General features: G+C 42.1%; 1 protein-coding gene across 1 annotated transcript; it reads left to right on the top strand.

Moving 5' to 3' along the window:
* Window positions 1-31,421: 31,421 nt before the first annotated feature.
* Window positions 31,422-50,985, top strand: SLC5A7 (solute carrier family 5 member 7). The gene is made up of 8 exons (XM_077807086.1): window positions 31,422-31,599; window positions 38,197-38,310; window positions 40,061-40,216; window positions 42,741-42,889; window positions 45,112-45,246; window positions 47,809-47,962; window positions 49,386-49,603; window positions 50,344-50,985. The coding sequence occupies exons 1-8, from the start codon at window positions 31,422-31,424 to the stop codon at window positions 50,983-50,985; spliced, it is 1,746 nt and encodes a 581-aa protein (XP_077663212.1).
* The last annotated feature ends 21,104 nt before the right edge of the window (window positions 50,986-72,089 follow it).

Raw genomic sequence — 72,089 nt, 5'->3', positions numbered from 1 at the left:
TGCATTAGAATGTTGCTCATTACCTTTTTCATATTCAATGCTGTATAGTACATATGCCACATTAGGTTGGACACTTGCACAGCAGTAGGAGAAAGACAAACAGTGACCTTATGCGTCTGAGTGTTAAACTCTAATGCATGAATTCTAAATCAGGTCTAAAGTTGTCTGATGTTTTGATGTTGTAATTCAGAAGCATTATAAGAAAGTTTCACGGTATTTAGTTTCAGTAAAGTTTATATAAGCACCTTCTTTAATTGCATGAAAGAAGGCCATTTCCATTTATATAGCATTACTCACTGAGAGGCATTAGCAGCAGCTGCCTGGAAGTCAGAACCACTTATTGTAAAATGCATCTCCCTTCAACAAGGCCTCTTCATCTGGAATAAAACAGATCACTACAATCAATTACTGGGTGCATAACATGATATATGTTCCTATTGATTCTCAATGTGACTAAATGAAACAAGTAAGAGCAGAGAGAGCCCAAAGACTTGGGGACTCATTAAGTGCATCTTAACTGGTTTATAGCAAAATACATTATTTTTAAAGAGTGCACCACCTTCATATTTATAAATTGCCTACTTCCGTGTGTTCAAGCGATTGAGCAATTATTTGTTAATTTTTTGTTAAAAGAAAAAAAATGGATCTGAACCCGCAATCCTTATTTACTTGCAGATTCCCACTGTAATCTGCAGGACTAATTGCATGAGTGAGGAATATTAATAGGAATAAATGTTGAAGGGACAGGTACCACACTGTTTACATATTAGACTATTACATGCCACTTGTACATCTTAACTGACAACTTGGAACGATAAATTCTTCATGTTCCATCATGTCTGTTGTGATCACCTAGAGTGCTTCACTTGGGCCTCCTCAATTCCCCAAAACTGACCCAATTCTACATGTCCCTCAAATATATGGAATCTAGGAAAAGGCATACTCCTCCTTTTCCTGCTTTCATCCAACCAACATTCCCCTTTAGGGAAACTTTTCCTAGGGAAATGGGCTACTCATGGGTAAGCACTTGTACTTATCCATCTTTGAGATATATAGCATTTTGAGAACTACATATAAATCAGTGCATTGAAAGTACAACATGATATAGAAGGGTAACTCTCCTTTCAAAGACATATGTGGGCCATTAACAGCCTCATTCTACCACTGCTGTTTTATTGTTTTGTTTGTTTACCCACCTTGTCTGCAATGTCGTTGAGGTCAAGGTGTTCTTTTATTAACGAACGAAATTTTTTTCTATGATTCTTCAGCATCCCAAGAACTTTTGTGGCATGGGGGTGCTTCATAAATAAAATTACTATTTGTTGTTTTTCTCAGAATTGCATATAAGGCTTTGATGCTTCTGGTTCAAAAGAATGTATTTTCCATGGTTGCTAACGAAATTATTAAAATAGCTATCTTAGAGAAAAGAAACCCTATAATGTCATCTATAATGTCTAATGCAAATATTTTCAGTGGTTGGTTCTGGTTTGGAGGATCTTGGGTGAAATTCTGGCCTGAGGGCCAGATTAACTTTCCTGTGGACCTGGAGCTATTAGATTTTGTGGGGTCCCTGGGGGTTTGGAGTGCGGGAATGGGCTCAGGGCTGGGGCAGAGGATTGGGGTGCGGGAGGAGGTGCAACTCCAGCTGGGAGGGATGGGGCCAGGGATGGGCCAGGGGGTTGGGGTGTGGCAGGAGGTTTGGGTGTGGATTGTGGGTAGGCGTTTGGATGTGGGAGGGGGCTCAGGGCTGGGACAGTGAGTTGGCATGCAGGTGGAGGTGTGGGGCATGGGAGGGAGTTTGGGTGCAGGAGGAGTCTCCGGGCTGGGGTAGGGGGTTGCAGTGCAGGGTACAGGCTCCAGCCGGGAGGCACTTACCTTGGGCAGCTCCTGGTTGGCGGCACAGCTGGGTTAAGGCAGGATCCCTGCCTGCCCTGGCTCCGCACTGCTCTGCTCTGCTCCTCAAGGTAGCTGGCATTTCCAGCTCCTAGGCCCACTCTGCACAGTGCACACTGCCCATGCAGAGATTCCCTGAATGCCCCTCCCCTAGGGGCCGCAGGGCCATGCTGGTGAGCTGGTGCTCATAGCTCCAGCCCCGCGGGAGAGGGAGGGGCGCCAAGGCTCAGGGACTGGTGTCCAGCCTGCGGCATGGAGACTTGCCATGGGCCAGATGAAAAAAAGCAGCAGGCCGCATCTGGCCTGCAGGGCCCCACTTAGCCTGAGGCCCTGGGCTGCAGCCCCTAAATCCCTTGTGGTAATCTGCCCCTGCCTGGCCCCATCAAAGTCAATGGTCAAACTCCCATTGAATGGGGCTAGAATTTCACCCCTTAACTTTTGGCTTTCCAATTTGGGCATACAAATGCAAATTAAGGGAGGAGGAGGCAGGATGGGGTGGGGGAAACAGATTCAAATTTTGATCCAAATCCCAGCAATATACGCACTTCTTTGGTAAAGCACTTAAGAATTTTCTAAACTGTAAGCAAGTATTTAAGTCCCATTGGCTTCAGTGAGTTTTAAGCATGTGCTTAAATGCTTTCCTCAAAAGGGATGCTTTCCTGGAGTGGGCCATAGAAGGGTGTATGAACCTCAGCATCCAAAAAAAAGTGAGGCACTCAAAATCAAAGGCCACCTTTGAAAACACTGGCCTAAATAAATGGGATTTTCTAATGGAATTAGGTATTCAGCACACACTGAATTTCAGTGATTCTGTAGTCAGGTGGGATAGCCTCCTGGGGACCCAGAACGGGAGGGTCCCCGCACTGACCCCTGGTGGGTGGAACCAGGGTCTAGTTCCCCCTCCCCCAGGAGGGGGGTGGGAAGGCAGAAAGTATAAAAGGTGGCCAAGAAAGCTCAGTAGGGAGACAACCACCGGAGACACCAGATGCCGCCTGTGGCCTCCTGAGCTGGGAAGCGGTGGAGGGTGCCGAAGAAGCAGAGGACTGGCCTTGGCCATCGGGGCTGCTAGCTGATTCAGGCCAGGAGGAAACAGACAACTGGCCCAGACCATCCAGACTGCCATTGGACCTGACACCAGAGGGAGAAGATGACCAGATCCCCAGAGATTTGTTCGTGGTCCCGGGACCCGCCGTCAACCTCGACCCCTCCTCACGGCAACAGGTACACCAAGAAGGGGAGTGTGAAAGTGGCCCAGGGGTAGCAGACCCCTGTCTGGCCACAACACTGACAGAGGGTGAATCAGCATGTTGTGACGTGGATCCCCGCTGACCCAGTGACAAAGCGCTTTGTCACTGTCAGGGCCCTGGGCCGAGACACAGTGGAGCAGGAGGGCCTGTGTCCACCCTGCCACCCCAACCCGGGGGTGGCAGTCTCCCCTTCCCCATGCCAGAATCCTGAGCCTCAGACTCTTTGTTGCCCGGCCTTGATCCAGGGCTGGGGCCAATTGACTGTTTCCTGCCCAGCCTGAGCACAGGCCTGGGCCTCAGCTGCAAGTGGAGACCACTCAGTTCCCCACAGCAGCCAACGTATCAGTGACATAGTGAGGTGGTGTGGCCTTCCGAGGACTCAGAGTGGGAGGGCCCCCAAACTGAGCCACTACAGATTCAAATATAAAACAAGGGGTGGGAGGAAATACAGCATGCTATTAATGTGCTCATCAAAATATAGAAAACGTCTGTATGAGATATAGTATTTGACTTCTCAAACTATAAACTAACTACAGCACAAGATCAATAGATTTTAAGGCCAGATGGGACCATTAATGATTATCGAGTCTGACCTCCTGCATAACTCTGGGCACAACATTTCACCAAGCCATTCCTGCATCAAGCCCATAACTTCTGTTTGAGCTCAACCAGCTCTTTTAGAAAAGCATCCAGTCTTGATGCAGCGATGTAAAGTAATATAGAATCCATCACATCACTAAGTAGCTTGTTCCAATTGTTGATTACCCTCCCTGTTAAAAGAAAATTGCACCTTATTTCCAAAATGAAAATTAAAGACAGCATCATAACCCATTTGCACAAAGGTTGTGCATGGCACTTTAACTTTTTTCCCTGACTTTTGAGTGACTTCTTGCACAACGTTGGCATTCAATTAATGAATTAATTCTTCATCTAATATGAAACAGGAGTTCATTTGTAGCTGTGTCTCAGATCAGTTCCCAAAGCACAAGATGAACGTTTTAAAAGCCACCATAACTGGCAGTATTTGGCAAACTCGGAAGAAGTCAAAAACCGAACAGAAATGAAGAAATATAGTTGTTTTATAAATCGAAAAGGATGATCCTCTGTATCTCAGGGTATCTGCTTTTTCTGCTCACTGTTTGCTTTTGATTGCTTTCATTGTGGGAAAGTCTGAATTGCCAATGCTGTATACCTGTTCTGTGGGCAAATAGAGAACTTTAGCCTCCAGAGCTTTCAATATGACACCTTTCACCATGACTAAATACTTACAGAAGGTCAGATCTTCAATTAGTATCAAACAGTGGAGCACCACTGAAGTCATGGAGCTATACATAGTTACACCAGTGGAAAATCAGGCCTAAAAATGTATTTAAAAGAGAGTGGGATGGAAAGAGAGAGATTTGGATTTGATCAAAATTTATATCAAAGGATAAATTTCCTTTCTAGGATAAAGAAACAATTTTTTATTGTTTAGTATTTCAGTGATTTACAGGCATGGATAAAAATCTCACACCTTAAGTAAATGTTTGAAAAAATAATTATCTTGAGGAATATCTTCTATACAAATATTTCAAACTGGCCCCTAATTCTTGGGCAGAGCTCTCTACCCTTGTTTATTTTTGTTCTTGTTTCTGTCTCTGTTTGCTCAATTGATCTTCAGGTTATTGGTTTTTCTGTCTGCTCACTTATACAAGTGAAATTATCTTGTCCTTTCCTCTTCTGTCCCTGTTTTCTCAGGTCATTTAACACTGAGCTACATTTTCCATGTACTCCTATCTATGAAGTTTGAAATGGAGGGACTGGGGGGAGGCAGAAAAGTCAATGCCACATTACTGTAAATTCTCTTTGGAACAAAAGCTGATTTTGCTCAACCTTCCCGGAGACTTTTTGTGATCATGACTAAATGCATTTCATTTTCACAATAAAATCTGATTCAGTCATTCGTGATTGAAACAGAGCTATAATTAAATTTGGAAATGTTCATATTATATTTCTGTTCCCACAGAAATAAAACCCATTAACTTTACATTAAGGTGACTAGACTGCATATCCCATCAATGCAAAACATATTTCCTCTTTTTTCTGGGGTTATGTCATTTAACACGCAATCTATAAGCTATTCATTAATTCCTCTTCTGCTTCTCGACTAGCCCACATAGCTCCACATTTAATCCTGAACAACAGATGGCTACCCTTAACTCTGACCATATTTATTGGTTCTGGAGGAAGCAGCAGTAATGCCTTCTAACAACTTTTAGCTCAGTGATTAGAATACTTGCCTGGGATGTGAGAGACCCAGTTCTACTGTGGATAACTAATGAAAGAGTGATGGGAACAGTGGCACTAGACCCTGGGGTCTCCTGCCTCCTAGATAGGTGCCCCAATCACCAGGCTACAGTGTCATGCTCTCTGTATCCCAATGACTGTTCCACTGTGGATAAATATTTAAATAGTCATTGGGCCACAGAGAATAGTAATGACTCTGTAGCCCAGTGCTGAGAGCACCCACCTAGAAAGCTGCTCCAACCACTTTTCATTAGTTATCCACAGTGGACATTGTGGGACCCCCACACCAGTGTATCCCATAGATCAGCAGTTAGAGCACTCTTCTGAGAGGTGGGATTTGAACAGGGCCTCCCTTCTCCTTTTCTGATAGAGAGGGGGAAATTGAACTTGGGCCTCCTACATCCCAGCCAAGTACTCTATCCAGAGGGCTAAACCTGATAAGGAGGTGGGTGGCTGCTCCTCCTCCTCCAATCAGATTTTGAATGGCACCTGAGCTGGTAAGCAACTTCTGAGCATGCCCATTATTGCAGGCCCCACATGCGACTTAGGCAGCTGAATGCCTGTCTTCCCTGGTTTGTGAATTACTCAGGGGCTTAGGCAGGAGATACATGTCTGGTCAGCTAGAGGGAGGCAACAGTACACATGCCCAGAGGCCGGAACATAGGTGCCAAGGGAATTTTGACTTTGAAAGCTTGGGTGCAAAATGAGTTTAGGAGCCTACACGGCTTGGTGAAAGTTTTGTGGATCCCAGCAGATCCAAAACTGGTATTTGGGCACTTAAACTCAAGGCTTAGGTGCCTAAGTATCTCCCAGCCATTTGTGTCTTTTGAAAATCTCTCCTGTATTATTATATTCCAGTAGTGATTGCAATGGGCTAGGCACTGTCTAAACACACAGAAAGCTACAGTTCCTACTGCAGAGAGGTCACAATAATATTTTTATTCAGAAAAATGCAACTAATTCAGTGTCTATTCCTACACTTTCGACCTTGAGAGACCTTCAGGCCCAGCAAACAAACCTCCCTCTCCTGCTCTCATCGGCTGGTTCGTTTTATGTTAATGACACTGAAATAAAAGCCCGATGTTCCGCCCTGTTGTTAGGGAAGATTTGGCTTTGTAATCTGTCCCTTTGGAGACTTTTAACATTTGCACATTTAGACTTCACGGATTTAAATTAAATGCTACAATATTTTTAAAGAACAATGTGAACCTGAGTTTCTGTCCGGGGTGCTGATCAGATGATTTCTAGGCAGCAAATGGCAACAACATATTGCCTTGCATGATTGAAATACTATTTAATATAATTAATTAATTATGAGGTGGTTGATTAAAATGTAGAATATTTCACACATAATCACTGATTTAAACACTTACCTATTTCCTAATAAATATAAACTTTTTAAAAAACTAACTGACCCGACATCAAACAAATGTACACATACAAAATTAAAGCTTTACCTACAAGTGCCAGTCTTCCCTCTTTTACAATATTGATTCCATTTGTTCCTCTCATGTTACAAAAAGTGCACTCCCCTGCACAATATCACCACAATGGCAACTGCCACATATGCAGTGAGTTTACACAATTCACTAAAATCGCAAAGGGTTCATGGACATATTAGTAAGCCTGGCACAGCTGCAGACATGATGTCATAGCAGTGACACATGTTGGAATTAAACCACAAAGATGAATACAAATTACATTAAGCATTTGACAAAATCAAGAAAATGTACAGCTGAAGTCGAACACATTCCTTTGCCTTCCATGCTGTGCCTTGATATTTTAGATTACTCTAAGCAGAAAATGAGGACCATATGTGTGCATAGCTCTGTAGCCAGAATGACTGAAAGCAGAATATGGCTACATTCTAAAAACAAACCCACAATGGGTTGTAATAAATGGACTCTCTGCGTTTCTTTGCTTTTGTGACTTCAGGATCTTGTGATTTACTGCCTTCTGCTTGGATCACGCAAGGTCTTTCTCTTTTTCTCATTCTGTCTAACAACTGCAGGATGGATCACCCACACAGCTACAGTGCACATAAAAATTATTAATCATTTCTGAAAAAATGTTGTAAAATTATATACAAATATTATGTTTCCCTGTCATTTGTTTAAGTTATAAAAGTACAGACTGAGAGGATGACTTCATAATAAATCTGCTAGAGCTCTGGGTATTGAAGCTTTATGAAACTATGCTAATAAATTGCCCCTTTTTTATGAACACTGTAGTTTAAAACACCTTTTAGCAAAATGCCAAAATGAAATGCACCTGTGGAAGCCCCATGGGCCTGAATTCAATCTTTTCCTAGCTTCAAGTTAAATTAAAAACAAATCCTAGAAAACATTGTTTTCATGCTATTTGCATTTACTTCCCATCTGTATCAGATCCTAATACCACAAGGAAAATTTATAAATCCGTATTGACTGATTTGTATTTTTGCATAAATAAAACAGTAGAATTAATTCCTCTAATTAAAAATTAACTTTCTTTGGCAGATTTCGTGGATTCGTAGAGTACTAATTCCACTTTTACTTCAGTAGCAGTTACATTTTGCACCCTATTGCTCCACAGAAACAAGTTTAATGAGGATCTTGCAAGTTTCCCACCCTCCTCTGACAACTTGCTTCAACCTTTGTTGTGTAGGGGACTTGACTAGAGTTGAGAAGATCTCCATGCTCCTTCAGATATTGACCTTTTGGCTGAGCATGCTAAAAAGTGTACTAATTGGTGCTGTTGGTGACTGTGGGGTGTGTTGTATGACACCTGTCTATTAGAAACGGAAGACCGCTAATTTATTTCAGCTAAGCCACACAACTGCTGGCAAATGGCCACAAATGCCCAAAATAATGAATGATTCTGGTAGCAAGCCAAGCTATGCCTGCAAGAACTGGTGCCCCTGGTAATGGGACTGTGTGGCATAAAACACAGCTGTAAAGCACTCTGAGGGCCATGGTCCTCCTCACTGCCAACGAACAGAGAGAACTTTTCTCAGCATGGAACATTAATTGTCTGCTGTACTGCAGGTGTGACCATGTTCCATACTTTCAACATTCAGAAGAGTTCCAGTATACCAACTGGTCTGTTGTCAGCCTGTTGCTCAGCAGATACTGGGAGTAGCAGGCCTGCCTGTGTGCTGCCTTTCATTGCAATTACAGCATTGCTCCAGTGCTGAGGCATGACATCAGCGTAGAGGACATGTGTGGGTGGTTCGCTGTGGCAGATCTATTCCCCATATCCCACAGAAGGATTCTTGGTGTGGTCAGCTGCTGTTCACATCATGCAATGCTAGGCTTACTAAGGCTGATTCAGAAAGGTATTTCAGCAAATGCACACTAGTAGTTCCACTGAAGTCTTTGGGAATAATTGCATACTAGAAGTTAGGCATGTGTTCAAGTACCTTTCCATATCAAGGCTTGAATCATGGGCTCCAATGCCCAAATCTACAAAATTGGTAACAGTGAATAGTGACATACAGAAATAAATTTGTTGAAACTCTTTATTTAACTGGTCAAACTAATAGATTTCATTACGTGGAGGACAGATTGAAATTAATCACTGAATGGCAAAATAAAGAGGAAAGAACTCAGTTGTAGGTGAAATTCACCCATGTGCAGAGGGCCTACAAAAGGTCTGTGCAGCACATAAAACCCACTTAAGCCCTCAGACTCTAAGTAAGAGGCTTTATATTTATCTATTTTAAAAAAAAAAAAACTAAGTCAAATTAGTCACATTTTCTTCCCATTCTGTTCTAGAGGATTCAGAATTATTGTCCCATTTGGAAAGAAACATCTTAGTCTCTGATGGAGACTAAACATGACTTTACACCTAGGCTGAATCTCATCCAATTTGTGTCAGAGGAAATAAAACTTCTCCAATCAAGTTCAACCAAGTGGTCTATTCAGCAACGGCCTCCGTTATCAAACTACCAGGGAACATTTGTGAGCCTGCATTAGTAAATACAGAAGAAAAGCTGATGCCTTTGTCCTTTGAAGATTGAGTCACTATGTAGTCATAGTGTTGCAGATCTAACAGAATTTCCTGCTCAAATATTTGGGAGAGATTAGACTGTATCCCAAGCTAGAAGTGCTGGCTCTATGCACATTGCCATTAAGTGTACCACAAGGCAAGTATTTCAGTTTGAAAATTACATGTATTTGGTTGATAATTATTGAAGAAGGATTTGATTAAATAGACTATTAGATACCGTGTGTGAAATCAAAAAGATGTATATAATTTCCATCACATTCCTCCAAGAATATCTTTACCCTGATTTTCTACTCCAAAATAAGTTTAACTAGTTTGCTTACACCTTGTAGAAATTGGGGCTTATGTTGTAAGCAGGCCTATCTGGTGAAGTTAGTTAAAAAAGAGTCTTCTAAAGGATGAAATGGAGCTCTTTCATTTTTGTTTTCCTGTTGTTTTGGGTTTTGTCTGGCCTAATGATGATGAAACGTATTTTGAATATTCATATTTTTTATCTTGCCAAATTTATTTAATATGGAAAGAATTGATCATATCTCTGAAAAGGTTGTTTATAAATCATACCATATAATCCAGAAAATAATGAACTATTCACCGATGGTTAAAAGATCATTAATTTTGTTGTTAGTTTACAATATATTTGTTTATGCACCAGAATAACCAGTGAGGAGCTGGAACACTGGTACATATGAGAATGATTGGTTGTCTTTTACCAATAGTGTCCATCTCTGATTAAAGCAAAGCCAGGGTGTGGGTTTTTTATACCTGAAAGAGGTGGGAACCCTGAATCATGTCCTGTGGTGTTCTGGGAAACCAGAATACCAGTAGGTAGATGGCCATTTAAGTGCATGTGTTTTTGTTTGTGTCTGGGTACATTACAGAGTGTGAGGTTAAAATATTTTTTTTTTGGTAATATTTAAATTTGTCTGTGGAGGGATGGGGAGAGACTTGGGGCAATGTATTCCTAGAGGGTGAAATTCATCCCTCAGCAGAGGACACGTGTAATGTTTATTCTGAAACTTAAATAGGATTTAAATAGTGTATATGGCTTGTGCTAGCCTTGTCAGCAGAGGTGAATTTCATGCATCAAGAGGCATGTATGTGACAGTCCAGTGGGTCTCTCTTAGGCCCTGTTGGAGAAAGCACGACAGTAGTCAGAAGCCTGGCCCCATTTGTGAGTTTTAGGATCCCAGCTTTCCTGAGTGCTTTTGATACTACACACAGATATGTCATCTTGGGTAGTTGTATCGCCTTTTTTAAAATTTATTTTAGTGGTTTTCCCCTCTTCTAAATCTTTTTAAATAAAGCAAAGTTTTTCTATGACCTTCCCCTGCACCACAGTGAGAAACCCAACTCCTCCCTTAATCCCATTAAGTCAGATGAATTAAGAAAACTATAAGTATGTGATGTTATGCCCTAATATTGTTGTATATGTTTTTAAATGAATAACTGGCCTAAAAATTTTCATCATACTTATTTTGATTGTGGTGAATTTCACACAGGTGAAACTTGACAGCAACTACAGGATGAGACAAATTAGAAAGAGAGAGAGAGTAAAATCTCTCCTTTATCTCAGTCCAAAATACAAAGGAAGTCAAAAATATGCACAATTGAATGTTGAGTTTTATATTTATCAGATACATCACCAGGATTATACAAAGCCATCTTTGGCAATCTTACTGGCCTAATGGATGCGGGGAAACAGTAGCCGTAATATACCTTGATTTCAGTAAGGTTTTTGACACAGACCCACATGACTTTCTCATAAGAAAACTAGGGAAATGTGGTGGGTACATAACTGGTTGAAAGTCCGTACTCAAAGTGTGGCCATCAATGGTTCACCATCAAACTGGGAGGGCATATCTATTTGTGTCCTGCAGAGGTCAGTCCTGGGTCCAGTACTATTCAGTATTTTCATTAGGGACTTAGGTAATGGAGTGGAGAGTACACTTATAACATTTGCAGATGACACCAAGATGGGAGGGGTTGCAAGCACTATGGAGGTTTGGATTAGAAGTCAAAAGAACCTTGACAAATAAAAGAATTGGTTTGAAATCAACAAGATTAAATTCAATAAAGATAAGTGCAAAGTACTTCACTTAGGAAACTAAAAATCAAATACACAACTACAAAATGGGTAATAACTGGCTAGGTGGTAGTACTGCTGAAAAGGGTCTGGGGGTTATAGTGGACCACAAATTAAATATGAGGCAACAATGTGATTGCAGCTGTGAAAAAGGCTAATATCATTCTGAGCTGTACTAATAGAAGTGTCATATGTAAGACATGGGAGATAATTTTCCTGCTCTACTCAGCACTGGTAACTGCATCCAGTTCTGGGTGCCATGCTTTAGGAAGGATGTGAACAAATTGGAGAGAGTCCAGAGGAGAACAACAAAAATGATAAAAGGTTTAGAAAATCTGACCTACAAGGAAAGGTTAAACAACCGGGCATGTTTAATCTTGAGAAAAGAAGACTGGGGGAGGGGATCTGATAACAGTCTTCAGATTGTTAAGGGCAGTTCTAAAAGGCACTGTAATCAACTTTTCCACAATGTCCAGTGAAGGCAGGACAAGAAGTAATGGGCTTCAACTGCAGCAAGAAAGATTTAGGTTAGATATTAGGGAAAACTTTTTAACTAAGTGTAGTTAAGCTCCAGCATAGCCTTGCAAAGTAAGTTGTGGAATCCCCATCATTGGAGTTTTTTAGGAACATGTTGGGCAAACACCTGTCAGGGATAGTCTAGGTTTACTTGGTCCTGCCTCAGCACAGTTAGCTGGATTTGATGACTTCTCAAGGTCCCTTCCAGGCATACATTTCTATGATTCAATGAAAGTAATTCAATTTGAGTAGATGCTCCCAGTGCAAAGAAATGTGTTGTGATTTGTGTAGATACAGGAACATTGTAAAGAATTCTGGCAAGATTTCCATTAAGAAATTCTGGCACATGTGTTTTGTTCTCCATCAAGAACTTAACATTACCTGAACTGAACTCTGATATCCAACTTTTTCATCATTACAGCCCATGATCATAGAAACCAATGAAATGTCATGGACATCTGATGTATGGTATATGGATTTGTCAATTATAGTTCCCAAGAAAAGTTCAGCACTGTCAAAAATCTTAAGTATAGCTAATCCTGAACTCCTGACAAAGGATCAGATCAATTCCTTCATTATTTTCCCCAAGGGGGATGAAAGCTCTCAGAAATGGTTCAATATTATTTCAGACGACTTATGTAGATGGGGGTGACAGGAAAATGAGCATTAATGATATCATCTTGTAATTCATCATCCAACTCCATAGAAGCTACTGTCCAGGATCTCTGTTCAATTGGGTCTCCATGGTTTGAAGAAAATGTTTCCATTTTGTTTGGTGTCAGTTGCTGGTAAGTAGGTTGGCTCAGCAGCTATTCAACTAATATTGCCACAGAGGCAAGAGAGATTTGAAGGAAGCAATATTGAGGCACTGGGTCTCTATAGCCTATGTGCCAGCCCCCACACTTTGGTGAATGCCCCCAAATCAGTGGCATTTTCCTGTGGATCTTTTGATCTCAGCAGGTGTCATAAATATAAAGGGAAGGGTAAACACCTTTAAAATCTCTCCTGGCCAGAGGAAAAACCCTTTCACCTGTAAAGGGTTAAGAAGCTAGGATAACCTCGCTGGCACCTGACCAAAATGACCAATGAGGAGTCAAGATATTTTCAAAGCTGGACGGGGGGAGAAACAAATGTTCTCTCTGTCTGTGTGTTGCTTTTGCCAGGAACGAAAAAGGAATGGAGTCTTAGAACTTAGTAAGTAATCTAGCTAGATATGCGTTAGATTCTGTTTTGTTTAAATGGCTGATAAAATAAGCTGTGCTGAATGGAATGTATATTCCTGTTTTTGTGTCTTTTTGTAACTTAAGGTTTTGCCTAGAGGGATTCTCTATGTTTTGAATCTGATTACCCTGTAAGGTATTTACCATCCTGATTTTACAGAGGTGATTCTTTTTACTTTTTCTTCAATTAAAATTCTTCTTTTAAGAACCTGATTGCTTTTTCATTGTTCTTAAGATCCAAGGGTTTGGGTCTGTGTTCACCTATGCAAATTGGTGAGGATTTTTATCAAGCCTTCCCCAGGAAAGGGGGTGTAGGCTTTGGGGAGGATTTTGCGGGGAAAGATGTTTCCAAGCGGGCTCTTTCCCTGTTATATATTTGTTAGATGCTTGGTGGTGGCAGCAATAAAGTCCAACGGCATTACAAGGGCCACTGATATGAGAATGATTAGGGGTCTTTTGCAATGAGAGTCCCCCTATAATTAAAGCAAAGTCAGAATGTGGTCTTTTTATACCTGAGAAAAAGGTGGGGACCCTGACCCAAATCCTGCGGTGTACTCTGCCCCTTGTGGACCCTTGTCCATTTGAGAGAGAAATTAATCTCACTCCACCCCTAGTGGGATGGTTCCAAGAAAACTCCACAGGTTGAGAATCACAGGATCTTCAGATTCATACATGGATTTTCTCCAGTTAATCCACCACTCAAGCAAAATTCTGGCTCAAGACATTGGGAACTTTGCTTGAATAAGTACTAAGTACAGTCTTTAGTATTGCACCTACTGGTAATTGCAATGTTTAAATCAAATACAATTTGTAATAAATCACATAATTATCCTGATTCTAGCCTATGAGCTACAGTTTCTGGGTTAGTTTTGTTTGTTTTCTGCTTTGCTTTGGTTGTTCTGAAAGAAGGCTGTTTTCAAGGATTGTTTGAGAAATGTTCAGAGACTGATGTGAAATTCACATTGAGAACAAAGTGCCTATCTATCAGAATGTGACAGAATATACCTCTGTGTTCACACTGTACACTCTACTGTGATAATGTTTGCACAAGGTATGCCTTGTGAGGTATCATTTAAAAACTCATAATTTGCTGATCAATAATATCATGGCAAAATTCATGTAGCAGCATTATATGTGTAATTATAAACATAAGCTGAAATCATTACTAAAATATGTTTTCCAGATAAGTGTGAGAAGTAGCCAAACCAGTTCCTCAGAGACAATATATATAAACTATATTAATAGTTTACCAATTCAAAAGATATTATTTAAGCTTGACTAATGGTGAGTCTGTGTTCAGAGAGATTTACTGCTTAGGGAGAGATTTCCCCAGAAGTCCACTAAGCATATCAATCAGCTTGATCTTGGCTGGCAATATCTTTCATCATCTTGAACCCAACAAAAGCTGGATCCTAAATTTGTCTACCTCTCCTTGTTTGTACTAAACTCTGGCTTTTTCATAGGTTAATAAAAGAAGGATAGGCCCTTCAAAGTATTGTTTGCCAAGATGGCCCTCTGGAGTGCAATTTGCTTCTTCTTAAGAGCCTTATCTATGTCCTATATTGATTTTATTAACATTTCTATTCATTATTTTAATGCTATTGGTATGTTCAGCACTGTACAAAACCTAGAGGAAAGCATAAGGTCTCTGGGACAAGGTCTATCATATTATATGTTTGTATAGCACCTAACACAGTGGGTCCTCAATCTGGTTGGCTTCTGGAAACTACCACAATATAAATGTTAGTCCCTGACAAACAAAATTCAAAAACAGTTCACCAGATGATTGTCCTCTCTTAAGTGGTGTCACAGGAGCTGGTCCTTTCATAAGAGTCAGGGACAGTCTAACTGTGACAGGTTCTGCTAACGAGAATGAGCCAACCCAGATCCACCTTTAAGTATCATAGAATCATAGACTTTAAGGTCAGAAGGGACCATTATGATCATCTAGTCTGACGTCCTGCACAATGCAGGCCATGGAATCTCACCCACCAGCTCCTGTAACAAACCCCTAACTTATGTCTGAGCTATTGAAGTCCTCAAATTGTGGTTTAAAGACTTAAAGGTGCAGAGAATCCTCCAGCAAGTGACCCATGCCCCACGCTGCAGAGGAAGGCGAAAAATTACCTACTTGGCTGGATGGCAGTTAATTAGTTGGGAACACCTGGACCCAATGAATGCTTATGAGGGCTCAGTCAGGGGGCCCCAGAACATAGAGAGGAAGTTCCTGGGGAAAGGGCTTCTCAGGGGAGCTGATTGGAGTTCAGCAGGAAAGGAGACCTAGGAAAGGTGCTTCTGGAGGGAGCAGATTCTGAAAAGACTATGAGTGGCAAAGGCCTGGTCCCAGTGAATGACCTTATCAGACAGTGGCAAGAGGTCTAGGTCACTGAGGAATTACACACCACTCTGGAGAAGAGCTTCAGTGATTTAACTTTTGCAGGGACACTGGCCCCAGAGAAGGAACCCTTCCTGAGGTGATGGCAGGAGGCCTGACTCCAGAAGGGGATTCCAGGTCGAGAGGGCCTTACTGGCACAGAGCCTGGAGAGAGGAGACAGATGGACCCAAGTGGAAAAGACAAACTAATATTAACTCCCCATCCACACCCCCTCCCAGGGCACTGGGGGGCGAAGACTTGCTTGAATGTCTGTTTGGCCTCCAGTTAAATAAATTAGACCCCTGATGGGGCACTTCTCACTATATACAAGCCTCATTAAACTTATTGATAGCCCCAAAGGGGAAAATGAGGCAGAGGCCTGCTGGTCTGCACCGGGCCACCAAAAGCTGATGCCAACATTGACACAAGGGGTCACTCTGGGGGGTGAGCACCCACATTATAACATGGTGCAAATATTACGGATTTGATTCTTCTCTCATTTACACTGAAGTAAAGTAGGAGTAATTCTACTAAATTCGCTAGGGTTAGACTGGCGTCAAACTAGCGTAAGAGTGGAAAAGCAGAGCCATTTCTTTTTCATCTTTTGATTTTTGTTTTAACTTTTTATTTTCACAACTTTTTAAATATAGAAGATGAAATAGTGGAAGGAGAAAATGAATCTCTTGGTGGACTAACAATGGTAAGAGGTGTGACAGATAAAAAAAAGTGTGCTTACTGCTTGCTAATTATTCGCAGGTAACAATACCTATACTTAATGTTACCTGAATCTTCCTATTATCAGATTCACAAAAAGAAAAGGAGTACTTGTGGCACCTTAGAGACTAACCAATTTATTTGAGCATGAGCTTTCGTGAGCTACAGCTCACTTTGAGCTGTAGCTCACGAAAGCTCATGCTCAGATAAATTGGTTAGTCTCTAAGGTGCCACAAGTACTCCTTTTCTTTTTGCGAATACAGACTAACACGACTGTTACTCTGAAACCTATTATCAGATTGTATTCAGTCACTTATAGCTTTGCCATATTTTAGCTGTTCAGGCTGAAATTTTCCATAGCAGGTGTCTGACTAAGGATGAATTGTTATTTTTAAATTTCAGGTTTTAAGGTTTAAGGTTTAGCTATTTCTGAACTTTGCAGAAGTGCTGAGCACTCATGACTGAGTAGTCACAATGTCAACTAGAGCTGTGTTTTGAGGATATAATGTGGTATAAAAATGTTAAATATGCTGGAAAAATCAGGGCTTGGGTGTTTCGAGCTGAGCACCCAAAATTAATGGCATCTTGACAATTTTAGCCTTAGTCTCTCCATGATTCAGTTCCCCATTTACAAGATGGGGATGATAATGCCACCTATTATCACCAGACGTTGTGAAGGTAAATTAATTAATGTTTATGTGTTTGGATACTAAGGTGACAGCACCGTAGAAATACCCAAAGAGAAATTAGTAACCTTGTATTCAATGCAGAATATGAATGCTGTGTAATAAAATAAGGTCCAGGGACATACACTGAATGAGGAGGATAAGAAGAAATATTAACGAACTCTTCATTCACTGAATGACCCTGGGGTCTTATGGGAAAAAATATTATGTGATCATGTAATTAAAGACCATTTTATAATGAATATGCACAAAGGGGCCGAACTAAGGTTGCACGGGCTACCTTAGTTGTGGCTTTTCCTAACTTTTGAGTGCTTGATTTTACAACCTTAACATTCTTTTAGCATGGGGTTTTTTTGGATGTAATATACTATAGGCTAAAGGATATTATGCAGTACAATATTAAATAATGTGCCATATACAGTATTTGCCAGAGAGACAAAGACAGCAGCTACTTCAGCGTTTTATACAGTTTATAATCAAGAAGTTCATGTTTGTGATGCACACTGTCTGGGGACTTGAGAGCATAGAACTGTAACTGTAATTTTATCTTTCCTCAAGGTAATCAGCAAGTGTTAATTTCTTTCAGCTATATCTTCCAATATTTTTCCTACTGCATCCAGATGGTTTTGCTGAGCTGTGGAGCAAATGGATGGATAATTTTCTTTAGGGACTCCATGGCTAATAAAGAAATTGCAGTGGGAATCTAAGATGAATGATATCCTGAAAGCCACAAACTGGTCTAAAGACCTTGTTTTTAAATAATTCTGCCATTAAACCTTTCTTTAGCATCTGCCTCAGGAAAGTTTTTACTACAGACTTTAAACTAAGCTGCAATAAAAACATTTTAACAAGAGAAAACCTTGTTAAAAGTCCTGTATTTTTAAAACACATTGAGATGAATTATTACTTGTCCCCTACCCTCAAATACTTTGATCAGTTCAATGAGGGGTATCCTCTGTGACTATTCTATACACAAAGCTTTGGTGACTGAAAAATTAACTCAAAGACAAAAATCTTTATTAAGATCAAGTTAAGGTTGTAAATCATTACACATGAATTCAGTAAAACACAGCTTGGCACCTTTGCCTAGAGAAAGGAGTAGTGATAGGCTCAAAGGGTAGTAAAAGTGAGGTTTAAGGCCAGATTATACTCTCACCTAAACCAATGTAAATTGAAAATGATTCCATTAACTTCAGCTGAATTACTCCAGACTTGCACTGTTGTACATGAGAACAGAATATGGCTCTCACCCTGCTTTAAGAAAGTGTTCCAAGGTACAATTGACTTCTGCATAGCCTAGTGTAGAATGGGGCATGGGAATTCTTGGGGGAAGGTCATGGAAGAATCTTGCAGCTGCTAAGAGTGGCCTGCTCTTCCTGGACATTGGCCAGGGGCTACCAATGAAGAGTAATCCAGTGGATGCTGGTGTCTTGACAAACATCACTTCCACAAACTGAATCCCCTGCCAAGACAGCTGTGTAGCATCTGCTCAGATGGAGCAAGAGAAAGCCCATATAAGAGTTCAGGTACAGAGGTCACACAGAACAGAATCAGAAGGAATTTTGAGATGTTATCAGTTATTCCCCATGTTAAACAGAGCAAATATCTCCAGAAAATTTACTATATCTAAATCCTGAAGGAACTTTTAAAGTATATCCATTTTAGGTGCTGCAGCCAGATGACTGTCATTCAGAGGTGAGACACTGGTGACAGAAACTAAGTACCACCAGGTTGGAAGCGGTCCCCAGAAAAGTTCATCTGCACAGCAGGCAACTGTGGATGTCTTCTGCATATAGTAAATAACAAGGAGTGAGTCCTAATGGACAAGAGGAGCATAGGTTCCTAGGCAGGAGCACAATATCCACTAGTACTGGGGATTTTAAACTCCAATCTGGCTACACAAGCAAGGAAGATGTACACAAGACAGTACGCTGCCAGGCAATCATGGCTCAGATCATTTTATTGTGTCTTCTCCCATTACCCTTCGTGGCTTGCCACCTTCTAGACTATTGAGGCTGGATTCACAAAAGGACTTAGGCACCTAAATCCCAGAATCAGGCCCCATTGGGATTCACAAAGTCCCTGCTCAGCTGCTACTGACTCCCGTAGGTGCCTAAAATCATTCAGTACCTACATTTTTGCAAAAAAAGTTCCCTAGGTGCCTATGTTTCTGCATGGACACCACAGCCTCATGTCAGGCATCTGGAAACCTAAGCTTCAGAGCAATACATAAACCACGGGACAATTGTTGTTCCTCCGCCTAACTCACCTGCAAGGTGAGCTTACACAATCCCAAGGGAGCAAGAGGAGGACTTCCCTCATAACTTTCACAAACACATATGGGTGCATGTGGCCTCCTTGGATGTTCTCTACCCTTCCCCCAGTTTGCACTGGGCCGGAGGCAGGGGTGAAAGTGGGCCCATTCCCACCCCTGACCAGTCCATTGCCTCCTGGTGGCTGCCTCATTCCATGTCAAAACCTATATGTGGGTGCTGGCACAGATAGTGGGGTCCTCACCCATCTTAGCAACTTCCAAGAGGTATGTCTTCTTCTTACCATCTGAGGCTGCCACCCAAGAGGCAGAGGAGAAATGTATCTCGGTGGGGGCTCTTTGTTCCCTTTGAGCCCCTGGGCATATGGGTGGTTTGACCTCTGTCCCGTTCATCTGCCCCATCTCTGCGCTTCTCCTTCCTCTCTCCATCTTGGGAAAGCTGGGATCCACCATCAGCCCTCTACCATTGGACTAAAAGGACCCCTCCCTACATCACATACTCTTGTTCCACCAGCAAGTTACCGTCCAGTTGCCAGCAGCAGTGCATGGTGGGGTGAGCTTGTCTATCCTGGTATCTTACCAGCACACTCTGTGCCAGTTCCATTATTTGTGGGGGGAGGCTAGATGCTTCTTCTGCTGGGCTTTGGTGCACATCCACAGGCACTGTCCCTTGGTCCAGCAAGGAAGAATGCCAGGTGCCCCCAAAGCTCAGGGGAGAGCTGGCCCTGTCTTTGCTTGTGACCCTATGTGCCCAGTTCCCCTCCTCCTCCACCAGCTGACAATCCTTGGGGGAGCACCAGGGAGAGCCGCCCCTCCTCCCCTGTGGCACCCAGCTGAGCAGACTTGAACCCACTGCTGATAAAAGCCATTGGGCAGGGTCCATGGAGGAGGGGGTGGTTGTGCCATCAGGGAGCCCGGGAGAAGGTCCATCTCAGGAGGAGTCCACTGCTCCCTCTACTGCCCCATCCCTGCCTCCCCAAGTCCCAATCCCATTGCCCTTGTCCCTCTGGCCAGCCATCCAGTGTCACCATGGAGAGCTGGGTACTAGTTACGTGGGGGGAAGCACAGCAGGTATAAGTCTCCGGCCCAGTACCTCCCACTTGAGGAAGGGGAGGAGGCCTCCTGTAAGGCATCTAGTTGGGCTGCCACTGGGCCTGCTTCCACGGCCCCTGTGAAGCTAGCTGGGGAGACAGAGTCCCTTATGAAGGAGGCCTTTCTGCCAACTGTTCCCCCCCATTGGTGCCAATATGGAACTCGCCTCAGTCGCTAATGGGGAGGCCCCTTTATGGCAGGCTGGGTCCTCCAAGCAATCCTCTGGGAAAGTGAGGCCCTGAGCTCAGAGGGAGGACAACCCTCAGCCAGCAGCCTTGATGTGGGCATTGAGTCTATCACAGCGCCATATCCTCCTTCCCCCATTTCCTGGTCAACTGCCCAGACACTGCCCCTGCTCTAGGTTTTGGGGTACTCTTGCCCTTTCCATCTGCCCATTGAGGCAATGCCCTGCTGTGGGATAAGCTGTGTCAGTTCCTGGAAGACACACATGGCTCCATGGGAAAGATGGAGTTTGCTCTCCAGTAATAGGGGGATTTTAATCTCTTTCTCCAGACCTTAAGGGCCTTGATGGGGGAAAGCAAGAGGATCAGGAAATAGATTCTGCAGCCTACAAGTGGGCCCACTGCTCCCGTGGTTCCCTGGTCACCTTTGGGATTGACCATGGGTTGCTGTGTGGCTCTGCGGGGCAGTAATGTTTCCCAGCTGTTGCAATCCTCAACCCTTCCCCCCACCCCATGATGAGACCAACCACCGTCTCCTCACTCAACACCAGAGGTTGTAGGGTGAGTCTCCGCAGGTTCCAGGTACTCTCCTTCCTTCAGGCAGGGGGTACACTCTGTAATCTTCCTGCAGGAGATATACATCAATCTAGCCACCGAAGCCGGCTGGCAGCTGGAGTGATGGGATGGGGTATACTTCAGCCACCTCACCATGCTTTTAGGTGAGGTAGCCACCATGTTCTCCCTGGATCTAAAGCCTGAGGTGCTGGGGATTGCCGAGGTCATGCTGGGATGCCTGATGCACCTCCAGGTCTGTGTGGAGGGGCTGACATTCAATCTGGTTAACCTCTATGTCCCAATAATGGGCCTGGAGCAGATGCATTTCTATCAGCAGTCATCCTGCATCATCCCAAATGCCTGGTCCTGGGCAGGGATTTTAACATCGCCCTGGACACAAGGGACCACCTTGGGATAGAGAAATGCCAGGCCACCGCAGATGTCCTCAAGGAGATTGTCAACCATCGCTCCCTGGTGGAAGTCTGGCACTACCATCACCCAGACGACTCCACTGCCTTCCCTTTCGTCCAGCTGGAGGACAGTCAGTCGAGCCACTCCTGGTTGGACTGCATTTACATTTCTCAATTTCACATTTTGCAGGCGCAGTCCTCCAGCATCAGGCTGGCCCCATGCTCGGACCACCACGTGGTGGCCATGACAGGCTTGCTCACATCCGAGAAGCTGGGGCTGGCTGTCAGAAACTGAGATGTGGTTGGTCAGGCCTAGTGGCTGAAGCAGCGGCGGTCAAGCCTATTAGTCAGGCTGGGGATTGGAGCCAGGGGTCAGAGCAGGAATCAAGAATAGGATTGGAAAAAGGCAAAGGCAGGAGCAGAAAGAGGCTGGGGCTGGAACGGAGCAGGAGCAGTCTGTCAGAAACACCAAGAGCAGGGTTGCCAACCCTCCAGGATCGTCCTGGTGTCTCCAGGAATTAAAGATTACTCTTTAATTAAAGATTATGTCATGTAATGGAACCTCCAGGAATACATCCAACCAAAATTGGCAATCCTAACCAAGAGGCAGGGGGTACTCCCAACAAGGTAATGACATTGAGCAGACTGGAGTGACTGCTCTTATTGGGAGCCTATATCCCTGGCCTTGGGGGTCACCAGGTTAGACCTGGGCCTGGGGATTGCTTGAGCCCTTGTTGATTGATCTGGAGCCCTCAGGTAATCAGGCTCAGAGCAATAGCATAGCTAGGACAGGAAAACTGGATGGGCCCCGATTTTCAGGTGGGCAGGCAATGACGGAGGAGGAGGAGGAGGAGCAGGGGGTGGGGAAGCAAGGGGGGGGCATATCTCCCCACCCCGTCCAGCCGGCCCTTACTGCTCAGCAGGCACCCGAAGATGCAACTGCCTGGGGCACACAGGCTCTGGGGCACACCCATGGGGCAGAGTGGGGCCCCACCAGGGCTCAAGCTCAGCCTATGCCTCCCGACCCCGGCTTGGTGTCCGACCACCCAGCTGCATCCCTCTCCTGCAGGCGCAGCGTGCAGCTGCCCCAGTCTCTGGCCACAGCGCTAGCCCCACCCAGACCCCCACACCACCCCGAGGCACACCCCAAGCACTGGGGCCGGAGACCAGGACAGCAGCATACGGTGCCAGCAGGAGAGGGACGTGGCCGGCCGGACGTCGGATGGACACCAAGCCAGGGTCAGGAGTCCCAGCCTGTGGATTTCTGGGGCTCCAGCCCTGATTTGGGTGGGCCTGGATGCTAATTGGGTGGCCACGGCTCACCCCAGCCCACCTGTGGCTACACCCCTGGCTCAGAGATGACTCATCAGGTTCAGACTGATGGATGACACAGCAATACTTATCAGGTTCATCACTGACCCTGGCACATCAATAACAGCCTGTTGGAGGATATGGGCTTCACGGCATCTACCTGGGAGTTCTGGCTGGCTTGGCAGAGGCATGCCTTTCCCTCAGCAAAGAGGCGATGGGTTGTGGGGAAGGTAAGTGCCTGGCTGTCTTTCCATGACTATACCCATGGGGCTAGTTGGAGAAGGGACAAGGCAATAGAGCAGTTGGCGTGAGATGTTTTGGAGCTGGAGGGGTACCTGGGCACTCTCCCTGGGGATCCATCCCTCTGCAGAAAGTATCAGGAGAAGCAGAGTGAGCTCTGGACTTTTGATGACCATTGGGCCCGGGCACCTTCATTCAATCCTGCATTATCCTGGATCACAGCTCCCTGTTCTTCTACACGCTGGCAAAAATGAGGGATGCCAAAAAGCATATCACCTGTCTCCTGGTGGAGGATGGACCCTTCTCACAGATCGAGTGGAGATGCAGGGAAGAGCCAGGGCCTTCTACACCAGCCTCTTCCCTTCAGATCCAACCAACACCAATACCTACAGAGTCCTGTGGGATCACTCCCTACAGTCAGCACTGGCAACCGGGACTGTCTAGAGCAACCTCTCCCTCTGCCCAAGTTCCAGGAAAATCTCTATCGGATGCCCACCAAACAGATCTCCAGGCATCGAAGAGCTGACCGTGGATCGCTATTGTGCATTCTGGGATGTCCTCAGCCTGAACCTTGCCACCATGTGGGCTGAGTCCTTTGGAAGTGAGGTGCTCCCCAGGCCATGCTCGCCCTGCTGCCTAAGAAGGGGGACCTCCGCAACCTAAGGAATTGGTGGCCAGTTTTGCTGCTCAGCCTGGACTACAAGGTCATAGGATAAGCCATCTCGCCGCAGCTGGGGTCTGTGTTGGTGGACATGATCCACCCTGACTAGATCTACACCATCCTGGCTGGACCATCTTCGATAACCTCTATCTGGTCTGGAATCTACCTACCATTAGGACCACTTAATGTGTAGGGATGGTCTTTCACTTGCCCTCCTGTCCCTGGACCAGGAGCAGGCATTTGACAGGGTGGATCTTGGGTATCTCATGGGCACTTTGTGAGCATTTAGGTTTGGGTCCAGATTCATGGGGTATCTCTGGTGCTATGGAATGGCTGGACAAGCTCAAATGCCCACACATGTCACCTTCGGTCCAGGGTACGTACGTCAGGGCTGCCCATTTTCCAGCCAGTTGTATACCCCTGTTATCAAGACCTTTCACCAGCTCCTCCACAAGAAGATGACAGGGTTGGTGCTTCAAGAGCCAGCCTTGAGGATAGTCCTGTCGGCTTATGCCAACAGCATGCTCCTTGTGCCCAGGACATGGGAGAGCTAACTTGCAGGAAGAGGCTTGCCAATCCATTTATTCAGCAGCCTTCTCTGCCCAGCTTTGGCCTGATGGTTTGGGACAAGTGGCAGGTGGGCTCCCACCCACACTCTGTGCCATCTGGTCTACTGCTCTATTTGGGTGTCTACCTTTCTGCCACCAATCCCTCCCCACTGGAGAATTGGAATGATGTAGAGGCCAGGGTATCTGACCAGCTGTGGAGGTGGAAGTGGCTACTCTGGTGCCTTTTCCTTCGGGAGAAGGTGCTGGTGCTCAACCAACTAGTTCTGTCTGTGCTCTGACACCGGTTCAACACCCTGAGCCAGCTGTTAAGGACCCTGGCCAGCCTCCAGAAAAAGATTCTAGAGTTCTTCTGGCTGGGGCTGCACTGGCTCTCTGTGAGTGTCCTGAGCCTCTTCCTGGGGGAGGGAAGACAGGTCCTGGTCTCCCATCTTCAGGCCTTGCCGAGATTCCTTTACAGTGCAGGTAGTCAGGCATGGAGCTGCCTCTGAGAGCTCTGATACAACTGGCAGCTCTTTTATCTCCACCTGAGAGGTCTTCCCCATGACCTCTGAGATGCCAGTCTTTTACCAGGACCTCCTCAGGACCTGGAAGCTAGTATCTGCAACCAGGTCTGTAGTGCCCACCAAGGGGGAGGACCTCTTCACAGAACCCCTACTACACAACTCCCATCCCATGTGCAAGTGGCGGAGCCCCACTTGGTGCGCCAAAGGATGGACCTGGCTGGTGTCAACAGAATTGGAGACCTTCTGCATCATGATCACAGGGACTGGGTGGACCCTGCAGCGCATGGCCAGCACATGGGGCTGCCCACCCTCCATGTCCTTGTTGTGTGCTCTAGGAGGTGAGGGCCACCTGGCCTCCAGCTTCACTTGCTTTTCTTAAGGTGGAAAGGTGCTCCCCGCCCCCAGCTCACCCCTCCAGAACACGTCATCAGGCCCCTGCCCAGTGAGCCTCCCTGGCCACCCCCGACACACCACATGAGTCAGCTAAATGCCATCAGTCATTCCTTCTGTGAACCATACCCAAAAAACACCCGTACACCCTTGTGCTTCATACCATCCACTTCTTTGCTTTCATGTCCCACCCTGATACCAAGTGGCAGGACCTGTTGCCACCTGAGGAGGGCAAGGAACTGCAGTGGACCAGCCTGTACCCCACTCTGGTTCCAGAGCCTGCTAAGGATATCAGCTGGCAGCTCCTCCATAGAGCCATGAACATGGACGTGTTCTTGACACCTGTCCTTTTGGCAGCATGAGAGAGACCCTGGTGCACATCAAGATAAGATGCATCAGGTTGTAGCCCATCTTCCGGTTCCTCCAGAGCCTCCTACTGAGGTTCTGGCTGCACTTCTCCCCACACCTCCTGATCTATGCACACCTAATCTGTGACCCCACAAAGTTGCAAGATCTCCTCGTCAACCTCCTCCTAGCACTAGCCAGGACAGCCAGCCATCAGACCAGGAGGAAGAAGCTGAATGGATGGGGGGTACTCTGTGATTGTGGGACCTAATTACAGTCCCTTATCTGATCACAACTCTGGGCAGAGTTCCCCTGGGCTGTGTCCACTGACTCTTTAGATGCCTTTGTGGACTGGTGGGCAATGTCGAGGGTTCTCTGCTTAAGTGTCCCCTTCTGGTTCCCTGATTTTCAGTCTGTAACATCACTCCCATTCCTGTTTTCTCCTTTTGTCCCCAGCAATCAATTGTAGCCTAGATTTAGTGGTTCTTCCCCCTTTATTGAGGCCTGCCTTTAGCCATAGGCAGGCCTAGACCCATCTGTCCCAGTACTACACACACCTTCCAACTTCTGCAGCAAATAAGGTCCTATATAGCCTCCTTCAAGGTACAGCCCTGATTCGTCCCAGGGGCAACGTGGAAAAATAGTAGGTGGTCGTATAATGAAAGACTGAATCATAATGCATAGCAACAAGGGGGCTGAATTAAGGTTGCACAGGCAACCTTGATTCTGGCACTTCCTAACTTTTAAGAGCTTGATTTTGCAACCTTAATAGTGTTCTTTTAACATAGTTTTTTACATGTAATAATATAGAAATAATTGCTCGAGGTGCAGTTATGGGTAATGAATGCTATTGGGTGCTGCTGTATTACACTGATCCTGACTGAAGTACTAGCAGAGCCCCTCTCCAGCTAATAGAATGAAGGACTTTGGAGGGTACAAGAGGAATGTGTTGGGATTCCCACTGTAAATCCAACATATGAACAGGTATGCTGCTGACTGTGTACTTCGGGGGCGGGGGGTGGTGCTAAGTAGTTAATGCTGATGGTTTATATGGCTCCAATCCAGGACAAAACTGCTACCACAGTCTCTTCTCGGGCAGTGGAGTGTGACCACTTAGAAGCAGCAAAGGGAGTCTGGGGATCCAATCCCATATCAGAGCTCAGTGAACCTACAGATCTGATTAACTCCTTAGAGGAAAATGCATAATTTAACACGTTTTGGGGGAAAATAGCTAAGTAAAGAATTAGGCTTATGTACACTGGAAAAGTAGACCTATGACCTAGTTTTCACTGGAGATAAATAATTGTGAAGGTATTCGTCCATTTTTCAGTTTCAAATGGACTAAATGAGTTAGGGCAATTTTCAGGAATGAGAAGAGGTACTTTTTTCCCTAAGGCCTATAACCTGAGAAAAGCTGTCTTGTTTAATCTTAAACTTTAGGGGTAACATTTTGGTTCCACTGAATTCAACAGGAGTTTTGTCATTGACTACAGTGGAGCCCTATGACAGGGTTTGTGAATTTTCATGGGATGCCATGACTTTAATCTGAGCAGATACTGCTCTAGCTCTAGCTCATGATGGAGGGGCAGCTGGGCCAAATCTGAATGGCACGGAGACACCTCCCCCACCCGAGTACATATATTTGGGGTTTGAGCATTTAAGTGTCATGTTTTTAAGCTTTTCTCTACAAGCATGAGGGCTAGAAACTTTTTTTAATGAAATCTGAGATTCTAATGAATTCACAGGACGAGCCACGAGCTGAGGCTTTAAGACAAATACAAATTTACTAGACTTATGAAAAAAAATCAGAAGAGTTGGTAGCACTGTGAGTGGGAGATGAGGCTCTGAGCAGGTCTGCCTGGGATGGGAGTTTAACCATGGGAACAATAGTCCTGAACAGCAGCCGGGAACCATTTCTTCACTTTGACTTCTGCCCCACATTGGCGCCCATTTTAAGTGATAGTGAGGATGCAAAGGAGGGTAGTGAATGGCTCCCACCTTCTCCAGCAGGCACTGTCTACAAGCAGATGGTCTTGACAACATATCACCAGAAATGCTACCACACCTTGGTAAGAAGAACATAAAATGGCTGTCAATTTTCATATCCAAGAGAACAAGAGGTATAAGATGTGGCAGAAAGTTAAGGTGGTAGCTATACCAACACCAAGAAAAGGCCATTCTCTTCTATATAGCTCCTAGCCAATATCACTTCTGAGCTGTATTTACAAATTCTAGAGTGACTAATTCTGAAAAGAATCATGCCCACAGTAGAGCAGGCTCTGACTGATGACAAGGCAGGCTTCAGATCTTATAGGAGCACTTGTGACCAAGTTCTTGCTCTTAGCACCCATAAATAAAATAGTTTCCAACAGAAAGAGAAGACAGGGGCCGTGTTTGTTGACTTGATGGGAGCATATGCTACCACCTGGCACACAGCTGTTCTGGTCAAGAGGTCAGTGATTTACCTCCATGTGTTGTTATGGCTACAGAAACGATGCTTTGAAACAGACAATTCCAAGAAATACTAGTTGATTAATTGAACATTTGGAGGACTCAGCAGAAATGATTCCCCTAAGGATGTGTTCTTGCTGAAACATTTTTAAACATATTTAAAGATTATCTACCTCCAACAATTTCAAGGCCATTCAAGTATGCAGATGACCTCTGCCTAGCTTCAGGAGACAGAGACTTCAAAAAAAACTGAGGATGACCTGCACCAGTAATGTCAGCCATCAGTAGCTATTGCAAGAAGTGGAGACTTAAGCCCAGTGTGTCAAAGACAGTGTTGTCATGTTTCCATCTCAGCCACACCAACACTTCATAAGAGCTCAATATCTTCTTGAATGGAGAACAAGTAGCACATGGCCCAAAGCCACCAGGAGTAAGTAGGAGTAACTCTCACTCACACACTTACCTACAAGGACCACCTCACCAAGGTGGCTCAAAAGACAAAGAACAGAAATGGCCTCCTAAATAAACAGGTGGGCTCAACTTAAGCAGCTAACATGCAAACAGAGCACTAGCTCTCTGATACTCAGATGGAAAATACCGTGCTTCTCTGTGATTAACCTCTTCCCATACAAAGCTAGTTGGCGTACAACTGAATCAAATGATGAGAATAACAGCAGCTATGAGACCAACAAACCGTGATGGCTACCAGTCCTCTCTAATATGCCTCCTCCTAACATCAGGCATTATATTGCAGCAAAGAACCTCCTGGACAAATTCCAGGAGACGCCACAACTGTCACTTTGCAAAAGATATGTTGGAAGTGCCTTACCACGGACCAATCTGGACTATGTGACCGATCGCGTCTACGATAGATGCTGTCATATTGTGGTGAGCAGAACGGCAATGAGCTGCTGCCTCTGTAAGAAACTCCTTCCTCATCACTCAGCTTGAGGAGAGACTGCCAGGCTTCAAGCAGCCATGCTATCTCTAGTGCAAGCTCAAGCATATCAGATGTCGGGTGGGGAGGTATGTGGCAAATGACCACAGCTGGGGTTTCAGGAACAGCCATCAGTGCAGTTGCGGTGTAGTTGAGGATGCTGAACACCTACTGAATGGCTGATCATTTTGTCCTGTTCTATCAGGAGGACTTTCCAGACTCCACACTGCTGATCCTGGGGCTACTGAATGACTAAAATGTGTGATGCCTTCTTAAGCCCTTTTGATTTTTTTTAATGTATACATCTCTCTTTTATCTCCCTACTTTATATTTTGGATTTTGAACTTTTTTCCATTTTTATTGTACCACTTGTGCACTCGCTAATACTATCTAAATCAAACCTTCTCTCTCTCTCTCTTTCCCTTTGTCTCTCATTCATCCCTACCCAGCCTTCCCACCTAATACCTACTCCCCCTCGTTCCCTTTGCCCAGTGCATGAATAGTTTAATCAGCCCCTTCTTTCTCTTGTTCCCTTCCTCCTGTCATTTCCACTCACCTTTTCTCATCCCCAATCTTTTTAGTTCCTTCTCCTCCTCCTTCCCTACTCCTCTCTGACCCTTTCTTTTATTTTTTTCTTCCTCCCTCTTCTCCCCTCTCATCATTCCCTCCCTCCGTTCCCAATGGATGGCTCCTACAGACATTCTCCTTTGAGTCATCTCTTTCCTCAGTCCCCCCTTGCACTCTGTTATCTCCCCCCCCCTCCCCCCAGCTCTGACAGATGCACTCCCCACACAGAAGAGGGGAACACAGTGAGCCTCTTAGCTGGCATGGCGTGTGACTGCCCTTGCGTCAGTAGTGTGCCGTGTTGTACAGGACACAATGTGCATTTGCTCTAGTAGATGTGATGCTCCTGTAGGGCTGGAGCTCTTTGCAATGTAACTGTCCCTTTAAAAAAGGAGAAAGCTTCTCACAATCTACCTCTGGACAAAAGGCGCTGGGATCTGACTGCTTGACTCCACTTCAAGAGACAGGGAGACAGAGAGCACAGAAAGAAGGGGAAAGAGGAGACCCTACCACAAAAGAGGTGAATGGGGGCAGGGATTGGAATTATTGACACTGGGGAGGGAAAAGCTTTGGAGGGGGAAAGCTTTGGCTGAGTGATGCTGAAGATGCAGGGAACTGTGTGTGTCTGGATCCTATTTTTGCTGAATGGGAGTAATAACTCTAACTTGCTACTGTAGCTAGTAGGCAAGCTCAGGGTTTGCCTGTGCGAACTCAGAAACCACAAGCTACCTGCTTTGCTTGAATGCCAAAGGTATTGGATGGTGATACGTGGAAGATTGGAAGAATTTGCTACACGCTATCTAGATGACAGTAGTATTGGCAATTCCTGGGGGGGAGAAGGGGAGTTAAACTTAACTTATAGACTTGTATGCAAACTTAAATACTTTTTTTATGTAGAGATCCACAGTATATGTTAAAGATTGTATATTTTGTGTCAATAACTAGTACATAAAAATACAGGGTTCATTTCTTTGTGTAACTGAGAGTGAGTTCAAAGAAACTGTGAGAAAGGATGGCAAAGGTGTACTGAATATGTATATTTCTTAATAATATTAATCCTCCAGAGTTTGTTTATCTCAGATTATTTCAGTTACACTTGTCTTCTATTTGGCATGTTGCACTGTTCTGACTTTTTTAAATGTACGGAGTTTTTTATATATAAAATGAATGACAAAATTGAAGAGATTTTTGTGGTGTGCAGGGAATTTTTCTTATCAAAAGCAAATACAGATGTGCAAGAGCAGGAAAATACAGATGCATAAGTACAGGAGATGAATGGGGAGTTAATGTGGGGAGGAAATGGGGATAGATTCCAAGACTTGAGTTTTCTAGTGTGGTTATTATTTGTCCACAGCTTTTGATATTCCTTAATATAATTTTGTAGCATGGATTTAAACTCATTAAAGACCCTTTGTAAAAATGAACAGCTCATATTATTAATATCTTCTATTCTGGAGGCTGTAAGCGAAAGTATTTCTTGAGTAGAGAGTTCTACTATATCAAGGAGGATATTAAACAATTAGAATTAGAAGTGATTTCTTGCAGGGCCCTAGTTTTTAGCAAGATTGTTTTGTTTAACTCAGGTAATGCTAGTTTTCTGTTCCTGAAACAAATTTAAAAAATTTAAGTAACCATTTGCTTTTAGTTTCAAGGGTTTGTCAGAAGTTTGTGAAATATTGGTGTAACCTGGATTGTTTTAAACACAACTCATATTACTGCTGGTTACATCTGAAATAACCATTTAATAAAATAATCCATATATTCTCTTTGATGAACCGCTGAGTTTTCTTTATATTCTGGTTCTAATTGGTCTCATGCCATGTCTGATTTATTTGGTTTGCTTTTATCAAATGTATAGTGTATAATGTATTATTGCATTCTCTCCAGAGGTCTTAATGAAATAGCAATCCAGGGAACAGTCGTGATTTCGACATGCCTTTCCATGTGGAGGGGCTGGTAGCTATAATTGTATTCTATCTGGCAATCCTGTTTGTTGGAATATGGGCTGCCTGGAAAACCAAAAATAGTGGCAGCGATGGAGATCGCAGAGAAGCTATCATAGTCGGTGGAAGAGATATAGGCTTGCTAGTTGGTGGATTTACGATGACCGGTATGATAAACCCTCTTTTTTATACCTGAAACATAGCATCTCATTCTTTCTTTCATGTGAATAAAAGATATAGGCAATATTGTGTTTTGAATAATGCAAAGTGGAGAAAAGAAATCTTAATTTCAGTGCAGTCATGATTTAAGATGGATGATTTTTTTTGATTGTTTGATACTGTATTTTTTTAATGAATAAGTAAATATGCCAGTCATTTAAATAGTCATTATTATATTCTAAAGGAAGAATTAACTCTATTTATTTTACACTGGTGCCATATTAATCAGTAAAATAGAGACATTTGGGGCAGTAATGATTTTCGTTAGAAGACTGAGTCATCAGAATTTTTCAGTGGAGTGAATATACAGTTTACTTTTATTATAGCATCCCAAACCTGTGGGTTAGTGATGTGTTTTAGGAGTGAAAAAAACTTTAAATTCAGAAAGAAATGGAAAAATATGCTGCAGCAAAGACCATTTTTGCTGCACCGGGCCAAATTTAACTCCACTGATTTCAGTAGAATTACACAGGGGATTATTTTGCCCTATTTTGCCATAGTTTGGCGAAATGATTTAATATTGTACTGTGCGTATTCATATTAGCGGACAAAGATTAGGAGAAGATTTGAGTTCTACTTTCAATCATACCAGCGCAACCTCTGCGACTCAAAGGGGTGCACTGGAGTGTCTGAGAGAGCCACTGGACTAAGGGAAGACAATGGGGCTACTTGTGTGAGTAACTCTTCAGTAGTATGAGTAAAAGCATCACAATCTGGCCCTAAATTGCAAGTGTTTTCAGATAGTCTATCTAATTTGTACAAAATTACATTGTATACAAACTGAACTGAGGTCATCTTTTTATTTAAACGTATGTCATTTTGTTTTAGAATCGTTCACATTTGTGATATTCTTAATGCAATTCCAACACCTCCAATTTAGGCCCTTACACCTCCAATTTAGATTGATCAGATTCTATTGAAATTTCTTTCTTGTGCTGTCTTTCCAGCTTCAGAGTTAAGGAAGAGACTCATAAAAACTAAGAGCAAAATTCTGTGGTCCTTAATCAAGCAGAATTCCCACTGACTGCAATAGGAATTTTGCTCACTTAAGGACTGCAGATTTGGTGGTAGGGCAGGAAAATTGTTCAGGATGTTGTTTAAATCCAATAGATTCTGAATCAAGGCTAAAACTCTACTTCCCTCCCTCCACTGTTGTGTAGTGTAGTGTGTTCCTGTTGCCTGCTGAACTGCCACTTCTCCATTCAAAGGGAGCTCAGTGATCACTGGTGACGAATTCTGGTTAGAACTTATTCGCCAAAATGAGGCACATCACCAGTAGAAGTGACTGGAAGATGATGATTCCATTTTGTGGCAATTTCTGAAGTTTCAAAATGTGTTTTACTTCCACCTTGGAATGAAAACAAAACCTCTCAAACATTTTCATGAAAGGAGGGTATGGGGAGGCTTGTGGTTAGGGTTAGGCCTCAACTGTGGGAGACCCAGGTACAAATCCCTGCTCTGCCTGATTTGGGGTGAAAAACTCTGCTCTGAATCAGGCAGAGCAGGGACTTGACCCTAGGTCTATCACATCCGAGTCCTAACCGCCAGGACACACACATCCTCCTGACACAATGCCATTATCTTGAAAACATTCCTAAGATTTTTCTCCAAAAACAAAGGAAGAACAAAAGCAAATTTTTTTGAAACCTCAAAAGTTGCCGCAAAACGGAATTGTCATCCTCTGATCATCTGTGTTGGTGATGTTTCCTGTATTCACACAGGGTCCAGTCCTGATGTCTTTGCTCAGGTAAAAATCCCATGTACTTTAAGGTGTAAGGCTCGATCATCCAAAAACTGATGCACATGCTTAATTTTACATGCTGTGAGTAGCCCCACTGAAGTTAATGTTGGACTACCAACCGTGCATAAAGTTAGTCCCATGCTAAGTTCAATGGCACTTCGCACAGTGCTCAAACGTACATGTATTCATACATTTATGCAGAATCAGGGCCTAAGTCTTGTTTGAGTAGGGATGATTGGGCCACACAGTTTGTAAAGCAGGAATGAAAGGCAATTTTTAAATGTAAGATGATGATAATCAACCATAATATCCACGAAACTGCCATGTTACGCCTTGGTATTTTGATGTCTCTGAACAATAGGGGATTTTGATTTTTGGATAGTATCTTGTGATATCCAGGGAGAATGAGTTAAAGGGAAGTATTTTAGGTTGAGTTTTGAAAATCCTGAGTTACAGGAATAGTATTCTAACATAAATATATACCATTAATTCCCTTAATTGTTTAAATGCTAATTCAAAAATGAGAAATGTCACGTAAATGAGAATGTAAATGAAAAACTGCTTATTGAGCATCACAGCACACCCATAGTACAAGCATGTGGGAACAAAAAAAAACTTTAAAATTTTAAAACTTCCTTTTTAAAATTGTATTTATTAGAATAGGGCCCAATTCTGCTACCTTGTCTCCTGCTGAGCAGTGCCTTACTCCACAAGTAGTACCACTGAAATCAAAGAGTAAGGTATTACTCAACACGAGGGTGGCAGAACTGAGTACACAGCTTTCAATATCAAATTTATGGCCCAGTCCTGGAGTCCATTGGAATTTTTGGATTGAGTTCAATGGGAGTAGGATCAGGCCCTTAGATTCATTAAAGTTTATTTTGTAAATAAGCATTTAGACAGTTTATAAAATGTATACACCCAATGAATAATGTAAATGGGGAAAAGCTAAACGGATGTTTATGTTTCTTAAGAAACAGCTGTATTAAAAAGTAAATAATATGTTTTAACACACAAGGGTTCAAAGCTGAACATATCTGCTGTTCTCAAAATACAAAGAGTTAGAAGACTGAATTATGGACAAATCACAAAATTTAATTTTAAACCTGACATTGTTTAAGGTGTATTGAAGAACAAATTATGCCTTTAATTCATATATCATTTTACATGTATAAATTTGAATATGAACAAATTATTAGCCTTTTATTTAGTAAAAAAAAAATTACCTCAGAGATGAGAACCGTGGCAAATTTCAGCCCACCATAAACGTTTATGTTTGTGATTAAACCTGGGGAAAACACTGGAAGTTGTTTAATCAAAATGCTGCCACAGCCTAGCAATAATGCTCCAAATGGAGCCACAATAATAACGATTCTTGGACACTGTTCTTCATTTTAGTCAGAAAGAGCACTACATTTTCTTACACAATGAAAAATTATCAATATGATGCTTGTGTGATTAGTAAATTTGTTTTACAAAATCTCATTAGCTTGATAACAATTTGAGTGATCAGTTAGCAGATTGTTTTATAAAGATATGCTAGCTGGTTTTCTATCTTCATAACTACTAGAAAAATCCAATATTGTGATACATGTTGAAGTGGAAGGATCATGTAATATGAATTTCTGTGTTTCTCAGCTGAACTAAAAGCAGAATTTGACTCCACATCATAATCTATAACATTATAGTCTATAACATTTCTCATAGTGTACGTTTAAAATGGAAAGTTAGTGTTGTCTGTATTTCATCTGAAGTGTAGGCAGATAAAAGATTAAAATAGTCTCCCATATGTGACTGACTCTGCAGATTACTAGTTTTTTTATTCCCTGTGGCTGGCTTGTTTAAAAAAGGGAGCTCACACAATAACTATATTAAAATAACTTTAAAAGTGAGGCTTAGCAAAGCTAAGTATCAGAAAATATACATCTAAGAATGAAACTTTATCCTTATGTCATCCCAGCCATTACGGCTCTTATTTACGTATTTATTATGACTTATGCATTCCCAAAAGAGCACCTTCCCAATGTTCTAGGTTCTTTCAACGGATGTTTAAAAGATAGTCTTGCAAATTAAAATGTAATTAGAATCTACTCCTCACCCCCAAATCCAGAAACTGACCAACAAAAAATTAATACTGAACAATATTCCACCCTATCCTCAAATACCAGCCCTTTCTCCTGAAAGCCTGGGAAAATAGATGAGCTCTGCAACGTCCAATGAAGATTAACCAATTTGGGCTATTTGTGATAAGAGTGGAAAGTCATGGTGCTTCCATGGAGAATGTCCTATCAGCAGCCTCTCTCTCTTACAGACTGATCTTGCTCCTGCCCCAGCACCTCCCTTGATCATAGCTATGGCAATGAAAGAGGCAATATCCTAAGTGGGTATGAAATAGATTTCCTGCGGTCTGCACTGATCTCAGAGATCTGATTCTGAGGGCAGAACTCCCTGTTCATGCGGGGAGGTGGTGAGAGCTAACACCACCCCCACGGAATGGTTCAGGAAAAGGTCTATTAAGAGATCCTTGGGTATAACCAGGCCAGGAGATGCTCTGGGCCATTGTCAGAACATTCTAACTATCAGAAAGAACAATACAATGATCGGTTATCTTATATATGCAATCATGTATGTACATGAGTATTACTGCATGAGCAGTTTTGTGAGGGAAGGAAACCGAAATGACCATGAAGTGAAGCCCAGCAATTCTTTCCTAAAATGAGAGATTATCCCATTAGAAATATGCTAATACATTAGCAACAGCACCTCAGAATTTTTGTCTTATTCATATAGTATATGATAAAATAAAAAAAATAAGAGTTTGGTCCGGTACTAAGGAAGCTGGTCAGTATTTCTGAGTGAAAAGGGCTGTGCTGGACAAAATAATCCCTTCTGTGCATTCAGAACCCTGATATCCATACTCCGATATGATTTATAGCAGGTATAAAATGCCTAAGCAGCATAGGAAGAAAAGTGGGTGGACTGGAATGAGAAAGTCTGGGGTCCTGACCTGTTACTCCCCATCTCATATGCAACCAATGCTTTGTGCAATTGATCTGACTCAGGCAATAAGTTATTCCAGCCTTGGACTTTGAGTACTGGGCACCACTCTACAGATTCTATGTCCACCTTCCCAAGTGAAGAAGATAAAACATCCATCCATCCACCTAAGCATTTTCAATGTAGACATTACAATCGTAGTATCTAGGCACTTCAATCCCACTACTCTATACTCTTTAACATACAGCTAGCAATACGTATCACAGGCATGTCGGGACACTGGAGAACCAAACTAGACTGGACCATGTTTTCTCCAGCTTTTCCACCCATCCCTGTCAGTGGATACAAAAGCCTATAGTATAAGCAGTATGTCAGTGATTCTGTAATATTGGGTCCTGGTGCCAGGGATCAGTAATGGGGTGAGTGTGCTCCTTCTATCTCTTGATATCTGGGCATGCAGTATTATCATTGCCAGTGTCTGTGTACTGTCCAATAAATCTTGGCAAGCTACCAAGATGTCCACTGACAACAGCAGGATCACAGGCAGAAGGATTTGGCCACTCTTACCAGGAGCAGATCTTCCACTGCTGTCCCAGATACATCTCCTACAAACATTTGCTGCTGCACACTGGACCAGGGCTATGATTCAGAATGCAGAGTAGAAGATATTCCTTATTTCGATTTGTAGTCAGAACCCCACTGTTAGCTTTGTTCCTTAGCCTCTGGAAAAGTACAAGATTTAGCTTCAAAATTAAAAAACACACAAACCCACATTTTGTACCTGCTCAGTGGTTGAGTGATATTATTACAGAAAGTGTGGGGAGAATACTGTAAACAATCTGCCATAAAAGTTTATTTAAATTTTTAAATAAATTTGTTTCATCTGTGGTCACCCCCCACTTGTTTATTGGCACGAATGTTTGTAGAAACAGTGACTGCTGACAGCATATTGCAGAATACTCATAGAAAGCGAATTTCGAATCACAAGTTTTTACTCTGGAAGTATGATTCTAAGAGTTACATTCCTTCTCATCTAATCAGGGAATAAGAACAAAATCTTGTGACCTCTGTGTCCAATCAAAACCACTCGGGTTTTACATTTCAAAAATCTAATATTTGTAAATGAACTGCCCATGAACAAACTACAGACACAAATATTAATTCATAAATATTATTCAGCAAGTATCTGTATAAATACATTAGAGAAAATCAAGATCTATTTGCAGACAATCTGCAAACAGGAAAAGAAATCATATTCACTGCAATTATTTGCCATGAATTATTTACCCAGATCTAATTACAATACACTTCAGTGTGTGAGATCTGCATTTGAGACTTAGTCTTGATCCTCAGCCTCCAAGGTCTGGCAATTTGCCATCAGAGACAGAATGAGTGCATTAGCTTCCAGCAGTTGGGGATATCACAAATGTTGCAGTTCTTCATGTGAATGAAAGCAGGACCTCTACATATAGCACAGCTCCATTCAGGAATATGTCTTTAGCAAGCTTAAATACAGATTAGGCAAAGTCTAAAAATTTCGGTGGGACATGCCCACCGTAGCTCTAATTTTTTTAAATGGCATTTGTAGAACTAAAAATTGGCTAAATCTATAGATTTTTTAACTTAGCTGGAGAGTGAAACTTGAGACACATTTTAAGGACCCTCATTGGTTAAACTCTTGTTAAATTTAAATGTTAAGAATGTTCTGTGTTGAGTTCAGCTTATAGTTCTATATTAGAAGTTATGATAAATGTTGACTATCAAAATAGAGTTTATGTTTTCAGTTCTTCCTCCTCTTCTTTTTCAGCCACCTGGGTTGGAGGAGGCTATATCAATGGGACAGCAGAAGCTGTGTATGTCCCAGGCTACGGGCTGGCTTGGGCTCAGGCACCCATTGGCTATTCCCTTAGTCTGGTTTTAGGTAAGCAAAAATAAATTAGTCTCTCCATTTCTTAAAATATACAGATGTTAAAATTGTTATTGGAACCCCAAAATTAGGACCTGATGCTAAAGGCATTAACGTTAATGGTGGTCTTTCCAGTGACTTTAATGGGCTTTCAGTCAGTCCCTTAGAAAGGAAACTAATGCATTACTAATTATTGGAAATAATTTGAAATCTTAAATCACCAAGACTTCCTTTGACACCCAGAAGTTAACCCTTCTGAATGCTTTAGAGGACTGCTACAGTAATATAAAGCTTTTATTTTGAGTAGATTTTGTTTCTTTCAAATCTGCCTATGAAAGGTACTATATATGGCCCTCATCACCCTAATATCTGAGAACCTCACAATCTTGAATGTGTTTATCCTCACAATACCCCTTTGAAGCAGCAAAGTGCTATTATCAACATTTTACAGGCAGAGGGCTGAGGCAGAGAGACTAAGTGATGTGCCCAAGGTCATACAGGAAACCTGTGGCAGAGCAAGGGATTGACTGAGGGTTCCTAACGCCTGTGCTAGTGCCCTAAACAGGGGACCTTCCTTCCCCTCAAATGCAGAATGAAAGCCAAAGTGATATACCAAAATTAGGAGGCTAACACTGAATGGCTGCTGGTATGTAAGGTATTGACAGTGTAGTTGTTTGTTTGTTTTTTAAGTACAGTACTTCTGACTTCATAAATATAGTCTTACGGTTGTTTTAAATGGACACAGTATATTTTATTTGCACAAAAGGGAGTTGGTCTGACATCACAATTCCTTTTTATTTCATTTAAAAAAAATACAGAAAGTAAAATTCATTGTAGAACAGGGGCTCTCAGCCTTCTTCATAGGGCGGAGCACCACTTAATAAAGCTATTGTCTTGTGAACCACTTTTCTTCCCTTGCACAATAGCATAGACTAACTCCTGACTGATTTGTCATCATCTTATTATTTAACATGAGCTCCCTGTATCAACTACAGCAATTGTCTGAATGGAAAAGTACTATCAGGAATGTATGTATTTATTTTTATCTGTTGGTAATATGCTAAGTGTCCTTTCCCACTGTCTAGTTTGGCTCTTAATTTCATTTCATTTCCCCTCCCATCTATTCTGTTCCTATGTCTCCTGCTGATGCTTTTCTGCCTCTTTTCCTCATCTCTACCTATACATCCTTCCCCTACCAGGTGGCTCCTTGCTTCCCCAGATATGCTTTCCAGTCATCTAACCCTGTTCTTCTCTTAGACATAATGCTTGGTAATTTCCTTCCTTTCTCATGCTGGACATTCGTATCTGGCTTGTGGGTACATCACCAAATAAAATTAGAGCAAAAAAAAAATTTGCAGTCCTGTTCCAATATGTTGATCCCAAGCTAAGCGTCTTTACAGTAAATGAAAATGAACTGAGCACCCCTCACAGCAGGCTGAATCCGCTAAAGCACCGAGCCTTACAAATCCATATTTTGTTTTTCATAACCAAACCATGTTTGTTAGTGTTGTGTATGTGCATAGGGTAGGGGGTGTTAAATGATTTTCATTCATTTTTATCCTGCTCTTTGAACCACTGTTTTCTTTACATGGAAAAATAAACCTTCCTTTCATGTTGAGAGGATATTTTAATTACAATTACATTTTAAATTTATTTTAAAAACAGTCCAACAGACACGATTACACCTGTGAAAACCAGCAGTGTTTTACTGACTGTAAATGCATTTCTCCACTAAAGTTAGCGTTTTCTATTGTTTAATTTTTAGGTGGTCTATTTTTTGCAAAACCCATGCGTTCCAAAGGCTATGTGACAATGTTAGACCCATTTCAACAGCTTTATGGAAAAAGAATGGGAGGGCTCCTGTTTATACCCGCTCTAATGGGAGAGATGTTTTGGGCCGCAGCCATCTTCTCTGCGTTAGGTAAGGGATCAGCAGTAAAAACATTAGTTCACTGTCCAGAGTGAGTTTTTAAAAATCATAAATGCATAACAGAAGCACCAGTTCACAAGCAACCCCTGAACCCAGAAACTGCTTTAAAATGCTAACTGCCCTGGCCAAACATTTTTTAAAGGGACAGTTGTCTTGGCCTAGAAATACCCAATTATCAGAACCTTGATTATCTCAGTATACTTTAAAGCATTTTGTTATTTTCAGTCACACAATTTTTGTTGACAGCCTCAAGATCACAGCAACCAGAAGTAATAGCTATCAAAGAAAGAGGATAGTCACGCAGCATTTTTGATAGTGTATATAAATGGTATGATCCCTAGCATTCAACCATTGTAGGAGACCTAGATGTAAAACAATTTCAATGGATCATAGAACAGAAGCAATGCTGTGACTGATCAAGGAACCTAAATCTTGTTAAACTCAGAATGCATCTGTATTTGGAAACATAAAGAACATTCTTAGGTTTCAAAAATGATTCAGAGAACTAATGGAAACATGGGTCAGAAAGGAAGACTAATATTTGTATATAGAAAATCACACCTCCATTCTCCCGTCCCTATTAGAGATCTGAATTTTGTTATCCCTTCAAAAATGGAGAAAACTCTTGAGTTAAATCACCATTCGTGGCAGTGACTCAAACCAAGTAACACACAGAGTGCACATGTATAATACTGCTTTACAGGGCAATCTTTTTTTAAACAAAAAATAAAATTTAAAGCTTCTTTCCAACTGTGCTCTGATTAACTGCAAAGCACTGGGGAACTTGTTCTCCATAATTTCATCACAAGACCCTTAAGAACCTGAGAGCAAACTGCCTGCTGAGGTGATGGGAAGTGAATGACTCAAAGAACTTCCTGAGAATTTAAAATGTTCTTTCTTTTTGAATGAAGATCAATTGATTTTTGAGAAGGCTTTCTGTTGTATTTCAAAGCAAGAAAGTAAGTATTGTGACTGCCTTTCTAGCATGTTATATTAACAAGTGGTAATTAAAGACTATAAAATTGGGAGGTTTCTCCATTTTAGCTACTATTTGAACAAAGTCATCCATTTTGTGCTCCCAAATTTACTGGACCATTCTCCCCTATGAAGGTTATATGCACTATGGGGAATAAGTTTTGACTCTGAATTTCCTCATAGTTCTTCACTTGGGAGAAAGGGACAGGTTTGCAGGAGTCTAAGAAAGGTATGTGGCTCCATCCCTGAACCCATGAATCTTGGAGGCTCTCTGAAGGCATCTGTGAAGCAACAGCATGCCTCCCAGTAGCTCCCTGAAGCCCTAAGACAACGCAGCTTCTGCAGGAGCTGTACTGCTAGGTCTTTCCCAACTATGGGTTCACATAGACCTTAGTGATTACATACAGGAGAGATGCCACACCTACAAGTCATTGTGATGGTTTAAATTAAACATTCTGCAATTAGTGGGGGAAGGATTTTTAAAATGAATGATAAAAGATGCACTCATGTGACACTGGGTTTTTTTTTTCATCTAAGGAAAATATACTAATTGCTTTATTGAGATTCAGCATTTGAATGTATGTTAAAGTTTTGTGCTGTAGAAATAAGGTGTATTTAATCAATACTACAAAAGCCATTAATTTCTAGCATAATGTCCATACACACAACATCTGGAAACACTGGGGGCTGGCCACTTTGCCCCCAGGCCAGCAGTTCAAAGTGGCGTTAAAGCAATTGAAGAAGGTGGATGGAGAATTCCACCTGGGCAGGGAAATAAGCCTCTGGTGTAAATCCAGTGGAAGTGTCTCCTCTGACCCCCCATATCCCAGCCATTCCTCTACCCTCCACCCTAAGGGGATGGGTGTAGGCAGGAGAGGGCGGGGAGGGAGGCTCATGGAGAAGCACAGCTCCACTATACCCATCATCCAGTGATGTGAGTAAGGTCCATCCCTGTGAAGCCCCAACTGGTGCCAAGGTTGGGCAGCTGTGAATTAGGGAAGCCAGCACAGCTTGGACAGAGTGAGAAATCAAAGCCATTGTCTCCTGGCCCTTGTGAGGGTACACAATGTGAGGAGAGGGTGTACGGCGGAGCCTGCCTTCCTTCCCTCTGCCAAGCCTGAGTCAGAAAGAGGCAGAATTGCAGTTTCTACAATTAACAGAGCACAGGGTCTGGGACTACTCTCTCCCTACTCCTTCAAGGGCATATGGTGTTGCAAATGAGATGTGGAGGAGACAGGGCCATATACCTGCCCTGTAACCCAGCACTGGCCCATAGAGCTGTCGCCTGGAAAGGGGTGTAGCTGCAAGCACATATTCCCAGCATGCTCAGGAGCTCCAGGAGGCTTTTTGTCTTCCTGGGATGAGGCAGAATGCAGCTCCACACCTTCTCCTTACTATCGACTGGATCTTAAAAGTGAAAAACAGGCCAAAGAAAGCAAAGCACAGTTTTATTTTGCAGAGTGTGACAGATCTTGAAACTGGCTTCTGAAAGGAGACTGAAGAGAGCAGAAGAGCTAAAGTCTGTTGTTTTCCCCTGCAGGTGCCACCATAAGTGTGATCATTGATATTGATGTCAATATTTCAGTGATTGTTTCTGCCCTGATTGCAATTATGTACACTCTGGTGGGTGGACTATACTCAGTGGCCTATACTGATGTGGTTCAGCTCTTCTGCATCTTCCTGGGGCTGGTGAGTTTTCTCATTTATATCTCGTTGTTGTTTTTTCTAAGCATAGTGGTCTTGCTCTGGAAAATAGGCCTGATCCAGAGGCCCAGAGCCCAGCCTAAATTGCGGCTTGGGAACTGAGTATGGTCACTGGGAGTGGGGAGAAGAAATCCTTCCCCTCACCATGCTGCCGAGCAGTGTGGTTCTACAGAGACATTACTTCAGCCTAGTGGCAGTATGAAGTAGCCTTCCACTGACCCAAAGAGCTTCTGCTCAAAGGAGGACTGGAAGATTCTCACAGCAGTGGATCTATAGACCTGTCCCATAACCAACCAGTCGTGCCCCCTCTTCCTCATGCAAAGCCTCCAAATCCAGCCTGCACAGCAGAACTGCTCCAGTTTGATTCCAGAGGGACCTCTGTGAGCACAGAGCTGCATTTGTGCCAGTGAGCCCATACACTGATGACATGTAAGAGTTTGAAGGAGGGACACAGGATTCTATTCTCTGGCTGATTCCATGCCTTTGAACCACTCAGGCAATGCCAAACCTCTTGTAACTCCTCAGCTGGGGACATACCTGGTATAGGGGAGTCCTAGCTGACACATACCTTTTGGAACCAGCCCCTTCACCTCCCTCCCAGCGGCCTGTGGCACAGAGGGTGAAGAAGTGCAAGAGGGTGAGCAGCCAGAGGGCGAACTGCTCCAGAAATCCCCAGCTGGCATTTGGTCCCTAAGGAAACATAGCCTTCAGGCACAGTTCAGAGCAGTCCCTAGACTGTCCTAAACTATGCCAGTGTTTGGGATTAGGGCATAGAATAATGGATCCATTACTGAATTTACCGAGAAACCCCTCCCCTTCTGTTCAGTTCAACATAAACTGTACGCAGCAAAGAATCTGCCTTTAATCACTGTATGCGTGTATGGTACATACAACAGCTACGCTAAACAAACATTATTAAAATGGCAACGTCAAACTTTCAATTCTTAGGAAATGCCAGCATTAAAGATGCCTGTGCAACTTTAATTTGGCCCCCTTACGTGTATGTATTGCAGCACAGTCTTTAATGACCTGATCACATACTATTTTACCCGCACGCTAATCCTGCTTCATTCGGCTCTCCCTGTTTCTGTTCCTGTCTCTCAGTCCCAGTTTCCTTGCTCAGCCAATCACAGTCTCCCCACAACCCCACCTCCCCGTCCCCGTTTCCCTCTCCCGTCCTGATGGCCTTCACCCCAGTGTCCACCCCCTAGTAGGTCCAGCTCTTGTTCCCTCTGCTGTCAGATCAGGCAGCTTCCCCTTTTAAGATGTCTCGTCCCAGTGGAGGCCAATGAGAGCACAAGAGAGACAGACTCCCTGTTCTCAGTTCAGGTGCCCAGACCTGGACTCAGCACAACTCGCAGCACCCAGAGCATCAATTAAAGGGGAAGTCCTGTTCAGCTCTGGGCTGGAGCATGCCCAGTGTGGATAAAATCTTCACAGATTTTAGCTCCTACAATCTAAAGGTTACTGAGCATATGCAAATTGTGATTTTTCTAAAGCTTAGAACTTGACCAAATTTGAGCAGAATTTCGTGGGGATGAACAAGGCACATCCCTGGGGCAAACACCAGCCCCTCTGGCCGGATTTCAAGTGACTGCTCCAATACAGGGACATGTAGATGGTTTCATTTTCCTGAAGGGGACTCCGCTTTCAAAAGTTTGGGAAACATTGATTTATAGCATAATTCCCTCTTATCTCTATATATTTGCTTTTTATGTGTACCTACATTTTGTGCCAAACTTTCCACTGGCATAACTCTGTGGACTTCAGTGCAGTGGCGGATTAGCCACTGGGCCAACAAGGCCCATGCCAAGGAGCCAATTGGGGAGCCCCTGGAAAAATGGGCACCCCTGCACAGGAGTGCTGAGTGGGCAAAACAGGGTGAGCCTCTGCACCCTAACCCCATTTCCTTGGCAGGACCACCAGGCGGGCAGAGCAGGGGGGGAAGGGAGTGGGGGGAGGCTGCAGACAGAAGGGATGGGGAGGGGTCCCCACTTGCTCTGTCCCAGGGCCCCACAAACCCCTAATCCACCTCTGCATCAGTGAATTTACACCAACAGAGAATTTGGTTCTCTTGTGATTAAACTTGACATTTGAGCTAAAGCACACAGTAAGAAGAAAAATACTGAGTAAAATGTTTCATACAATAATTTCATAATTTTTGCACAGATTGTTACGCTCAATAAAATGTCACTCTTTGGTTATAGTGGATCAGTGTTCCTTTTGCAATGTCACATCCTGCAGTTAAAAACATTGGATTCACAGCTGGGCAGAAAGAGTCTTGGCTTGGATCCATTGAATCACTTGACGTCTACTCATGGCTTGACAATTTCTTTTTACTGGTAAGTCATGGCTTGTATGAGAGAAAAAAAGCATTTAATCATTCATAGTGTATTGCCATTTGACATGTGTAAATGTAAAGTGGCTAATTAAAAGTTGCCAGTAAACTGTGCATGGAGATTTTTAACTTCTTCACTGCTGATGAATATACCAGATATATCCTGATAGTCAATTGATTTCAATGAAATTTCAGTAGAATATGGCAGCACAGCAGCTGAACTGGAGGGCCATCAGCAAAGCAGTTAAATATTGTTTAGCTAAAAGAGTTGACCCAGTTAAAGTTAAGGAATAGAATAGGGATATGATTTAACAGATGGTATTCTTGCCAGAGGACTATATTGTAGGAGGCAATAAATACTATATACAGCTGATTAAAGATGCCACAGTTGTAGGTGAGTTAGAAAACCTTGGATGGATGGATGGACAGACAGATGCATGCCAGAGTGAAACTGAGTTTAATGTTTGCAAAATCCATTTAGTATAGGAACGGCTGGTAACTCCATGTATTCTTAAGGTTGCCCAGCACTTTGCATTATAACATCCTTCTTTTCAGTTGCTTATAACTTTGGACATATAACTTTCTATTCCAGGTGAATGCCTCAGGCTGAATTAATTAATTTATTTATAAAATTTCAGCCAAAATCGTTCAGCTGTTTCTGAGAATGGAGCTAGAAAATATATGTGTTTTTTGCCTATGTTAAAAGATTCTGTCACCCTTTCCTTTGAGAATTCAAGTGCCCCCATGCTTTAGAGCAGGAACTTGGAATTTGATGCCCTGGGTGCCAGGGTTGTAACTTTTGCTATCCCTCTGAAAATCAAGCAAATTTGGCCAACTTGGGGAAGGTGTAGAGCAGTGGTTCCCAACCTTGTTCTGCTGCTTATGCAGGGAAAGCGCCTGCCAGTCCGGGCTGGTTTGTTTACCTGCTACATCCACAGGTTCGGCCGATCACGGCTCCCAGTGGCTGTGGTTCACTGCTCCAGGCCAATGGGAGCTGCTGGAAGTGGTGCGGGCTGAGGGACGTACTGGCCGCCGCTTCCAGCAGCTTCCTTTGGCCTGGAGCAGCGAACCTCGGCCGCTGGGAGCTGCAATCAGCCGAACCTGTGGACACGGCAGGTAAACAAACCAGCCCGGCCCGGCAGGGGCTTTCTCTGCACAAGCGGCAGAACAAGTTTGGGAACCACTGCTGTAGAGGAATAGAACATATTACTGGTCTCTATTACTCTGTTAGCTCAAGGGGAAGAGGTCTGTTTGGTGGTTCTGAAGGTTCCAACCCTGTAGATGGCTCACGAGGGTGTCAATATGATGCCATATGATGGAATGCATTTTATAAAAACTTAGGAAGTTATGTGCATAAACACACAAAAAAAAAAGTATTAAAAAACCACTATTAAGACTGTAAAGCCAAACTTTCAAAAATGAAGAAATGTCAGAATTTAGGTTGCCTGTGAATGCCCTTTGTGTGTATGCATTATAATAACAGTCATTAACTATATGACAGGTTTCAGAGTAGCAGCCGTGTTAGTCTGTATTCGCAAAAAGAAAAGGAGTACTTGTGGCACCTTAGATACTAACCAATTTATTTGAGCATATTCATAGCTCACGAAAGCTTATGCTCAAATAAATTGGTTAGTCTCTAAGGTGCCACAAGAAATCCTTTTCTTATTAACTATATGATCACATATTACCTTTTTCACAGGACCCCCACCACACACCGTGCACAGGATGAATGGTGCTCAGTTAATGAGCAGCCGTTTAATATTTTGTTTTCTCTTTGTTCAATGTGTGGCCCCATTCCTTATATTTTGGACACTACTCAAACCCTGCTCTCTAGACAGACTTGACATTGAAACCTTAGTCATGTACTTGTAATGCAGATTTTTGTGTGTCTTTTTAAATTTACTCAAACATGATTCCTGTTATTCAACAAGATAGAAGAAGAGATGCACCGTTTTTAAAAGAAAAAATATTGTTTCTCTACCATTATGATGGTTTGAAAGTTCTGTGCCACTGCTTTCTTAGACTTCCCATTGATATTACTTTGGCTGCATGGCTTAGAAGAATTATTTGAGGATTGAGTTGAAAGTACATAGTTGCATGGTTTGTAGGTCTAAAACATGTCTCAAGTACAAAGAAATCTTCATTTCAAATCCCACTGGTGCCTAAGGTAGATTTAGTTGGTTCAAGAGGGTGCTCTGTATGTCAATTCTCCATCTATGAAATTAGTTGATAATATTTCCTAATCTTTGTTGTAAGGCTTAATTAGTATTTGTGATGCTCATTGAGATCTTTGGATGACTGGTGAAGTGCAAAGTAATTGTTCAAGGGAATGGCCTGCACAGAAAAGGAGAGATGTGATTACACATCAAAACATTTCAGTGTTACTTGAGAGAGTGAAAATATTCAATTGTTATGGGCTGTGCCTGGTTGAAATTTTTGATAGTATATATAATTGAGGTAGTAACAACAGTGGATTATTGCTGTTGCTTGTTCCAGTGTATATAAATATATTAAAGAAACCCTCAGTAAACCAGAAATGATAGAATGTTGTTTATTGTACTTGCAGATGTTGGGAGGAATCCCATGGCAAGCATATTTTCAGCGAGTTCTTTCTTCTTCATCTGCCACATATGCTCAAGTATTATCCTTTCTGGCTGCTTTTGGCTGTCTTGTGATGGCCCTTCCTGCAATACTCATTGGTGCAATAGGAGCATCAACAGGTAAATGACTGAACAGAGTGAATACAACCATGACTATCAGTGTGTGAAAACCCTTATAGAGTGTGTGTTCAATATAATCCAGCTAGATAATACCATTAAACTTCTCCTGATTTCCTTTACACAAGAATAGACCTGAATTTAATTGTACAGAACATTCTTTTGACTCAAAGTATCCCATAGCTCAGTCTAATGATGTAAATATTTAATATATTTTGAATCCACTCATGAACTACCTATTGTAAATGTCTAAAACTACCTTCTATTGAATGGAATCAGAGCAAGTTAATTGTGTGTGTCTTAGACCTTATGCAAATACCATCTTACAAAGATTTTACTATTGTTCAAGTGGTAGAACCTGGTGCTACTGCAGCTGGGATTTTTTTCCCTGTTGCTGCTGTTATTTTGCCTCTCCTAGTTCACACAAACTTGATCACAAACTTGATCCAATATTTTAGTTTGAGTTACATCCTGATATTAGCTAATTATTATTAATAATATAATTTGCATTTATATTGCCAAGGAGCCCCAGCCACGGGCCATGGACCACAGGCCATTTTGTTAGGCATTGTGCAAGCATAACAAAAAGATATTTCATATTCCAAACACCTGGCCAGTGGCTATGTAGGTAAAGCCACCCTGTGTTCAGCAATCGCTGACATATATCCTGGGGCATTCCTTCCTTCTACTCCAATTCAGCAACAGAACCACAGGAAATGTTGTTGCTCATGTTGTTGCACTGCTCTCTAGGGAAGTCTGATGTCTTAATACACCATGCTGTCCTGCACAGGAGCTAGAGAAACACAGAGTTTCTTTAGTTCTAGTTTTGGTCACGAGACACTTAGTGCTGCCCCAGGGCGTGGTCAATGCAGAACAGTGATCTGCAGCACCAAGATGCTGCTAATGATTAGGAGGAGTTGGGGGCAGAAGACCTTTCCTAGACTGAGCCTCGGGGATAGTCCCGTGCACTGATTTCAGAGAGTCAGATGAGGGCAGCAGGCTACATGGCCACCCAAAAGATTCCAAGAAGGCAGGAAGGTTGAGGGCCACTGGATCAGACCATAGCAACAAAAAGGAAGGGGCCTTTCGGGTGCAGAGGTTAGTGGGGAAGGCGCTAGCACAACCCATTAGTTTCATTGTGAAATCAGCAAATTTAGCCAGGTGTATTTGGAGTATTCAGGCTGAAATGAGCCCACCCCTCCAACAGAACCTCAGGTGGTACAAACCCCCTGCAAAGCAGAACAGCTGGTTTAGATTTGCTGCAACCATCTGAACTCAAATTGGCAAGGTTTGCATAGGCTCAATGAGCATGAATGCACATGACAATATGCACTGGATCACTGATTATTCACAAAGACAAAGAAGTCAATATGTATCCTATACAATCAATTACATATATATATATATATATATTTTTGTATTACAGATTGGAACAAGACTATGTATGGTTTACCAGACCCCACAGAGAGGCAAGAAGCAGATATGATTTTACCAATTGTGCTTCAATATCTTTGTCCTGTCTATATTTCTTTCTTTGGCCTTGGTGCAGTATCTGCTGCTGTAATGTCATCAGCTGACTCTTCAATCTTATCAGCGAGTTCTATGTTTGCTCGAAACATTTATCAACTTTCATTTCGACAAAATGTGAGATTAAATTTCAATTTATTTTTTTAATGAAAAGGTCTTGGGGAGACTTTCAAAGTGACACTGACAATTTTCTCCATTTGTTTCTATCTCTAGTAAGATAAAATGTAACATTTCTCTTATTACAGTATATTAAATGAAGAAAATGAAAAATCAAAGCAATCCTGGTGATTATGATTAATTACATAGGTGAAAAAGTAACATCTGCTCAAACTGTAACTAGCTCTATTCATGGTGTTACAATATACTTGAACAATTCCTAATTATTATTGTCAGCACAAGTTTTATTAAATCATTAACTAGAGACATTCTCAGATCACCGATTAACATCAAAAATGTTTAGAAATCATTTGACAAATTGAAATTGAGTAGAATGAACTGTAGCTCAAAAGCCTGTCGGTGTAAATGAAGTGATATGTTCTCACATCAACAAATTGTTTCATGATGTGCTTATTTTTAAAATTCAGTTCTGTCAGTCTACTTGTTCTTTTGATTGTGCGCTATATTAAACTATTTTTCCCTAAAGCTGCAAAAATTGGGGGGGGGGGACGGGAGGGGACAGCCACGCCCCTTGAATTTTTTGTTCTTACATGCTACATATCTTGCTAAATCTTTCACAATATCTGATTATGAATCATGCAAAATCCTCTGATTTTTCAGAGTTTTATGTGTGATCTATTCATAATAAAAGTCATACATGCATTGCTATGGAAAACTAACACTTTTTTCTTTTTTCTTAGGCTTCAGACAGGGAAATTATTTGGGTCATGCGAATCACTATTTTTGTCTTTGGAGCATCAGCAACAGCAATGGCACTGCTAGCTAAGTCAGTTTATGGACTCTGGTATCTCAGTTCTGATCTCGTTTATATCATTATCTTCCCACAACTCTTATGTGTGTTATTTATCAAAGGAACCAACACTTACGGTGCCATTGCAGGATATTTGTTTGGCCTCCTTCTCAGAATTACTGGAGGAGAACCATACCTTTACCTTCAGCCCTTGATCTTCTATCCTGGTTACTACGCAGATAAAAATCATATATACATCCAACGCTTCCCATTTAAAACACTTGCTATGCTCACCTCCTTCTTCACTAATATTGCAGTCTCCTACCTAGCAAAATATTTATTTGAAAGTGGTTCTTTGCCACCAAAATTAGACTTCCTTGATGCTGTTGTTGCGAGGTACAGTCAAGAAAACATGGACAAAGCAACTCTTGTAAAAAGTGACAATATTATATTAAATGAGCTTGCACCTGTGAAGCCTCGGCACAGTCTGACTCTGAACTCAACTTTCACAAATAAGGAGGCCTTCAGTGACATTGATTCAAGTCCAGAGCTATCCAGTGCTGAAGATAACTTAGTGACCAACACAAAATGAAATTCTGCTTTCACATAAAATGCAGTGCAACAGGGTATCCCATGAAGAATGATAAGAGGCATTTTAGCAGAAGAAAAACAGGGACCCAGAATAAAATGCCACTGCACAATTCTTTAAATCACTTCTATGATAGTGGGAGCCTGGGGAATAAACTGTTGTATTTTATTATCAAACTTGTTATGTTGGGTTATAGAATCTCAAACAAAGGATAAATTCCGCATCTCCCCCCATGCAAACAGATCTTGATACTACAGAATTTAATAAATATATACAACACAAAATATAAGTAACAAAAAACAGTGAAAATTATTTAGGTCAGCCAGTATATAAATATACTTGACATTTGTATTCAGTCATCTGTGAGATTATGATATGGTCACTCTAAAATAATGAGCAGTCAGCATTATATTGGCACTAATTGAAAAATATGTGGTCACTACTGTAAGTGATTCATTGCTAATTATCAGGTAGCTTGAACAAGAAGTAATAATTAACAACCTTTCGTGCTTTTTTTTATAACAAATTTTGTAAAAATACATCCAGTATTTTATTATTTCTACTAAAGTAATTAAGTGTGTGATTAACAATAAGTTCCTCATAGGAGGGTTAAATGTATTATACTTACAAAAGGTTCAAAAAGATATTAGGTTTCAGAGTAGCAGCTGTGTTAGTCTGTATTCGCAAAAAGAAAAGGAGTACTTGTGGCACCTTAGAGACTAACCAATTTAGTTGAGCATAAGCTTTCATGAGCTACAGCTTATGCTTAAATAAATTTGTTAGTCTCTAAGGTGCCACAAGTCCTCCTTTTCTTTTTAAAAAGATATCACTATTTTAAAGTGGCGTTATCTTATGCAATATGCAAGATAAACTTAAAGTATATTACAACAGACGCCTTTCCTTTCTATCTCTGAGTGGCTGTCACCAATAGAGGATAAAAAACCTGTTTATAAAAAACAATTAAAGCAATAAATTGAGTTGAAAATAAATTGAGTTGAGTTCTGGGTGAAGTAATGGGAATTTATGCTTTGTAGAAGTAAAGTAGTAAAGAAGTAGTAGAAGCTTTGCAGTTGTAAGAAAAGAAACAATTTCTTTGCTCAGTGTACAAATGAATATTGGACATAAACAGTCTGCTGGTGTGGAAATGTAACAGTGCAGAGTCCATTAATAGTAGGGGGAATCAAGAGGGCTGGATGGAAGATGGGGTGCGGATTCTGTAGAAAATTTTGGCTTTTCATCAAAAACAAAATGTTTTCAAACAAAAAAATGTAATCTATTTTATTTTGGGGTTTGCTGTGAAAAGTCTAAATATTCTATGGAAAGTGGACATGTGGAAAAATTCACTTTGTTGAAAACCCAATTTTGTATTGAAAAACAGTTTTGACAGAAAACTTTTGGGCAGCCATAAGTGTCAGCCTTCAAGCTAATCCACACACCCAACAGCTGGCACAGAGATGCTTGTCAGCCAAAGGGAGTCCTCCTTTGTTAGGAGGGCTGCTATTGGTCAATCCCTATGCCTCTGTGGAACACTAGGATTGGTCAGCAGGTGGATCACCACCCATAAAAGGCAGCAGCAGACTGACGTTGGCCTCTTACTGCTCAGCCCCCTGGCACTGAAAACTAAGAACAAATAAAATTGCAGCCACTTGACCATATCTTAGATGTCTGTGTCTGTTCTCAGTGGTACTGGTCCTTCCCAATGGGAGGCCTAATAACTAAATTGCTCTACAATGAAGAGTTATACTCCAGTAATTCTCCAGTGATCCTTGTAAAATTAACAGATGACAGAAAAGTGTAAAACTGAAATTCATATTTCCTTATGTTTTGATTACTGGTGACAGTTTCTTATTAACATTCATGAAACTATGAATTATAGCAGAGAACAGAAAATGTAAGAATACGTTTTGCTGCTATAGGAAGAAGCCATCAACTTTTGCATTCAGTGTTAACGTAACTTTCACAAGGTTGATCCTTAAATTTTTTTGCTCCTTTTGTGGAGTTTTAATTCTATATGTATATTATGTATGTACATAAAATTCATTTTAGAAATGTTAATGTTTTTCCAAAAGTCATATTTCAAAAATAACACTGCATCTCAGCTCTGAATGTGCACCTTATGAACTGCAGTACTAGATTTTTAAAAAAAAAAAAAAAGTCAAGCTCTAAGGACTGTAGATTAAAACTAGATCTCCTTCAAATGCACACATGGCCCAATACATAGTAGAAATGCCATGTTTCTACTGTCTGAGTGAGCGGAAGAGCAGATTCAGACCACTTAGGGGGGCTCCAAAACCTGCTGCATGCACATTAGCATCCTCCATTGGACCATATAGAAAGGGAAGGAGAAGTTGCTGGGGTCTGGCCAGTGGGTCTATGCACAGCTTAGAACTGCTAGTCCAAAGCCCCCCATTCGATGGCACAGTGAACCATGCCTGTACTTGCAGCCATAATGCAGTGCCCTAGTTCCAGGATGAGTATGAAGACTCCATCTGGCAATGATTTGTAAATGAACCATGCAAAGCCTTGATACTTTGGCTCTGTATAGGGGAAGCCAGGATCTCATCCTTCAGGCTAAATATTAACACCTTCCATGGACTTGGAAGGCCTGAACATAGCAGAACTACTGAAGATCTGCTAGTTCATGGGGACAACCTGCAGTGAAGCTGTACTGAGGGCAGGGCTGAGCAGAGGATGGAGATTCCATTTCACAAACTGGTTTTATTCCAAATTGGAATGAAACCCAGCAACTTCTAAATTCTCAGCTAAAGGAGGTTACAAAAAAAAAGTTTGGGTTGATTGAAACATTTTGCTTAGTCACAATCATTATTTCAATTTTGACTTTTTAAATTGTATATTATAATACAGAATTTAAAAAATTCAAAATGAAGTGTGTTTCATAATAAAAATCAAAGTGTTTCATTCCAAAAATATTGAAACAGGATGTTTCAACATCATCAAAACTTTTTATTTCTGATTTATCTCCTAAGTGAAATTTCACTGAAACCAACACAAATGTGTTTCAGTTTCAACAGCACTGCATTCTCTGATGGAAAATGGTTCTATCAAAGTTTTCTCAACCAGTTCTAAATGGGGGATTCCACATCTGTTGCTCTGAGTAGCATTATTCCATAGCATCACTATTGCAGTAGAGGGCAGAGGTTCTGGAACACTTTGTGTAGTGGGGGTGCTAAGAGCCATTGAAGCAAACTGTAAACCCTGGATATAATAGAATCCACTTCAAGCCAGGGGGTGCGGCAGCACCCCTAGTTCCAGCACCTATGGCAGAGGGGGAAGGAGAGTCTGGGGTGTGGGCATTGGTTCCACAACTCTGCCAATCCACAAAACAAACCTATATGCTTGCATAGAGGGGAGTTACAGAAACTGCAGAGGGACTGTACTGATGCTCTTTCAAGTGGGGGAAGATTCCAAGGTCCCCAGAGAGAACTCTAGCATAATGCCTGGCTACAAGGCTTGGTTTACACTACAAACTTAGGCAGGTATAACTACAACTACATCCACACCCCTGAGCAACGTAGTATACCAACCTAACCCCCGGTGTAGACAATGCGATGTTGACAGCAGGGCCTCTCCTGTCAATGTAGCTGCCGCCTCTCAGGGAGATGGAGTACCTGTGTTGATGGGAGAAGTTCTCCAGTGCAGCTGCGCCATTGCAGCGCTGTAAGTGTAGACAAGCCCCAAGAATTCTTGCCTTAGTTCAGTTTATCTAACGTTAGAGAACAAAGATATGAATAAAAGTAAGGGCCATACCCTAACCTTGACTTTTGCAAAGAAAAACCCATTGACTTTCACATGCAAAATGACAATAGGATATGGTTCTTCAAACTACGACTGCTAAATGGTTCATTGGCCAACTTGGTTTTGATACAAGTCTTCTGATGTTTCTTTCCTAGTTTTGCATTTTGTAGACAGTAGTGCTAAATCCTCTATACAATCAATAAGGCAAAATTATGGATTAAGTTCATTTTCAGACACTGAGGTCATTATTTCTAGGCCTACCATTGTGGATCAAGTATTCTTATCATGATTGTATGCTTTATTTTCATACTCTTAAAATTACTGTGGAAAACATGCTTATTTGGTAGGTTTGTAGAACTTTCTGCATGAGATTTGTTCATAACATCAAGCTTATTACATAGCCATGATGTCAAAAATGAATGCAAGTAATCTATGAACTATTATTATGTCTATAGCTGTCCACATAGGATAATATGTGTATTATAAATAAACTAATCTTATGTGAACCTGAACTGAATGTAAACTTTAAGAGAAACAAGTATGGCAACAGTCAGATTTAGCCTTTTATTTTCATATAATACAATAATTTAGGATTTAAAATATAAATATCACAGAAATAAAACGGTCATTTATTTTGCCTTCTACCCGTTAATCTCATTTGAACAAGTACAATGTGCAATTAGACAGTAAGTTATTGTAAATCTGCTATTTAACAGGGTAGTATTTGTGGCTATTGTTATAAAATGTATATTTTTGTCTGTGTCAGAAATATTATATTAAAACTCTATACCTAACAAATCAAACAAGAACCATACTATAGATGTCTATGTTTTAACTGCATCAGTACTGTATTAATAGTGCCCAGGTAATTCAGGAAACTATTGTCTAGTTTTGGCTCTGTTTTTGTCCATCTATTAAAAACAAATATAAATTTATTTTATTATCAAGCAGAGTAAATTGTGTTTGGTTTATATACAAAATATAGTACCACAGAAATAAATCGTCCTACAACTGGAACACTCATGAATACCCAGGGAACTGCTGATCCTCACTTTATTTCATTTTACTTTGGCAGGGCCAGATTAAGGCATATGCACTATAAACCCAGGCCTAGTGCTCTGGTTCCTGCAGTCATGGGGTTACACTAGAATCTAATCTTTCATTTTTTAAATTGCTTTCGATTCTTTGTGGTTGCGAAGGAAAGCTTGAAAACATGAACCCGATGAGTGTAACTAATACAGTGTTATCTGCCTGATTCTGCAGACAACCTGCAGCCACCACTCTGAAACATGTAACCTGCCCCATTCATCTTAACGCAGTGTTAATTCCCAGAGCCATTGCTCTGTGGGGCCCTGCCAGCACCACGTCATCAGGAAGAGAAGAGTGCAGTGGGCCTGGCCTTCTCATCCAAGCAGAGCCTCACTCCGCAACTAATAGAAAAAGTATTAGGTGATCCTCTTGCAGCTGTCTCCCTTGCTCTAGAGGATCAGATGTCACTGCGACTGCCCCTGCTGTTGGCGGAGGGGAAAGGGGGTATCTCATGCCACTGTTCTGCCTCACTGAGAGAGGGATGGGCCAGCCACTGTCACGCCATGTGGCAGGTAGAGCCACAGATTGGGGGTGGAGCCACTGGGGTGCACTGGCTCATGCTGTGTGCCTAGACTACTGGATTACCTACAGCCAGTCCTGGTGATCTGGAGTCTGAGTCTGCTGTCCTTACGCTGGAATCAGTGAGAAATTTGCCTGAGCAAGGACTGCAGGATTGGGCCCCATTTGTGGAAAGGTGAGGAAAAAGCCTGACAGTCTGAATGAAGTGGAAATACAAAGTATTCTGTTGGGGTTCTTTTGGTTTTTAAAAGGAGGGTGGGGGAATAAAACTTTCATTTTTTTTCAGCTTTACAAAGGTAGGTAGCAATAGTATCTCCATTTTACATATGAAGAAACTTAAGGGACAGAGAGTCAGAGTTTCAATAGCATTTAGGTGCCTCTTACTCCCTTGGAAATCAATGGGAGTTAGGGACCTAACCTGCTTAGGCACTTCTGAAAATCCCAGTAGGCACCAACCTACATCTCTAGGCACCTTTGAAAATGTGGCCCAGAGACACTGAAAGATTAAGCCACTGATTTGTTCATCCAGCTTTTGGAAAACTTACAGAATGCACCTGGGTCACGGGCTGAAACAACTGCTAGGATTACAAGAATGTTGGTACCCTGTATATATGTCTCAATAATACAAGCAATTAACTCAACCTACAGAGACAGAAATAGGAGAAAACAAAGACTGGTGTGCTTTTTTTAAAAAAAAAAATATATTTTTTGATGAGATATATATGTAGTAAATAAAATGTGATATACGTGCCAGTCAGATAGGCAGCAGCCATGGGAAAACTCCCAGAGACTCTATAGGAAAAATGTTTAAATCACTACAAATTAGCCAATAAAAAATAATTTTCAAAGTTTTTGGTGAATTTATTAGATTGTATAGTGGGTCTTATTGCACTACTGGTGATCCTAACTACTAATAACAGAACACACATGACAAGCATGGGAAGATATATCACATTCCCCGATAATTTGGCATACACACAAACACAAAAATATGAATACAAAAAAGTGCACAAGCTTTGCTGAAACCTCACAATCCAAATACCAGCATTATCACTCAACTTTATGTGTTTATGAAATTACATGGTCTAATCTACTGTAATATCTGGGGCCTCCCAAATACTTAAAATGGAAATGACCATAACAATATATCACTCTTTCTTGCTTCTCTGCCTGTAAAGAAATACTTTGATTGGTTGTTTGGCGGGCTTGGTTCGTGTGTGAGAGTGAGTAAAGTGTGTGCTTGTGTGTCTGTGTATGTGCACATGCACATAAAGTACAAAGGAAGTGGCACTTTCTTGTTCTAACGTACGGCATAATGGAAAGGAATGGTCACCTGCTGTAATGTAGATTGGCAGACAATATTTAAATATTGTGACAAGATGGCTGATGTTAGTCTGGTGGGTCCTGCGCTTTTCTTGGCGGGGAGCTAAGATGCCACCCCTTGCCCCTGTTCTTGGGGCATCGATGGCCCTGCTAGTGGCCCAGGAAGGTGGTAAAGGAGGGAAGCAGGGGAGGGGTCTGGGTTTGCTCCTCACTCTGAGCCCCAGCCCCTCTGAACCCCTACGGATTCTTACCCTTTTCTCCCTTGGGGTGTTTCCGCTCATGCTGGGGGCCGTCTCTGGGTCTCCACTGGTCTGTACTACCTTGCAGGTTCCCTGATGGGGCCCCCTCCCAACCAGGGCAGCTCTCTGGTTGGCTGCCAAAATCCTGGTTCCCAATTGTTTATCTGCCCTCCTTTCCCATCTAGATTTCTGGGACTTCCCGGGGGGTGAAAATAACTCAGGGGAAAACCCAGCAAAAATTGTGGTAGGGTCATCCATGGGCGCCCCAGATTCTGCTCAGAGTTTACTTTCCTCCCCAGCTCGATGGGGGGAGTAAGCTCTCGAACCCAGGAAAGTCCCTGCCAATTAAGACCGGATAGGGGAGCTTGGGGTAGTCATCTGGTAGTGTTTCCCTGGATCTCAATCTGTATTGGAATTGTGGGGTAGAAATGTACTGTGCCATGGACACGTCACTTCAGTGCTCTTGCCCTACTAACTTCCCTGAGACCAATGTGACAGCACTCCCAGAGTCCACCAAAGCTATGATCTGGATGCCGTTCATTTTTACCAGCCTGGTGTACTCATATGGGGCCATTGCAACCCCTACCAGGCTGATTAGTCCACATTGGTCCCTGAGATCCCCCAGATTACATTGCATGGACTCCTCCCTATTGGGGCACTGGGCTGCTATATGCCCCAACTCCCCACACTCAGAACAGCAATATCTCATCCCGGAGGTTGCCCTCTGTCTTAGATCCTCTGACTCGCTCCCCTACTCTCTCCCCCCTGGACCCCCAGGTCCTCTTGGGGCTTCAGGCCACTCCTTGGGGCCTGTTCTTCCAGCTATGGCTTTCCTGGTGTTCTCGATGATCCGGGTCCTCGGGGTCGGGACTGGTTTCCTGAAACATCGTGTTCCACCTCCTGGGGTTTCGAACAGTCCATGGGCTGCCAGTTGTCTCTTGACAAGGGTGACCAGTTCATCATAGGTGCAGGGGTCATTCTGGCCTACCCAGACTCGGAGGCCCGAGGGTAGTCCCCTCATATAGTGGTCCAGCACCAGGAGCTCCATCATTTTCTCTGAGCTGAGAGCCTCCAGGAGTAACCACTTCCAGGCTAGGTGAATTAGGTCAAATAGTTGTGATCGTGGTGTCTTGTCTTCACAGTACTGCCATTCATGGAACCTCCAGGCTCATAGGGCTGTCGTTACCCCTGCCCTGGCCAGGATCTCCGCCTTCAGTCGGGGGTAATCTGCCACCTCCTCTGCGGTCATATCATAGTAGGCCTTCTGGGCCTCCCCACACAAAAATGGGGTGAGGTCAGAAGCCTGGCCACTGGTCTCGGGGCCAGGCCTCCCGCAGGGCTGTCCTCTCGAAGGCTAGGAGGTATGCCTCCACATCATCCTCCCGGGTCATTTTCTGTGAACAGTAGCTGGCCTGTATGGTCTGCATCCCATCATACCTGTGGCTTCTCTCCATAAGGGCCTTCACCTGGTTCACTAGTTCCTGCAGCATGGCCCGATCTTGGGTGGCCTGGGTCATCAGCAGGCGATAGGTCTCTTGCTGCAGCCACTTGCACCAGTGCTTTGACCACATCCTCCATTTTGAGGCAGGGTGGTTGTGACCCCCCTGGACTATGTTCACAGGGCAGAAATCCCACTCCTGACACCACGTGTGACAAGATAACCAATGTTAGTCTGGTGGGTCCTGCACTTTTCTTGGCAGGGAGCTAAGATGCCACCCCTTGCCCCTGTTCTTGGGGTATCGATGGCCCCGCTAGTGGCCCAGGAAGGTGGTAAAGGAGGGAAGCAGGGGAGGGGTCTGGGTTTGCTCCTCACTCTGAGCCCCAGCCGCTCTCAACCCCTGTGGGTTCTTACCCTCTTCCCCCTTGGGTGGGATACCTGCAGTCCTTAGATGCTGGGGAAGAGAGTCTCCCTCCCCTACTGGGCAGGGTCCCCCTTACTTCAGTTCTCTGATTTTCCAAGTCTCACAGCACACCTCCAAGGTCCGGTCCGGTCCGGTCCGGTCCGGTCCTCTCTCCTTCCTCCTCTTCCTCTGTCTACCTGAAGCAGGGGGTTTTATTAGGTTCCTAACAGGGCCTCAGTTGACTGCAGGTGCTCCAATTAACCTGCAGCCACCTTCCCTAGTCTACGGGGAACCATGCCTTAATTAGCCTTGAGCTTATCTATTTCCCCTCTAGCACTCTCCCACTGCTCCCTGGCCCTCCTGTAGCACAATATCCTTTCATTTTTTGAATGTAGTGTGTGCAAACACTTTGATAGTGGATATAAAAACTGACAGTGGAGAGGCGAATGATTAAAAAAAGCGGTATAACTTTGTATTAAAACATTTTTTAATCACTGAACATTTTAAAAAATTGCTTTCCATCTTTTGTGTGCAGCAAGTGGACTTTTAAAATAGACAATGGATCAGCTCTCTCTTAGAAAATTGATTAAACAAAGTATAATCAAAGATTAATCAAAGGATATAATCAAAGTATAGCGATGATAATCCTACAAATACTGACTAGTACTTCCACTCAGAAAAGGAGTAAACTCAGGCACAGCACAAAGTTTTAATCATATCAGCGTCTTTCTGTATATTGAAGGCTTGATTCTAACTTACACAAAGGTAGATTTACAGCATTCTGGCTGTGAAAAGGGAACTTAAAATGTGTATAAACAAAACTAACATCAACTGAAAATCAGTTCCTGATTTATTGTTTTTATTACTCTTTCAAAGTATAAATCAAAATACAGTGCAGGTATCAATAATGTTGATGCATTAAAGGACATATACTTTTTTGGAAATGGATTGGCACTTTTCACCCAACTATTAATAACGTTTCCTTTAAGTAAAAGGAATTTGCTATTCCCAGACAATTGGTTAATGAAATGTACTCAATAACTGTAGCAGTGCTCTGAGCTTGGCACCATATTCTGTATTACTTCGCCGTTTGCATTCATCAATGGGCTAGGATGCTACGAGCATGGTGATTTAAATTAAACTGAAACTCGAGATCAAGCACAGGTCATTCAAACAAGTGGGGCAACTCTGTTACCTCCCAGTATTCTGCTATCACAATCCCTATCCATGTGATCCGGGAACAATACAGGGCCTGCGTTAGTATCTTTGGTTGATGATGCTGGATATTGGTCTAGTGCCCCAGTTGTATTAGATCTGCCAGCAGCCTTTGATAATAGTGACTACGAAGTGGTGTTGACTCTCCTGTGACATTGGGCAGGGATGAATGTGGGGGTGTGCATTCCTCCTTTTCTGGAAAATTGTGTAGGATTGTGCTGAGTGGCTGTTCATTCACTCTAAGGATCTGCTCATGCATGGGTCCCTGGGTTTCCATCCCCTCCTGTTCAACTTATTTGCCTCTTGTTGAACTAGTGGGGATGACAGAATGGAAAGATTATAAGGTGTTTTGTACTGCATTACTCTGAATATGCTGATAACATGTAAATGTTTGCCTCTTTTTCAGAGATAGATGATATAAAACAGCTTTGTTCTTTCTCAATGCCTAGCCAAGAAAAAGACTTGGATTTGAACTGTTTGAATCTCACTCAGGATCTGAGGGATGTGTTATCAGAAAGAAGCAACTCCATCAGTCGGCGACGGTTGTTATTGCTCCATCTATTGGTGGAGTGTGTACACCCTTGCCAAAGTGGTTCATAATCTCAGAAGAGTTATGTCCCCAGCGGAATTGGATTCTTAAGAGCCTTGTCTAATCTAAGAAAAAAGCTGTTTAAAAAATGTGTTAGCTAACAGACTCACCACGGAAGCGGTTCTGTTGCCTGTGGGTTAGGTTTTATTTAATACTGAACAGATCCATAAGGCACTCTTTTTATTATTTTTAGGTTTTGCACCCAGTAAATCAACACCTTCAGCATCCTAATTTACCCTTTCCCAGCAAGCAGGTTCCCATTCCAGCACTGATTAACTTCTGCTGATGTCACCGTAGTCACTGAGGCCCCAAAGTTATGAGTTATTACCATTTAAGAAATGCCCAGGCATCAAGGCCTTTTAGAAAAGCTAGGACAGAGGGCTAAGAGGATAAAACCCCAAAATCTAACTGCTAGATTTCTTCAATAATCTGAGAAAACTCAGAGTTGCGACAGCCGTTCGCAGGAGGGTGCTGCTGGTGTAGCTACACAGACCTCTTCTTTTTCCCTGTCTGTGAATGATTTAAAAATTAAATTAATATCATATTGATTTCTTTTCATTTAAGTGATAGCGTGAAGAAGTGAGGCTGATGTTTACAATCCATGCTGATGCTTTCGAGTTGGTGAAATACACCTGTGCTGAAAGAGACAGTAAATAAAAAGAACTGAAACAAAATGGTGAGTTTATAAGGACCTTTGACCATAGAGTGGAATAATCAGAAAGGTAACTGTTTGAGTCAGAATGTACAGACTAAGCTTAGCCATACGTACCAAGTTCCCACCATTGCTGTTAAAACAAGAACAGAAATGGAAAATGTGTACAGCTGTACTGAACAACAGTTCTTGAAGTGACTTTGCATTGCATAATGGACTGTTCAAAGAGCATCAGAGAATTTGGAGAGACTTTGTATAAATGGTGTGAACTTTAGCAACTTTGGACATTCCAGCAACTAGCAGCGTTGATGGCAAAACTGCAACTTGAGCAAGTAAAACTGCAAAACTGGCCATGGGATGCCTATGGAAAGTGACTTGCAGTTGTAAGTTGCTGAAGAGAGTAAACCAATCTGTGTTCAAGGTATATCCTAAAATGATTGTACTAACAGCAATGGCTTAACTTGTCATACATGGACCATTAGTGATGGCCAAATGGAAACAAAATGAGCATTCCTCGGGCTGTTACATTCTATAGGAAATTATCTTTTATGCATTTGCTGATGTGATTTCATTGTCAAAAATGGGGCTAGGGTGTTTCAGCTTACACTGCTCACTGGTTTACCACTCAGTCAGGCTATTTCCTGCTAAATTCACATAACTGTCCTATGACTTGAGGGACAGTGAAAAGGTCTTCACTGGGACCGGAGAAACTATCAATAAACAGATCACTTTCCAGTGCTGCCAGTCCCTTAACCTTCATGAGTAATATATATGTATAAAGAAATCTGAAAAGGGTGTCATAACAAATAGTATCTAGAAAACGCTTAACTTAGCTTAGAAGACTTGGCAATGTGACTGTCGAATGCCTACATTGCAATCTCAGGATTATTTGAATGTTTTCATTACTCAGTTCAGAAATGCAAGCTAATGATTTGGTCTTCCTAATTGATAGATGCCAGAGCAATCCTGCTGACAAATAGCAGGTATGTAATTAACTAAGGTACAAACTGCAATGCAATATTCAAAATAAAAGTCAGGTTGGTAATATGTTACTCTTAAGCATGCACTGAACCATGGTAACAGATTTTGTCAGTGAAGGGTATGTAATTTACCACAACATTGTAAATGCATGGTCTGGAACCATTTTCATGTATCTCAAGGTACTGCATCATGTTTTGGTCTTTGAGGTAACAAGAATTAAAAAGAAATTTTAATTTTAAAAAATCCCTTTGTTCTTTACTAAGCACGTAATAGATACTTAGAGAATTGGAGCAGGGCAAGAAATAACGATAGGCAGCAATAATAACCTGTTTTAGAACTAAATGAAGGCCCTGCCAGAAGTTTTGTATTTAGGAACAACGTATTAAGGCATATGAGTAGCCCATCTAGTCTATGCAATATCCAGCAGTGTCAGTATCAGACTAGAGGCTTCAGAGGAAGGGGTTAGAATCCTTGTCATGGTCAATCATTTAAGGTGTCAAGAAATTACTTCTCTAAACCTTGCCCTTATGCGACATAAGCAGGTAGTTGGTAATGAGAGTTTGCAGTTAGGAGCAAAAAAAAAGATCAGAGTCACTCAGTGAGGCAGCCTGGATTGCACTGGATGAGGTTGAGAGGATTGCAGCAAGAAAGGAGACCTATTGGATCAGCCAGGTTCTGATGCTGAAGCTTCAAGTGACTGTCTCCATCTTTTCCACAAAAAGGCAAATCTGAGTCTCCAGTTCCAACTTTCACAATGCTGCCTGATGGTCCATATGAAGAATCTCTCACTAATCCTCCTTGTCCAGTGACTGCTGCAGATTTTCTTTGAGAGTGTCTTCCCATGAATCCTCCTGTTCTCTTATTAAACTATCGAGAGGCTCAGGTTTGGATGCAATGATGTTTCTCTCACACCTGAACAAAGAGGGCTGTTGAAGGGGGGCCACGGACTTCTTCCAGCCTCATTGCAGGAGTACTGCTTCCTGTAGCTAAAGAGAGGAATTAATATTAAGACTCTGATCACATCTATATTCTTTATATTTCTGCACAGCCGTGAACAATGCTTAGGACTATTGTTTCTAGTGTGCTTGGAATTTTTCTATAGCTTGCTCCTTATGCATATTGAAAATAGATCATTAATTATGTTTATTATTATTTATCAGTATTTTATTACTAAAATGCCCAAAGGACAAATGATTAGAGCCCCGTTGTGTTAGGTGCTGTGCAAACACCTGCTCCAAAGAGTTTGAGTCTAACACAAGGCATGAGTGAGTTTACCATGCAGAGAGATGGATGAAGCAGCAAGAGGATAGGTCAGAGTGGTAGAACCATGCATTCACTGCACTCGCATGCACACTACTTTTGGGTTCTGAATCACTTACATCTTTGTTTTTAAAATCAAGTAATAAATCTCAGCGATCATCACTTGCCCCTAAATTGCCCACAGCCCTGCACCTTGTGATGTAATTTACACCTCTGTACTGTTAACTGGTTGTTCAGTGCTACCATTCTGATTTTGTAGCATCGTCTATTAACAGTGATTACCAATTTTGCACAGGTGTAAATGACTATACAGTGTGCACGGCACTGGAGAGTGACGTCCAAAGCACTGTAAGGCTAGGCCTTGTTGTCCAGTGGACAGGGCACTGGACTGGAAGGGGCTGGATGGTGTCAGAGAACAGGATTCTATTTATGGCTCTACTACCGACCCTGCTGTTTGACCTTGGCCAAATCACTTCACCTTTCCATGCCTCGGTTTCCCCTTGTTTGTCATCTCTAATTGGATTATAAGCTCTTCCGGGCAATGGCTGTCTCTTACAGTGTGTCTGTACAGTGCTTGGTACAAGGAGACTTAAACTTGCTTGGGGCATGTAGGTGCTACTGTAACATAAATAATAAATAATACCAGAAAGGTCAGTCACTCCATCAAGGGACTTCTGCAATCACTGGCAGTTGCTTCCCCAGTACAATACCACAAATAACATTAATTCCAATTGCTGCTGTTCTTTGTCTCTCTTGTGCTATATGTAATGCCTGACATGTTTTAAATGAGCTTTTTTTGAATGCAATGACATGCTAGTAATTAAGCGTGCATGGGAATTTCCTATAGCACAGATCTTTATTCAAATAACATGATTTGTCAGACTGCTATGCAAAGACAACCCCTCATAGCCAGACATTGGATTTATCAGGAGATTCACCATCAACTTTATAGTATTGTTAATTTAATAAAAAGGGATTTTTGTTTAAGAACAACATTTCCCCTGCATGGACATTGCAAACCCTCTCTAGTATTTGTTAAGCAAACGATAAGCATCATAATTTTTTATAATTTCAGTGCTATGCCTGTATGTCTCACACTATCCCAATTTCAATAATGGCCTTTGAAGCCTGTAGGGTTAGCAGGCAATGCACTGTATAGGTGCTCACTTTTCTAGCCTGTCAATTCTTTATGCATTTTGCTATTGGTTTCTATAATTTACCTGCATTTTCATTAGCTGAGCTCCAGGGCTTTTACCGTGCACTTCTAATCTTGCAAATATTTGAGCTCCATTGCCTTTGCTTTGGGAATGAAGAAATATTCTTTTTAAAATGCTATCGACCTTTCTTTCTGAAGCATGTTGCTAAAGAAACACAGGAATAACAGGCACCTCGCCCATTCAGCTGATGTCACTGCTGGTAAATAAGAGCTGCCTGTAGAGAGCAGAGGGATGGCAAGGGGTTGTGCGCAAACCATTTGTTCTGTTGGAATTCACAAAGGTCCATGGCCAAAATGAGTTTTGGTTTGTGTGTCAGCTTTGAACAAACCCCAACACCGACCAGAACTGAAACTCCGTTTTGGAATGGGTTTTTTTCCAGTTTGTATGGCCCTTTCTGTATCAAACCACGAAAAATAATCCTGTGTTAGAAACCTTCCCTTTCTCTGGATCACACAGTGCATCTTTTCTTCACTATGTTGGTCTTTTAGGCCCGGACCTAGGAAGGCACTTAACACATTTGTGTAACTCAAAGCAAATGAGTAGCCCCTTTGAAGTCAATGAAACTATTCACATGCTTCATTACACACCTGCTTAAGTGCCTTTCTAAATCAGGGCCTTAGACTGTAAACTTTTCAGAACAAAAATTGTCTTTATATTGATCTCCCATACTGGGCAGGGGAGAGGAAGAAATAATACCAGTGTTTCATCCAGTCCCATGACTGGTGAAGACATGCCAGTTGCTAAATTGGGGCCCAATCTTGCAAGATGCTAAGCATTGTTGGGGTTCCCCCAAGACTCTTCCACTCAGTTCTCCAAGAACGCAGTTCGACCCCAGTCTTGTCACTCAGGTTCCTTCATTTGGCAAACAGCAAAGCTACACTGAGTTGATCAGCCTCAAGTGCAAAGGATGGCTATAGGGCATACTACAAGTCCAAAGTTACACAGCAAACCTCTTTCTTTATATACAGTAACACATCACAATGAATTTACTATACATTGCATTACACGTTTTGGGATTGGCTTGGTTACTTTGTAGGACCCAATCCCTGTACAGCATGCTCTGTCCATGACTGTTCACACCTGCTTCACCCCTTACCTCCTTTTATATTCCAGGTTTATCTTATCCATTGTTATCTTGTCCATTGTAAGTGGTTCCGTGAGTGTTCCCCCTTATTTTAGCACAGACATTCTGTGTCCAGCATGCTGATCCTTTTATCTCCTTAATCCTGTCTCCCAAGAAATGAGGCCTCACCTATGTCCAATTAATCATATCAAGCCAGTCCTATCAGTATAACTGTAGGCACCTAGGCATGACAATGTCAGTCTTCAACCTAGCACTTATTATGTGGATTGGGCAGTTACATTATTAGTATTATGCTGAACTGTGAGTATGATCAGCCTTATAGCCTTGTATCAAAAAGCCTTCTATAATTCTGAAAATATACTAAAATGCAGGCAGGAATATATTTCATATGCTGCATAATGAGATATAAAAGTGATTGCAGTGAACAAATGTTGTATTTGGCCATACATAAGGATATTATTACAATAATTTACATCGTTCTTGCCCATTTTCCTTAATTTTCTTATGTACTTTTAAACACTGATCTACATTTTTGACGGTTATTTTAACAAAAGATTGGGGTTCCTTCCAATATAAATTCAAAAAATCTCCCTCATCCCACAGGACAATGAGTGTGCCTTTTACTTAAAGACTGTTATGGCCTTTCACAAGTGCCAAAGAGACCTTCATAGTAACTCAAGAGATACAAATGCCAATATAGTATTTTACACAGTTAAAATATCTAATCCTGTTGCTGCAATCCATAGTGATGTGAATGGCACACAGCTCATACTCTTCAAGTATGAGCATGTTGCTGGCTGGTTGTTGCTCTCCAAATGTTCATCAGTAGATGAAATATTCTGCAAGTCAATCATGTCCAGTGGCCATCAAGTGAAACTGAAAGGTAGAGGGAAATATAAGTCATCTCCATCAATTCTGATCTTGTTGCAGTCAGAATCTCGAATGCAAGGTCAATGCTGAGAGGAAAATGAGACATTTCATATACTGAAGGTTTCATTTTCAATAAATAAACTTCCCAGCTGTATATTGGTGCCTTCTCAGTGTACCTTGAATGGCAGAACATTTTAAATTGCTACCACCAACACTTCAGGAGATTTTTCTTTGGTTATCAGTTTTCTTTCCCCAGTGTCTTACCAGCATTAATGTAAGTCAATTGTGTCAGATGTTCATGTTTTGTATAGATCTAACATGTAAATTGAGCTTTTTCCTACAAAATAGTCACAAAATAATCCATTACACCTTCTAAAAAAATCATAGTAATTTACCATTTGGGATCTAATTCATAAAATTAAAATGAACAACATGCAACAACCTTATATAAATGAAGAAGGTAGAATATATTTTCTGCCGTGTATGTGTTACTTTAATAAAGCATCCCAGCTATGGCTATATACCACTCTGTGTCTTCAGTCAGTCTTCTCCTATACTGTAGGTTTCAGAGTAGCAGCCATGTTAGTCTGTATCCGCAAAAAGAACAGGAGTACTTGTGGCACCTTAGAGACTAACAAATTTATTTGAGCATAAGCTTTTGTGAGCTACAGCTCACTTCATCGGATGCATTCAGTGGAAAATACAGTGGGGAGATTTATATACATAGAGAACATGAAACAATGAGTGTTACCATATACACTGTAAGGAGAGTGATCAGGTAAGGTGAGCTATTACCAGCAAGGCGGGGCGGCACCTTTGGTAGTGATAATCAAGGTGGGCTATTTCCAGCAGTTGACAAGAATGTCTGAGGAACAGCAGGGGGAGGAATAAACATGGGGAAATAGTTTTACCTTGTGTAATGACCCACCCACTTCCAGTCTCTATTCTATTAATTGTATCCAGTGTGCAAATTAATTCCAATTCAGCAGTCTCTTGTTCACCCAGTAAACAGTCTTTTTGGACCAGATAAGACCTTAAAAATGGAAAGACTGAATCTTCCTTATCATAGAAGTCTGCATTTGCAACTAACCTGAGAAAACAACTTTCCACTGAAGATCCTATCTACTATATTTTGGAGTACTACCATGCTTATTTCTTCATTATTGGGTTTTGGGGGGCTGTTTTTTACACAAGCTCCACTGCATGGCTAATACAAAGGGATCACTTGTATAGAACTATTTTAACCTTGCAAAAGGATGGTAAATGTTTTGCTCATATTCACGACAGATTAGCTAAAGATACAACAGTTATTTAACACCTTCATTAAAGCTGTTAATGCCTAGCAAACCATACAGAGAAAATTCTTTGTAATATTTTCTAAGTAGTACCTCTACAATCATGCACCTAAGACAGTTTAATCAAAATCAATGGAGAAATAGTAAAGAAAAAAATAACTAGCATATGTGTGTTCTTTCAGTTATCAGTTTTATAAAATCCTTGTCTCTCCCTCACTGATGTCAGACTTGTGTTTTACCCTCAAAATACCAGTAAGTATTTGTTTGCTAGCTTTTTCAAGTGACTCTGTTTGTTAACCAAAATGCAGCCCTTAGAACATTGGCATTTTTGAGGATTTGCACCAACTGAATGTGCATGAGGATTTGATTAGGCAGACAGATCAGATCTAACAACCAAAGCTGCTTGGGAATTTTTCATTATAATGATTTGCTGACAGAAAATGCCCATTTCAAAACCAAAATTTTCCACAGAAAAATTTCAATTTTGCCAAAATAGTTTGACTTTCCATTAGGAAAATCAAAATGACAGCTCCTCAGCTAGCCACTGGGAAGGCTCTTGTCAATTTCACTTTCTGCCTGAAGACTGACAAAAGTTTTTCAGGAGGGCTTTCCCGGCAGCAGGGAAAGACTTCAGCAGTGGGGAGGCAATGGGACATATACTGCTAAAAGTAGCACTGGAGAGGCGGGAGGCACTGCTTGGACAAGTAGGATACATACTCACAGGGTTCAGGCACATCTTAACTCTAATCATAGTCAACTCTAAACAGTGCCTCACTGTTGATGCTATTTATGCCTATGCTAGGAGTCCGTGCAGTATATGTACCCTACACACCGCCAAAAGGAGTGTGCAGTGTAGACTTACCCGTAGTGCATAAAGTTAAGCACGTGTATAAGTATTTGCAGGATCATGTATATGAGGAAATATGGATACTTAACAATATTATGCTTTAAAGTGTGTGGCCAAACCGGCAGAAACAAGTTCCCTCCCAGACAGGATAGAAGGTAGCTATTTACCTGTCTCCTATACAAATTAGGCATGGTAGAATCAAAACAATGGAAGGGGGGTGGAAGGCCCACAGAAAGGAAAGAACAACATGGCATCCTGCCTCTTGAAACGAGGTATTTGAACTTGGGAAGATATAAGCAAAGATAGAAAGTGGGTCCTTCAACCAAGGGGAGAGGGTGTTCAAGTCTCTGGAAACTGACTATCGGTGGGAATCCATCGTGAACAAAGCCTGTATCTTGCTAGATTAAGTTTTAGACTTCTAGATGTGTCTTTTCACTTTTGTTTGCTTGTAACCCTTTCTAACTATGATATGTTTGTACAGCACGTGGTACAGTCAAGTCCCAATTTTAGCTGGGGCTGCTAGGCACTATTGTAATGTGAATAGTAAATACTAATGTTCCGTGCTGGAAGGAAAAGAGGATATGAACTAGACAAAGCCTGAGAGGAAAATCCAACCAGATGTACCCAAGGGGAAGGAACTGGACTAAGCCTGCCCAGAGAAGAGACAGAGCAGACCTAACCAATAGGAGAAACAGGACTAGAGGAGAGAAGCAATGCTGAAATTCACACGTGCCAGACAGCTCACAGGAGACAGAGGGGAGATTAGATTAGACCCTTTAAACTTCATTTGATGCTGAGGTTTGAAATTTTGTGATCTCTCAGTTGAAAGGAATTTACCTTCATGTGCTGAAAGGAATTTACCAAGTTACCAGTAATATTCCATAGTGGAGCAATAATGCTCTGCATCTGGAAATTACAAATACATTTGTGATCTACAAAAGCAGGCATACTTTTCCCCACAACCCCATTATCTTTCCTGACCCTTCCCAGTGCAGTGTTGCCTACTTATGGAAACATTTATCCCAGGATACCTCCCTGGAGGCTAGCCCTTTAAATTTGCCAGAGACACACAGCTGCAGCCCTGAAATGGCCATTTTACAGCTTGCAGCTGCTACGGCTTCCTGCCTCTTCCTCTTCTAAGAAGTAAGTAGTCTAACTCCTGTTAAGTTTTCCCCTTAGTATTCCTGATGAGAAGGTATGCTTTCACTGTCTGGTTTATTATAAGTCACTGTATCGGTAGTTGTATAGTATCTGTATATTCTGAAATGGCTACAAGACTGAAGCATATTGGGCTGCGTAAGCCACTGCAGTGCCTCAGTTGTGGTGAAGTGATTCCTATGAACCCTGAAGTGTGTCAGTTTTAAAGCACTTTGGGATTCCTCTACAAATAAAACAGTATTATTAAACATAACAGGAAGATAGGAGGAACTGTATCTGAAATGCTTTTGGCTAGGTTTTTGCCTAGGTTTCTTAGGAAACGACATGTTTGGTGGAAATCTCATAGGGTACGAGAGGTTCCTCCCCCCAAGAACTCTGACATCCAAATGCAATGGAGTCCTACAGGTGTAGTATGGACACACAGGATTGGTTTGCTGAGTACAGTGTACTAAAATTAGAACAGGGAACAGAATTATTCTAAAATCAATTCTAGCAAAACCTGGTGCTGAAAGTCAATTTGCTTCTCCCTTTTAGATAGCTTCTTGCCCAGCAAACTGGAGATGGAATTTTCAAAAGTGGTTGCTGATTTTGGGTGCTCCAATTTTTGTGTGCCTGGCCCAAGGCAACTAGGCCTTAATTCTAAGAGGTGCGGAATGCTCCCAACTCCCACTGACTCTGGAGAGAGTTGTGGGTGCTCAGCCACTCTGAATGCCAGGCCATGTATATGCCTACTTACCTCAGTGCATTCTGAAAGCTTACATCTGGAGAGTTGAGAGATGTTTGTATTTTCAAAAGCAAATCAAATGTTATGCAATGAAAAGCATCTATACCATAAAAGAATAAATGTAATTATTTCTGTATGATTTCCAATAGTGATTCATTAACCAGGGTCTAACTGTCCACGGAAAGCTGTGAATATTAGTATATATCCAAGGTATTGATAGTATGCTTATAGCTGAAAGAGGACATTACTACAATTTTTGCAGTTACAAATTGTAAATACAGAATGACGAAGAGACAAATGTCTCCCTGGGGGGCTTTTAAGAAGCAAAACCTTAATAAGCTCATCACTTATAAAAGCTGAATGCTTGCCCAGGGACAGACAAGTAAATGGGAAAGACATCATGTGGTTATGTTTCTCTTCAAGTATATCCTTCTAAGACTCTGGCTAA

This window comes from Eretmochelys imbricata, chromosome 1 (genome assembly GCF_965152235.1).
Source record: "Eretmochelys imbricata isolate rEreImb1 chromosome 1, rEreImb1.hap1, whole genome shotgun sequence".
Classification (NCBI taxonomy): Eukaryota; Metazoa; Chordata; order Testudines; family Cheloniidae; genus Eretmochelys; species Eretmochelys imbricata.
The sequence above is the reverse complement of the archived record's forward strand: the minus strand, read 5'-3'. Positions and strand labels throughout refer to the sequence as shown.

Coding starts and splice junctions, on each gene's coding strand:
- SLC5A7 (XM_077807086.1), top strand. CDS start 31,422: ATGCCTTTCCATGTGGAGGGGCTGGTAGCTATAATTGTATTCTATCTG. Junction 38,311..40,060: donor TTCCCTTAGTCTGGTTTTAG/GTAAGCAAAAAT, acceptor TTTAATTTTTAG/GTGGTCTATTTTTTGCAAAA. Junction 49,604..50,343: donor AACTTTCATTTCGACAAAAT/GTGAGATTAAAT, acceptor CTTTTTTCTTAG/GCTTCAGACAGGGAAATTAT.